Source organism: Sturnira hondurensis, unplaced genomic scaffold, assembly GCF_014824575.4.
Source record: "Sturnira hondurensis isolate 20B ecotype Veracruz unplaced genomic scaffold, ASM1482457v3 Scaffold0019428, whole genome shotgun sequence".
NCBI lineage: Eukaryota > Metazoa > Chordata > Mammalia > Chiroptera > Phyllostomidae > Sturnira > Sturnira hondurensis.
Window position 1 is genome coordinate 6796929 of NW_028092059.1, and position 72089 is coordinate 6869017.

The 72089-nt window shown below is 39.1% G+C and overlaps 1 long non-coding RNA gene across 1 annotated transcript; it reads left to right on the forward strand.

Moving 5' to 3' along the window:
- Positions 1-24593: 24593 nt before the first annotated feature.
- LOC118974431 (uncharacterized) lies at positions 24594-27994 on the forward strand. The gene is made up of 3 exons (XR_005063896.1): positions 24594-24702; positions 26602-26688; positions 27786-27994. It is a non-coding gene; the product is annotated as an uncharacterized LOC118974431 (long non-coding RNA).
- The last annotated feature ends 44095 nt before the right edge of the window (positions 27995-72089 follow it).

The following is a 72089-nucleotide window of genomic DNA, read 5'->3' on the forward strand; positions in this document are numbered from 1 at the left end:
AGGAAGAAGAGAAAGAAGAGGAAGAAGAGAAAGAAGGAGGAGGACGAAGAGAAACAGAAAATAGTCTAACAAAAAATGATACGTTTCTATCAATAATCATCTTAAATGTAAATGGCTTAAATGCTCCTTCCAAAAGACAGAGGGTAGCTGAATGAGTAAGAAAATAAGGCCCATACATATGCTGTCTCCAAGAGACCCATCTCAAATCAAAAGATACACACAGACTAAAATTAAAGGGATGGAAAAAATATATCATGCAAATGGAAAGGAAAAAAATGCTTGGGGAGCAGTTTTTAAATATGACAAAAGAGACTTTAAAACCAAGGCTATAGTAAAAGATGAAGAAGGACACTACATAATGATAAAGAGAACAACCCAACAAGAGGATACAACCCTAATAAACATTTATGCACCCAACATAAGAGCACCTAAATATATGAAGCAAATCTTGATGAACATAAAGTTAGAGAGATTGACAGAAATACCATGTAGTCAGGGATTTTAATACCCCATTGACCTCAATGGATAAATGTTCTAGGCCAAAAATCAACAAGGAGAAAGCAGCCTTAAATGACACACTAGACCAAATGGATTTAATTGATATCTTCAGAGTATTTCACCCCAAAGCAGCAGAAAATGAATGTTTTTCAAGTGCACATGAAACACTTTATAGAATAGACCACATGTTGGGACACAGAACAAGCTTCAATAAATTTAAGAAGTTTGAAATCATATCAAACATCTTCTCTGACCACAATGCTGTGAAAGAAAAAATCAATCACAAGAACACTGAAAAACATGAAAAGACAAGAAGCTAAACAACATGTTATTAAATAACGAATGGATAAAAAAAATGAGATCAAGGAGGAAGTCAAAAGATACCTTGAAATGAATGAAAATGAGGACACAACAATCCAAAATCTGTGGGACACTGGGAGAGCAGTCCTAAGAGGGACATTCATAGCATTACCAGACTATCTCGTAAAACAAAAAAAAAGTTTAAATAAACAATTTAACTTCACACTTAGAGAAACTTGAAAAAGAACAAGTAAAGCCCAAGGTGAGTAGGATTGTTGTACACCGCTCTGCCTGGTTTCAGGAATTGTGTCTTGACCCCTTGTGGCTAAGGGCGAGGGACGACCTCTGGAATGCGAGCCGCAGGAGGCAAAGCTTGTCTCTGGTAGCAAATGCTGCCTCAGTTTCCTCTCTCTGCCCCCAAAGCTTGGTCCGAAGTCAATGATGGTAAGACCCCCTCACAGCAGGGGGCAACCTAAGCCAGATTCAATCACTTGCGAGGCCTTCATGGAAGAATTGGGGAGGGGGGGTGCTGCAACAAAGAGCAATGGACTCTCGCCCCCTCCAGCTTTGACATAGCCGGGGTCCCTATGTTCTCTGGGAGAAGCGCTTCCTGGCTCTAATCCCCTTAAGCCTGAATACCTGATGGGGAGGGGTGCAGCTCCTTGCCTTGCTAGAGAGTGTCCTGGAGAACAATCTGGCATCACAGAGACTTCCTGATAAACCTGTGAAATCTGCTCTGCTAAGAGTGCTTTCATTCATATGTTAAGGGTTCGAGCAAGAAACCCTAAAACTCTGTTCCTGACAGACTCTGACTCATAGTAAGCCCTCAGATTTCTTTGAAATATTATCTACTGTTTGATCCTTGCTGCCCTGTATTCCTGTGTATTACAACCCAATAAAAGGCCCTGGAAGAGGGGGCTCGAGGCCTTTTTCTCCTCAGAGAAACTGGCCACTGCTGGCCTTTTTCCCTTGTGAAACTGGCCACTGCTCACTTCTCCTCCCTAAGCAGATGACATCATGTCTCAGTCATATTCACTCTCATCTGTGGCACCGGGGAGACTTGCAAGGGAAGTCGCTCCCACATAGGATGTAAGAAATAATGAAGATTAGAGCAGAAATAAGTGAAATAGAGTCTAAAAAAGAGGTACAGAAGATCAATGAACCCAAGAGACTGTTCTTTGAAAAAATTAACAATATTAACAAACTTTCAATCAGACTCATCAAGAAAGAAAGAGAAAGGGCCCAAATAAATAAAATCATAAAAGAGGAGAAATAACAACTGACACCAAAAAAATGCATATGATTGTAAGAAAATAATAGTATGAAAATTTATTTGCCAATAAAGTGGACAACCTGGATGAAATGAATAAATTCCTAGAAACATACAATCTTCCCAAAATAAAACAGGAAGTATCAGAGAATCTGAACAGATAGATTACACACAATGAAATTGAAGTCATAATCAAAAAACTCCCAACAAACAAATGTCCTGGGCCAGATGGCTTCACAGGTGAATTTTATAAACATTCCAAGAACTAACACCTCTGCTTCTCAAACTATTTTATAAAATTCAAGAGGAAGGAAGACTCCGAACCTCTTTTTATGAGGCCAGCATTTTCCTAAGTCTGAAACCAGATAAAGACACTACAAAGAGAGAAAATCATGGGCCAATATCCCTGATGAACTTTGATGCTAAAATTCTCATAAAATATTAGCAAACCGAATACAGCAATGCGTCAAAAAGAAAATCATACACCTTGACCAAGTGGGATTTATTCTGGGAATTCAAGGTCAGTGCAACATTTGCAAACCAATAAATGTGATTCACCATATAAAAAAATGAAGGGTAAAAACCACACAATCATGTCTATAGAGGCAGAAAAAGCATTTGAGAAAATCCAGCAATCATTTGTGATCAAAACTCTCAGCAAAGTGGGAACAGAGGGAACATACCTGAACATAATAAAGGTTATATATGATATACCCACTGCCAGCATCATAATCATGGACAAAACTACAAGTCATCCCCTTAAGACTGGGAACAAGACATGGATGTCCACTTTCAATTCTTTTATTCAATATTGTACTGGAAGTCCTAGCCACAGCAAACAGACAAAATGAAGAAATAAAAGGCATCCTGATTGGAAGGGAAGAAGTAAAACTGTCATTATATGTAGATGACGTGATACTGTACATAGAAAACCCAGAAGATTCCACCAAGAAATCACCACTAGAACTGATAAATGAATTCAGCAAAGGATACAAAATTAATATTCATAAATCAGTTGCATTTTTATGTGCCAATAATGAACAAACAGAAAGGGAAATTATGAAAACAATCCCGTTCACAATTGCTTCAAAAAGATTAAAATAGTTAGTAAAAAACTTTACGAAAGATGTAAAAGACCTGTACTCAGAATATTATAAGAAACCAAAGAAATAGAAGAAGATCCAAATAAGTGGAAGCGCATACCATGTTCATGGATAGGAAGAATTAACATCATTAGAATTTCTATACTACCCAAAGCAATTCAGAGATTCAAAGCAATGCTTATCAAGATCCCAATGACATATTTCACAGAAGTAGAACAAATGTTTTTAAAGTTATATGGAACCACAAAAGGCCCCACATAGCACAGCAATCCTGAGAAAGAAAAACAAAGTTGGAGGAATCATGCTATCTAATATCAAACTATAAGGCCACAGTAACCAAAATAAGCCTGGTACTGGTATAAAAACAGAGATAGATCAATGTAACAGAATAGAGAGCCCAGAGATAAACCCATACCTTGATAGTCAATTAATATTTGAGAGACAAAGCAAGCACATACAATGGGCTAAAGATAGTTTATTTAATACATGGTGTTTGGAAAATTGGACAAATACATGAAGAAAAATGAAACTAGACCACCTTCTTACACCACACACAAGAACAAATTCAAACTGAGCCAAAGACTTAAATGCTGGACATGAAACTATAAAAATCCTGGGAGAAAACGTAGGCAGCAAAATCTCGAACATTGCTCATAGCAATATTTAATAAGATATATCTCCACAGGCAAGGGAAATAAGAGATAAAGGAAACAAATGCAACTACATCAAACTAAAAAGGTTTTGTACAGCAAAGGTAAACATCAACAAAAAAAGACAACCCACAGAATGGGAGAACATATTTGCCAATACATCTGATAAGGGGTTAACATCAGAAATTTATAAAGAACTTACAAAACTCAACACCAAAAGAGCAAACAAGACAATTAAGAAATGGGAAAAAGATCTGAATAGACATTTCATTAAAGAGGACTTACAGATGGTCAATAGTTACATGAATGGGATAGTGGATGCTGTTCTTTAATCATCATAGAAATGCAAATTAAACCCACAATGAGATGTCATCTCACATCTGCCAGAATGGCTATCATCAATAAATCAACAAATGAGCACTGGTGTGGATGTGGACAAAAGCAAACCCTTTTGCACTGTTAGTGGGAATGTAGATTGGTGTAGCCACTCTGGAAAGCAGTATGGAGATACCTTAATAAATTAAAAATGGATCTGCCTGATCTCATTCCTGGGAATATATCCAAAGGAACCCAAACACTAATTTAAAAGAATGTAAGCACCCCTATGTTCATTGTAATGTTATTTACAATCACCAAGATATGGAAACAGCCCAAGTGCCTATCAGTAGATGAGTGGATAAAACAACTATGGGACATTTACACAATGGAATACTACTTGGCTATGAACAATAAGAATGTTTTATCATTTGCCACAGTATGGGTGGACCTGGAGAAAAGTATGCTAAGTGAAATAAGCCTGTGAGAGAAAGACAAATACCACCTGATTTCATTCATATGTGGAACCTAATGAACAAACTGAACTAACAAGGAAAATGGGGGCTGACTCATAGATGGACAGCAGATGACAGCTAGTGGTGGGGTGAACAGTTGGAGGGATTGAGAGAAAAGGAAAAGGGACTCATGGACAACAGTGTGGTAATTGCTGGGAGGTGGGGGATATAAAGGAACTAAATGGTAATGGAAAAAAATAATAAAGTTTAAATTTAAAAAAGAAAACAATTTTTTATTATTCCATAATTATTTATGAGTAATACACTAGTTACAAGTACTTGGTAGTAGTAAATATTCAATAAGTATTCACTATTACTTTACATACATGCATATATGATAATTTAATATAAATAAGACATCTATACTCTTTTAGACATATTTATAAGAAGTGGAAAAGAACTTGGCAGGTGGGAGAGCACATATTTTTAAAAACGTATTTACTTCTTTTATAAAACTGTATTCCAATGACTGTTTCATTCTCTGGTGTTTCTCATAGATATACTGCCTGGACTTTGGTCTGCGGTGGGATAGATAGAAACTTTGAAATTTAAATACACTTATGTGGTGGCAAACATAGTTGCCTCTGTTGATGTTATTGTCTGGAGTCTGGGGGGCACTTCTGACCTTGGCTAATGAATTAGTTAGTTTGCTCATTTGAAGTAGAAAGGCATGATTAATGAATTTGCTTACTGTTCTGCTTCCTGACAGACAGATAGACAGACAGCCCTTTGGGTCTTTGTTCTTTCATTCTCTCTCTTTCTTCCTGTCTTTATCTCTATCTCTGTCTTTCTGTCTACTCCTAATATATTATACCTGCCTACTCTGCTGCTGTGGATTCCAGATAATATAGTTGTGGGAGTTAATCAAAAAGGTGATCATTCTAAGACACCAGTTAACCTGACCCAAGACTGTCGTTCGAGTATATTTTTCAGATGTTAATTCCTTGGCTGTGCAAGAAGGCTTTTAAAAGATGCTTTTAACATTGCTGATGAAGATCAGTAAGAATAAATTTGATTTCTAGATGTAGCATGCTCGCATTACAACAGAAATTGCTGCTATTACACAAATAAACCTTTCAGTTATAGCCTTAGTGGGTCTAATTTGGCCTTCGCCTTTTTGGTTATTCTTTTTCTTTTTCCCTTTTTACTGAATGTATTAGTGTGACACTGGTTAACAAAATTATATGGGTTTCAGGTACACAATTCTACAACACATCATCTGTACACTGTATTTTGTATTTTGTTATGTATTATCCAAGTAATTTAGCATTAGATTATACAATACCTTATCAAATATTGTTATAGAAGTTTTTACCTAACTTTAAAAACTTCTGCTTAAACACTAGTCTAAGTCGTGTTTACATCAAAATGAGATGTACAACATCTCTCCAAAAAGTATCCAGCCTTGTACTATAAAAAATAGAGACATTTATTGAAGAAGACACAAGATACAAGAACCACTTTACATAGGACAACGACACCTCAGTTTCCTTCAAAGTAGGCACCTTGGGACCTCACCCGTTCTCCCAGTGTCACTAGCAACCGCAGCACAATGTTCCTTTGGCTCTAGGACAGAAGCCATGGAATGAATTTTGTCAGGACACGTTTCATGCCACGATCCAGTATCAAAATCTCAGCTACAGTAATTTTTGGAATCCCCAGATCAGTTTCTGGTTCTTGCACTGTTAGTCGCCAGGCTTTGTTGATTGCAGCCAGTACACTTTGAACATTCTCAGGGGTTCGGCTTGTTGCTGGCCTTCCAGAACATGGATCACTTTCAGTAGATTCTTAACCATCTGTGAAACATTTCTGCCACACTTTTAGTTGCACTGAACTTATGGCGTCATCCCTGAAAGCCTGCATCATCCGAATAGTTTCTTGGGAGGAATGTTCAAGCTTAATGCACAATTTGATGTAGATTCATTGCTTTATTCCCTCAGTCATTTTGAATACAATGGCCACACCATACACTTGCTCACTCAATAGCATCTATCTCCCAAACTGACTAGTACAGTGAAGTTTTCACCGTTCACTAGTATGCATTTCTGTCTACTCTCCTTGGCTGCCAGCTTACCTCCATGTCACGCAATCCACTTTCGTTATACTAACAATGGCCGGACTTTTTCTGGAAAGACTATGTATGTGTGAACTCATGAGACCTGTGATGCAAAATAATTTACTATAGTGGGCCACTGTTTAAAAACATAGGTGCACTGTGGATAACATTGTGTTAAGAGTGTGAATTTCCTGAACAATAATGGAGGAAAGTTGTGCCTGTACCCTTTGGCAACACAATACATGACAAATAAATTGTGGTTAAGGTTTAAACCGTATTTCCACTGAAAAATCAGTCAGTATCAGCAGCCCTCTTCTCATTCCATCAGACTACTCTGAAAATAAGATCTGCCAAGATTTTGAGAGTGGGACAGAAAGAATGTAAGTCTCATCATTGGCTTTTCAATGCTGTATAAATCAAAAGGTTTGCTAACCAAGAGGCGAATGCACACAGATCCACAATGATGCAGGTAATTACTCTGGTACACGTTGCATCTTGGAAATTGAAATTGTGACACTGTTCTCACATTAAGCAGGTAATCCTCAGGTTTTCTATTGATTCAAGTAGGTGATGCTTTCTCAACAACCAGAGACTTCTGTTAAAGCTCAGAAAAGCATTTAGTTTAAAAGAAAATTAGTGTTTCTTTCATCAGCTTTCAAGGTACTAAATCATAACCACTTTGTATCTCTTAAACGTTCACTAGGGGATATAATAAACACTAATAAAATTGGGTAACAGATTTACCTAAACCTCAAATACAAAAATCAGAAATACAAATGGGAAATATAAAAAAAAAAGAGATCAACTTACACGAAGATATAAACAAAACGTATTTAGGGAGAAAAATGTATAGTGGTAAGAAAAAAGCTGTCGCTTCCACCCTAGGCTCCACCAGGTGCATTGCATTGCTAACCCTTGTTGCTAGACTTGTCTATGTTTTTTTCAGATCCTTAAAGCATCTTTATTACAGTTTCTAAGATGGTACCCTCACCACTTTTTCAGAGACTGGGCTCCCCGTTCCTCCGAAAGTTAACAAAGGGCAGATCTTTCTGTTGCTTTGAGAGCTGAAAAGGGAGAAGATGGTGGAACAGACAAGGGTTGTTCTTGCCAATAGGTCCCCATGAAAGTGATCCTGCCAAGGGAGAGAACAGGAGGTCCTCTTTGGGTAAACAGGACATGCTTTCCCCGTGACCTCTGGCTGACCTCCTGAGGGAAAGAGCCAAAGTAGGCAGCATCTCTGGCCAGTGAACTAAGCATCAAGGATGTTGGAAGCTCAGAGAACTCCCTGGTTTTGGGAAGGAGCAAAGCAGTGACACAGCAGTGTTTAAAGAGCTGAGTGAAATGGTAATAATTCTGCAGAGACTCAGTCATTCTCAGTCTGTTCTCTACTGCCTGTCAGGTTTGCCTGCGGTAATATCCATTAGACTTATGGTGATTCATTATGAAACCAGTTACCCTGTTGCCCTCAGAGAGCAAGAGAGTATTTATGACTTATGTGATATATGAAGATGCAAGGTCCTTTTAATTTTAATTGGGCTCCTGATTAATAAAGAGAATGCTGAACTGCCACTGTGGTTTTGTGGGCTTGATTTCAGCACAAAGAAATAGCAACTATCACTGTGAACACTTTCTTATAAATACGGTAAATAAATATGGAAGGAAGTCTTTGGGGCCAGATTGGCATTAGTATCATTTAATTTCTTCTTGTGTTTCCAGCTAATTAAATAAATGGGTGCCTGTGGTAATTAAACTCACTTTGATAATTAGGCACTAAGGATTCTTAAATGACTGAATGTTAATGAACATTTCCCAAGTACGACCCCTATATCCCAAGTGCTACTGAATAGAAATTTCCTGTTTATGATTAAACTATAAAACTTCCATAGATCGTCAAATCTAGAAACAGAAGATTTGGTGGTGTTGTCTTTCTTTACAAGTCTAGGCAAGTTGATAAAATATGACTCAAAAATAAATTCCATCACAAATGAGGTATAGTTTAACTCGCCCCTTGGACCTTGGACGACCACACATAACAGTGCACGAATTAAAGCCATAGACAGGAGGAAACTCTGCCTACGGGAGCTGCCCACAAATGGACACCTCATGGATGCCCACTGTCTTTGCTAATAATTTGAAGCAGAGGCAGACAAAAGGTCTGGGCCATCCTAAAGGTGTGCTTTCCACAAAGAAGTGTACAATGGTACTGCTCTGGGCATTTTTGCTAGTTGATGAGCCGTATCAGGCATTTGTATCTGAAAATTACAACTGTAGCAATCCTTGGAGCTGTTCTACAACCCTTGATCATTTGTTCCTGGGCTAACCAGTGAACCCAAACACACTCAGCTCAAACACTGATGGGGAACTGCATACTGAAGGCATGCTTTTTAGGGTATGTCTTATACACCGTTATTTATTTCAAATATTTAAATATTTATTTCAAATATTCCACAAAGCTCCTCTTCCATAATTTTCCTTAGAGGGGGAAAAGGAGGATAAAATAGAAATTGGTGTTTCTTCAGCATCCTTTGTGTCCCAGGTCCTGTGCGTGCCCCCCATAGAGGGTAGTTCCATTACCAAAAAGTCGTGGCATATTGCTAGGCAAAGACCGCCTCTTCTTTTCTATAGGATACAAGCATGAGAGACATTAGAACAAATCCAACTTATTTTATACTATAACAATCTATTATTTAATTCAACACACTTAGCCTCAGCTACTGGAGTCAAACTAGTCCTACCATTTCAGCACAATGTTGAGAGAACCTCTCTAAACCTGAAATATCTCATCCATACCAGGTGGAACATAACCCTGCCAAGCAGGATTATTGCCAAGATTAAGCTTGATAACATGGAAAACACCATAGCATAGTTCCTGGTATTTAATACATTATATTTTTCCCTTTACATTCTCTCATTTTGGCAGAGTAAAGAATATTCACCTTTTTCCACATGTGCAAATGTGGTGTTAAGGCAGTTTTAATTGGGCTGATATAAATATAATAAAATAAATAAAATAAGTCATAAGGATACAAATCACAGAGATAAAGTTTTGGGGCCTTGTTATATACCTCCTATAGTGAGTGGATGAGATGAAAGAACACTTGTTAGTAAGAAACTTATAAGTTTTCCTTAATAAAATTCAATCCTCCAAGTTCAGCCCTAGAGATTGTTTTATTCCAGCCATGTTTTTATTCATTATTTTATTCATCCACGTTCCAGATGGGTGCTAAGCTTGTAACAACCTAGACAGAGAAAGGATCAGAACAAAGGCACACTTCCCCCCTCTAGGTTCATTTCTTCGAAGCTTACATGGCATCTTATTGGTCAGAACTTAGTGATAAGCCTCACTTAGATGCAGGAAAGCCTGGTTAGTAAAGTCTTTATTCAGAGAGGCCACGTGCCAGCTAAAAGTCGGGTTCTATTAATAATAAAGAAGGCACAGTGCCAAAGGTCAGGTGGTACTCCTTAACATAAGAAATCATTGTAAAATTCAAGGTGAGACTTGATGGATTCTGGATGCATTTTGAAGGTAGAGGCAAATGAATTTGTTGACTCATTAAATACAGAGTGTTAGAAGCATCAAGAATGACCCCGAGGTCTGGAGATCTGAGCATTGAAATGACAGTTGCCTTTTATAGAGCTGGAAAAAATAGAACGGGGAGTGGGTTTTTGTGGTTGCTAGCCTGGGTTCATTTTTGAGGTTTGCTGTTTCAGCTGCCAATTACACAATTCAGGAAGGGATGCCAATGAGACAGGTGATGTACAAGAGTTCTAAGGGAAGGTCTGGACTTGAACATTGATGTGAGAATCATGAAGGAACAGAGAAAATTTGTTTCAAAGTCTGAGCAGGAGAAGCTAATGTTTAGAAATCTGAAGCATGGAGGATACAATAAACTATGCTGAGAAGAAGCAACCAAAGAAATAGAAAACAATGAGTGTGATGGATTGGTGGTGAGAATATTAGGGAGTTCTCTTGTGATATATATTTTTTTCTTTTTGGTGAGATTAAAAGCAAAGTATCAGCTGAAAAAGAGAAAAGGGAGGATGCACTGCAGGTTTGAGGATAGAAAAGAGGGTATGAAATAATCACTGAGGGATTGGACAGCATACCTGTACATCCCCACCTTAGTAGTGGCATGCTAATTCAAATTTTGGAAGCAAGAGAGCTCAAGAGGAAGAAGAAAATAGCACACTAGGGAGAGTTCTTATTTTTGGCATAAGAAGAAAAGCCAATAAGTGGAACAGAGAAGATCAGCCAAAGAACAAATCAGAGATATTGATGAGAGAAAATGTTCACATCAGGACAACATGTTGCACAAGAGTATGGGTTAGGAAATCATGCTCAAATCCTACTTCTATCTCCATCTAGCTTTCTGACCTTCAGCATGTAGGCCAGTGCCACCGAACTCTACTTTGCCCATTTGTAAAATGGGAATAATAATGGTACCTGCCTCATGCCATTATTGTGAGGATTACATGAGCTGTAGTTTGCAAAATACTAAGACTAATACTGATCCCTACCAAGCCAATGTTATCAAGTCAGAATTGATGAAGGGGAGTTGCCAAATGGCCACAGACAACCTGAATAATATATGTGGAAACTGGAGTACCAGCTCCACTTTCTCTGTAATGGGACATGCACAGTTGCTGGGCTGATGCTTCTGAGCAACATATTCATACATTCCAGTGCCCTTGCATGTCCTTGCTTGACTTCCCTGAGTCATTAGAAATGATTTTGTGCCAATTCTTTCCGTTAAGAGGTGAGTTTTGGCCCTTGCCAGCTAGTTTTGTTGGTTAGAGCTTCATCTAGATTCCCAGTCAAGGAACCAATGAACACAAGAAGCTACCAGTGAATGACCATAAGTGGAAAAACAAAGCAGTGTCAAGAGAGATGAGTCTTGCTTGGGATTCTGAATTTGCCAATCACAGAACCCCTTCTCCAGATTTCTTTCCAAATATTACATTTTCTATTGTGTAAGTGGTTTAAGTTGGGATCTCTGCTACCTGTGGCCCAAACCATCCTATGTACAAGGCCTTCTTTGATCGGAGAAAGAGTCCACTGAATCACTTTGTATTCTTTGATAGCTAGAATAAAACAATAGAAGTTTATTATTTTTATCTTAAACAAGTATGTAAAGACAGTAAACTCCAATAGAGTTTTAGAGATATTTAAAAGTTAGATTTATTTTTTTTCTGATACAACTGAAAAAAATTCCCCAAACACATTGTGCTATTTTTCATTGTTTCTATAATTGACTCATTTAATATATTCAGGACTTCCACTTTAATTAAGGTATAATAATAATACCTACTACATAGAATAAACTTTTAAGTATTTAATATATGTTGTTACTAAAATTAATGATTTAGACTTCTGGTTTCAGCTCTGAGATGTAGAGAGCCCACAAAATATCATTCTCACCCTTATAACAAGAAAAAACCTGGACCCATCAGAAAATTAAGGTCACAGGCAAACAAATAACTTAACTATGGAGAGAGGCTGGTACCTACAGGAATAAATATAACCTAAGCATTTACTTACCTGTGGCAAATTCTGCCAGACTTTGTACAAAACGGTAAGAAGATACAGCTAAAATGTTTTCAGAAATTGCTAGTGGCTGAGTGTGGGCTAGCTACAGGTCTAGATGTGTTTGTTCATAAAGATTTTGAAGTATCCTGAAAACTTTCTTCATGGTGCTAACTTGAGAAAACAATGTCTGCCCAAGCCATCTCCTCTATCTCCACTACAGGATGAAGGCCTAATCTGTAGGAGGAAGAGTAATGAAAACTGTCACTTTACTGGTGGACTTCTACTGCATCTGCATGAAGAAAATGGGATGGGGGGAAGCATCCTTTCTAGGAGAGGAAGAGAAATATCTGCAAGATCTAGCTTTGTAGCTGGAGAAGCCTAGAACACTTGTGAAGGTAATTGCCCACCCCCAGGGTCTTGACACTGAGGCTTAGTCAGAACAACAGGGAATGTTCTCTTTTCCCATCACAAGGCTCACATATCCAGAGTAAAACATCAGTAGAATGCAGCTAGGAGAACTCCAAGGGGCTAATTCTTATTGAGCAACAGTGCAAAGGGAAGACCAAAAGCCAAGGGAGAAACAAACACTCAGGGAAGAACCACTATCAAACTAGCCCATACTAGTAAGTGTAAGGTATCACTAGAGGGATTTTAAGCCTGAGGTGTACTCAGGGGAACCATAAATAAAACAAAACAAAACCCTAAACTCTGCCCAGCTCCTGAATACACGAACACAAAGCCTACACTTGAGGTCTACTGGAGAGATGGCATGCTCATCTCCAACTAAAAAATACCCCAGCATCTATAGTTCTGCACAAGATGTCTGGCTGTCAACAATATTTCTAAGGTGTGTAAAAAGGCAAGCACACACATGAACACCCACTTATAAGAAGAGAAGCAATTTCTGGAACTGGACATTGGAGCTATCAGACAGAAAAATTTAGCTAATTATGATTAATATGTTATTTAATTTAATAAAACACAGTAGACAATTTGCAAACTAGGATGAGTAATTCAACAGAGATATGGAAATTATAAGGAGAAATCAAAAGAAATGCTAGAAGAAAAAAATTGGGTGGACTTCTGGCTAAGATGGGGGCTTAGGTAGATATACTCTGCCTCTTCACACAACCAAAAGAAGGACAACAATAAATTTTTTAAAATAACCAGAACTGCCAGAAAATTGAACTGTATGGGAGTCTGACAACCAAGGAGTTAAAGAAGAAACATTCACCCAGACTAGTAGGATGGGTGGAGGTGGGCAGACAGGGCAGAGAGGACTCACAGCAAGGCAGCAGCTGAAGGACAAGTTGGTCCCACATTTGTGTGCAGATAACAAGGAAGAATAACTGGGGAGGAGACAGACCGTGCAACCCAGAGCTCCAGCATTGGGAAATAGAGCCTCAAGATCTCTGGCTATTAAAACCTGTGGGGGTTGCAACAGTGGGAGAAACTCCCAGACTCGCAGGAGAGTTTGTTAGAGAGACCCACAGGGTCATAGAATGTACACAAACCCACCCACCAAGGAATCAGCACCAGAAAGGTCCAATTTGCTTGTGGGTAGTGGGGGAAGTGACTGAAAGCCAGCCAAGAGCTGAGCAAGCAGCATTGTTCCTTCTCTGACCCCTCCCCCACAGACAGGGCCACAATGAAGCAATGTGGGTTCCCCTACCCTGGTGAATACCTAAGGGCCTGCCCCTTACAATGTAATACTATGCTGAGAAAAAAAACATATGGCTCTAATGAAAGAACAGATCAAAGTTCCAAAAATAGAACTAAGCAAGGAAGATATAGCCAACCTATCAGATGCATAGTTCAAAGCACTGGTAATCATGATGCTCAAAGAAATGGTTGAGTATGGTCGCAAAATGGAGAAAAAAGTGAAGGCTATGCAAAGTGAAATGAAAAGAAATGTATAGGGAACCAACAGTGGAGGGAAGGAAACCGAAACTCAAATTGATGATTTGGAGAAGGAAGAAATAAACATTCAACCAGAACAGAATGAAAAAACAAGAATTCAAAAAAATGAAGAGAGGCTGAAGAATCTCTGGGACATCTTTAAACATTCCAACATCCGAATCATAGGGATGCAAAAGAGAGCAAAAAATGAAAAACTTATTTGAAAACACAATGAAGGAGAACTCCCATAATCTGGCAAAGGAAATGGACTTCCAGGAAGTCCAGAAAGCTTGGAGAGTCCCAAAGAAGTTGGACCCTTGGAAGCACACACCAAGACACATCACAATTACACTATCCAAGATGAAAAATAAGGAGAGAATCATAAGAGAAAAGCAGCAAGAGAAAAGGAGACAATCATCTACAAAGGAGCTCCCGTAAGACTGTCAGCTGATTTCTCAAAAGAGACCTTACAGCAAGAAGGGGATGGAAAGAAGTACTCAAAGTCCTGAAAAGCAAGGACCTACAACCAAGATTACTCTATCCAGCAAAGCCTTCATTTAGAATGGAAGGGCAGATAAAGTGCTTCTCAAATAAGATCAAGTTAAGGGAGTTCATCATCACCAAGCCCTTATTATATGAAATGTTAAAGAAAAAGACTTATCTAAGAAAAAGAAGATCAACGACATGAATAGTAAAATGACAATGAACTCACAACTGCCAACAACCAAATCTAAAACAAAAGCAAACAATTAGAACAGGAACAGAATCACAGAAATGGAGATCACATGGAAGGTTATCAGTGGGGAAGAGGAGGGGTAAGATAGGGGAAAAGGTACAGGGAATGAGAAGCATAATTGGTAGGTACAAAATAGACAATCGGAGGTTAAGAATAGCATAGGAAATGGAGAAGTCAAAGAACTTATATGTATGACCCATGGACATGAATTAAGGTAGAGGAATGCTGGTGAGAGGAAGGCCACAGGGTGGAGGGGAAAACAGGGATAACTGTAATAATGTAATCAATAAAATATATTTTTAAAAAGAGAGAAAAAATTAGCAACAAATATGAAGTCTCCAACAGGCTCATCATTAGACTCAACATTGCTGAGGAATAAAAATCTGTGAAGCTGGTGACAGGTGAGTAGAAATTACCTAAATGAAACATAGAGGAAAAGGTGTGAATAAAAAAGAATAGAGCACACTATAGTGTGAGACAATTTTAAAGAATAATATGTGTGTAATTGAAATCCCGAAAGGAGACAAGGGAGAAAATGAGACAGAAAACAGTCGAAGAAATAATGGCAGGTAATTTTACAAAATTACTGACATACATGAGATTATAGGTGCAAGAAGGTCACAGAAAATTGAGCAGGATAAATACCACACACACACACAGACACACACACACACACACACACACACACACATTTAGATACATGCTATTCAAATTTCTTGGAATGAAGACAGAAGAAAAAATCTGCAAGTTAGCCAGAGCAGGAAAAAAAGAACTCCTTATCTACACTGGAACAAACATAAGAATTTAAACAAACGTATCAGAAACTATTCCAGCAGAAATAAAATACAACAACATAGCATGACCTCAATTTTAAATAGTTACAATCTCACATGTTGATATTTTATAGATCTATAATAGCATATTTATAACTTTTTAACCATCAAATTTTACTTTGCCCCTGTGATCTTAACTTCTCATGCTCTCAAATGTTCTAAACAGTAATTCACATTATAATATTTATCTTACTCTTTTCTTAATGCTCTTCTGTTTTGAAAATAAATATTGGCTAAAACATTACATACTTTGGCAGTATCCACATTTCTATAAACTTAGCACAGGTATCAATTTTTTAAACACCTTATCTGTTACTTGTATACATTTTGAATCCATTAAGCTACATAAAAATTTATGTCAAGATAAAGCTGGGAAGTGGAAGTAATTTTCTGGAAAGCTTTGAATACTGCCAACAAATGTTTATGTAAGGAAGAAAAGCCAGTAGATTAATAGGATGTTTTTATTTAAATGTTAAAATTGTAAACTTTGCATTTTAGAGTTTTACTTTAGGTTTGATTGCCTGAATAGTCGGCATAAGGTTCTGTACTCCCTACTGCATAGTCACAAGGGTGTATTTGAAGTGGAAAACTTTAAATTCATTTTAGCTACAGTTGGCTGTGGTAAGGAATACTAAAAACGATCATAAAGCAATTGTCCAATAAACCGTCTAAAAACAATAAAGTGTACCTGGAACACTTTAGTCTTAATCACACATACCACCCACTGTAAGCCCCAGTATCAATTTCAGCAATAAATATACGTGCATGACTAGGGTAGCTGTTATATTTTCGACAGAAATGTGAGACACAGACTGGGAGTAAGAGACAAAAACTGGGGAAAAACGTAACATCCAAGTGACAGTGGAGTGTGTCTGGTGCAGTGGAGTGGACACCCCACCCCACTGTGGAATTCTCTAGTGCCTAAAGCCAATCTTCCAGGTTTTCTGATTGATTTTGGTGTCCACGTGGTGAAATATATACTTGGCTGTGCCCTTTGGCCCCGAAAGCTACCATCATGCTCCGTTTCATTCATTAGAGAGAATAACAAATGAGAGCAGAGTGCCAGACATCCACCCGATTTTTCGACAGCTCAGAAGTATAACTGATGGGCTGTTTCCTCTCACGGGCCCATGACGTAGACAGATGCCCCATGTTTACCTGCCTTTGCTTTCAGCCTGGTAATGTGTGTGATTTGCACCCAGAACGTTTTCCTGCATTTGGTAGTTACATGAAACCCCTCTGTATATGTCTGTACTTGGTATTGCGATAATATTCTTATATTTATTAGGTCTTATTACCTCTCAGGAACTGTAAAACAATTTTAGAGATACTGCTTCATTTAATATATGTGATCTCTGAAGCAGGCTTTATATTATGACTGTTTTATGGACGAAGATAGTAAGAATTAGAAAGTTAACTGTTACCTTCAAGAGTACCTAGTTAGTGAGCATGTGGTAAACCCGGACTTAACTGCAGGTGCCCATGTCACATGTGAACTAAGAGCTAGAACTGATGAACCAATTCAACCAACTGATAGATAAATGAGGAGGGTAAGAACTAAGACCAGAATGTTAAGCTAATAAGTCATATCACTAGAACTTGGGTCATGAGTTAGAAGAGGAGGCTTTGGGAGAGACAAACTGTCACGGTCCAAGTCACAGACAAGCTCCTTGGCCACAGAAATTCACAAAGTTTTTGAGACACTGGCAATGGCAAGCTGTTTGAAAATGTTTAAAGGGCGTGATGGTATGATTGAACTTGCAGTTACAATTATAAGGCAATTGGTAGTTCCTTTATTATTTCAGATTAGTTATTATAGGTACTTTATTGGGCTATTTCATTGTCTCAGTTTTCTGTTGTGAGAAAGTCAGACATACAGAAATGTTACAGGAAAGTTTTCTATAGAACATTGAGTAGCAGGTTTGAAACCATTGATAGGTTGAAAATTGAATGAGGGAGTGGAAGAGAAGGCAGTGAGAAGCCTGTCTCTAGTGAGAGAGCCATGTAGCTTAGAACATTCCCCAGTCAACCCTGGGTAAACATCAAATGAATGAATCTTTCATGGCACACACCAGATTCAAATCCCCGAATAGCAGACCAGTTCATTTGTTTGTTTTTAGGCGAGTCATAATTCAGCTAGGAAAACTTTTTCCAGCTTATCTCCTTACATAGTCTGAGGCTAGTGACACAGGTAAAAGATATTTTAAGAAAACCTGGTTACACTGTTTGATGACTTGTGTGCTTGTAGTTCTCACTTATACCTCCTAAAAAAACCCTTCCAAGCAAAGTAGGTCTCTGGCGAGGCTGTCCTACTCACCCCCGGTGGTAGGTGGTCTCCAAATTGGCTTCCTCAACTCTCCTGTGGGGGAACACCATGCCTTCCACTAAAAGGTAGAATCTAGGTTACCTTGCCTTTCATCGAGGCTGGACTTGTGAATGACTTTGCCAGGAATTCTGTCCAATTCTGGTCCAGTTTTGAAACAGCAACTTCTTACTCACATTTCATTCAGTTCAAATTTTTAGCTCCTTGAAGTGTGTGGCTTTCACTGGGATTGAGGAAATGTATTTTATACCTCTCCTCTGACATCTTCAGCTTTATTTTTTGTGGATAGGTTGTTTCTGGTGCACTCTGTTTGGGAAGTGCTGATAGTTTGTGTTCAGGGGCCACTCTCTGGTTTGCAAAGCATTAGACATATTTTTCTATAAATGATATTTTCAGGTATTGTCTCTGCATGTCAAGGGTTGAATTCTAGTGTCACAAGTGCGAAGGCCCTCATCGCATACATATAGATACATACTATGTTTCTATACAGAGTACGAGCTTTTTGCTTGGGAAAATGAATTGGTCTAACCCAGATTGCTTATGAATAATCTCCAGAGAGAACAGGCTATGGGAGAATTTGTTGGGCTCAATAGCTGTTGAAAAATTGGTTTCTTTAAAAGAAAAAAAATGGAAGCTATTTGCAGATTTCAATTTATATATGAAAATGGAAAACACACTATTTAATTTGTTAATGGAAACCTGGTTCCTGTCTGAAGAGATCTGTGGAGCAGACCTGACTCCATGGCACAAAGATGGTCTTCGGGGGAGAGGCAGCGGTATCGCCCCTGCCTGGGGGCGCATCCTGGCAATTAAACCAGCTACCAACACAGACGACACATGGGGCTCGAGCAGCGTTTGAATTTCTTTTTGATTCTCTGTTGTTTTTGATCATCCTTTTCCCCATTTTTTTGATTAATTAAAATTTTACTGTAATTCCACTTAGATGTTGAACCTGTTACATTTTTAGTTTGAGAATTTTTCAACAAGGATTGTTTTTTTCCCATTCATATTTCCCCCCAGTTACGTCTAGCTTATCTTCTAAATTAGGAAAACAAATGCCGTCTCTTACCAGGCACACAGCAAAAATAGAAGGATTGCTATTACTTGGCACCCACTGGGCTGAAGGCCTGAGGTGGGAGGCTGAGGATCAAAGGCAGGCCCAGGAAGCCTGATCATTTGTATACTGAGTCCACACCCAGACAGCCTCGGCTCTGAGGCAAACAGGGAGGCTGTGTGCATGCTGAATCAAACATGGGAGAACACAGTCTGTGCAAAAATTAAACAACATTTCATCCTTTCTTCCACTGTGATTTCTGAACACCGCAGTGCTTCTGCAACAAAAGTACATCTAAGCACGTACTTCAATCATGAGCAGTCTGGTTTTTCTGTCTGGTTTTGAAGATAAAATTACGAGCTATATATAATAAGCAGATGCATAATGTTTCAATGATATGGGCACATAGATAGCGTGTATCTCCATTAAAGCCATCATACACACTTTTGCACAGGAATAAAGAGAGGAAGAGAATAAAGAACAAATGTTTTTATTGTCAATTTCAGCAGAAGTGGCATTTTCCTTCAAAGCACATAAGTCATTTCACCAGCATCATATAGACCACCATATGGTAAGAGTCGACAGCTGCTACTAAGTTCTAAAAATCTCACCAGAAAATCATACAAAAATAGATACTAAACAAAAGGGACAAAATGAGCAAGTTTGGGACAGTCACCCAGACAATTCACAACTGATTTTAAATTATTTTGATTGGTTTATAAAGATCATCAATTCCTACCTCAAGACATTTGTTATCAGTATTATAAGCCATTACATTAGACTGTAAAACCAGGTAAAACAGTAGGAGAGGGGAGGGCCAGTCCACAGTGCCCTTGGGGAGGTGAGGGGTGTGTATGTGTGTGTGTGTGTGTGAGAGAGAGAGAGAATTATTCTTCAGTGTTTGTTGCACATACATTTGTTAAGGTAAAAGAGGCTTGGGAGAGGCATTAATAACTTTGTTGAAAACTTGCCCTAGAGGAGAAGTTATATTTGAAGATGAATCCTTAAGATGTTCTCACACTTGCCAAGCAGTGGTAGGAAGAGAGAGCAACAATCCAGGAATGTTGATATGTACATCAATTCTACAGGGGCAGAGAGATGATCAATTATTTTCTGATGCTGTTTGAACTAGGAAGAAATATCCTAGAAGTAAAGGGACTGCATAAAAATATACTTCACAGGCATCTGTAGCCATTTTTTCTAAGCCAGCAATGATAGCAATACTTATGAATTACTAAACCTTTTATCATTAGGAGTAATTTTCTTTGAAATTCCATTATGATCACTGTTGCATATGGTTCCTCCTCCAACAGTAAACCTTAGCACTCCCCCTTTCCCTCTCCCTAACACACACACACACGCACAGCCACGTGTACATGCACACATGGCCCTGAAAACCGCCCTTGGTTTATACAGCGTTTCCCATTGAAAACATTGGGACCATAGAATTATGGTCCAATATAAAGAATTAATTGCATAAAGCTCTGTGGGTTGTTGTTTTTTTTTACCTTTATGGACAACTACAGAAGAGTAAAGCAAGAGTCTCTTGCTTTAATGGATTTTCCAAATCTTTGAACCAAAATGATATAAGAAATTATCTACTCCACCCTCTCTGACAAATTTTATCCATAAGAAAGCTGAGGCTCCCAAACTTGAAAATCCAAATCTAACAGTGATTCTTTGCAGCTTAAATCCTTTCCGCAGTTTATTCTCTGCAAACGAAGCACGAGCTCTTCACCCGCAGGGACAAGGCTCTCCCTACATTTTCGCTGCCATCACCCACACCATCTCCCTACTACAAGTTTACTAAGCAGCTCAGAACTGCTGCGAGGTCCCACAGGACACACAGACTGTGGTCTTGAGGCCTTTGCTCAAGATACTGCCTTTTCCGGGGGTACCCTGTTCACCTTCAGCTCTTCTGCCTCAGTGTTAATGCCACGTTCTAGAGCCAAGATCTGATATCATCATGCCTTTGTAGAAGTACTTCAGATTCCCTCTTTGGTGTAGGGACCTGTCTGACCTCATAAGACTATGGGTATCTTGATCCCACTGGCTTGGCCATTGCAATGACCTGTTGACGGGATCCTCTTTCTTTAACCTCTAAGCACTTTGACAATAGAGATTGTGTTTTCCCACCTTTACATTCGTGGCAAGTGTCTGGAGCAAAGTAGTTTCTCAATAAATTTATGGAATGTCTATGGTTATTGCCAAAATAACCTTCTCCCCCCCACTCAATTCTCATCTATATCATAAGCATGGGTCTATTGGATTCATAGAATGATTGAAGTTTAATTTAAAAATTAAATATATGAAGAGTGAAGTTTTGGGTGCACTTTCATATATATCCTTTTAGGCAGATATTTTCAGAAGTAGATTAGTCTTCCTCTGTATAACAAAGCTAATGCTACCCACAGCCAGGCCATGAAAAATAAGTGAAGTAATCCTTGTTAATCATTCAGCAAAGTTCTTGACACATGGCAGCACTAAATTATTGCCATTACAAGTATTTTTACAAATGCATAGTGTTAGGCTTTCTCCTACATATTTCTGCCATTATATTTGACCCTGATTTAAAACTCCAATCTTGAAACTGTTTTTTACTTTCTCCTGAAGAAAATGATTTTCAGGATTCAGGGATAAAATATGCCTAAAGGTGAGAAATAGAACACTGTCCAATTTTTTAAAAAATAGACAAAACTTTATATATTTTAGATATTCAAACTAGGGAAGACAATGTCAAGGGAAACTTTGATCAATGTTTTAAAGCATCTGAGATCTTTTATATAAACATATGACTCATCTTATATACTAAACACATGAGTAGGGACTTCCGCCAAGATGGAGGCATAGGTGGAACCACTGTGCCTTCTCCCACAACCAAGTTTGAACACAACAAAGGTTTGGAGAACTAGGACACACCCAAAGACCAGAAAATGGAATTATACGGAAGTCCGACAACTACGAACCATTCAACGGGACAGTAAGAGAGGCGGAGCCAGCAGCGGAGCAGGGTCGGGCAGGATAGATCCCCGACCTAGGCGTGCAGGCAGCCCGGAACCAGTCGGGGTGTGAGGCAGACTGACTGTGGTCGCACATTCGCACACAGTGAGACAGAACACGCAGGCCCCCAGGGGGCGAACCCAGTGGTGGAGGGCTGACGGCGGTGGCACACTCGCATGCAGAGGAACTAGGCACGTGGGCCTGGTGACGGTGGTGGCTGCGGCGCCGGGGCCGCGGCGGCAGGCGACAGACGGGAAGCCATTGTCCCTCCTTGACCCCACCCCCACATACAACGTCACAACCCAGCGACTTAGTTGCCCTGTTCTAGTGAACACTTTAGGGCTCTGATCCTGCTATGGAACAGGAACGAACAGCCCAAAAGATGGTGCAAGAACTCAAAGTCCCAGAGCCAATAACTCTAAGCGACCGAGAAATTGCCAGCCTCTCAGAAGCACAATTCAAGACACTATTTATCAGGATGCTCACAGAACTGGTAGATTATAGTCACAAATTAGAGGAACATAGTCACAAATTAGAGGAACATATGAAGGCTAAACTAATTGAAATGAAGGGAGATGCACAGGAAACCAATAGTGATGGAAAGGAAACTGGGACTCAAATCAATGGAATGGACCAGAAGGAAGAACAAAACATCCCACCAGAAAGGAATGAAGAAATGAGAATTCAAAAAAATGAGGAGAGGCTTAGGAACCTCCAGGACATCTTTAAACGTTCCAACATCCGGATTATAGGGGTACCAGAAGGGGGAAAGAAACAGCCACGAGTGGAAAACGTATTTGAACAAATAATAAAGGAGAACTTCCCCAGTCTGGCAAAGGAAATAGACTTCCAGGAAATCCAGGAAGCTCAGAGAGTGCCAAAGAAGTTGGACCCAAGAAGGAACACACCAAGGCACATCATAATTACATTAGCCAAGACCAAAATGAAGGAGAGAATCCTAGAAGCATCAAGGGATAAGGGGACAGTCACCTACAAAGGAGTACCCATCAGACTGTCAGCGGATTTCTCAAAAGAGACCTTCCAGGCAAGAAGGGGCTGGAAAGAAGTATTCCAAGTCATGAAATCCAAAGACCTACAGCCAAGATTGCTTTATCCAGCAAAACTTTCATTTAGAATGGAAGGACAGATAAAGTGCTTCTCAGACAAGGTCAAGTTCAAGGAGTTCATCATCACCAAGCCTTTATTATATGAAATGCTAAAGGGACTTATATAAGAAAAAGAAGATGAAGAATATGAACAGTGAAAGGACAGAAAACACACAGTTATTAACAACCACACCTAAAACAAAAGCAAACCAAGAGGACAGCTAGATCAGGAATGGAACCATAGAAATGAAGAACACATGGAGGGTTAGAAACAGGGGGGTGGGAGGGGGAGAAGGGAGGAGAAGGCACAGAAAATAGCATAGATGGTAGGTAGAAAATAGATGGGGGGAGGGCGAGAATAGTGGGGGAAATGTAGAATCTAAAGAACTTGAGACACGTGGTTATAAACTAAGGGGGGAAGAATGGTGAGGGAGGGAGTGTGCGGGTGGAGGGGAATGAAGAGGGGAATAGAACAACTGTAATGGTATAATCAATAAAATATATAAAAAAAATAAACACATGAGTAAAAGGAGTAAATGGGGATAACAGAGAATCTGGGTAATTACCAGTTAAGATTGGTTTATAGAGAATTCCAGCAAGTATGGACCCCTAATCTTCCATGAAATAGTAAAGAATAATTTTAAAAATTCAGTTTTGCCCTGGCTGGTGTAGCTCAGTGGATTGAGCACGGGCCTGTGAACCAGACAATCGCGGTTCGATTCCCAGTCAGGGCACAAGCCTGGGTTGCAGGCCAGTTCCCAGCAGGGGACACACAAGAGGCAACCATACATTGATATTTCTCTCCCTCTCTCCTTCCCTTCCCTTCTAAAGATAAATACATAAAATCGTTTTTAAAAGAATCAGTCTTATCATCTGTAGAATTTTTTTCTATGAAGTATGACATGATATTAACTTTAAAAAAGCCTTGACTATTTTTTGTATAAATCCTAAAAGAAAAACTTTAGTATAATAAAATCTAAACTATTTTTCTAAAATGTATAGGTAAAAAATAAAAGCATAATCTCGAACTAATTATATTTAATCATAACTCACAATACAAAAATCATGGTTTGCACTGATAAATATGTCATGTACTGTATTTTATTAACAAAAAAAAAATGGATAAAGTTCCATGGGGGGAGAGTAGAAATTAGAAAAAGAAGTGTTATTTGTTCTCTGAGAACATATATCATTTTGAACTTCCCTTCTGGCTTTCTGGCAACTTCCAATTTTAAATTCCATCCAGAGGCGTAGCCTACATAACATAAAACTCAGATGGCAGTGTGTGAGTGTTTCTATTTGCTTTGGCAGACCTCTCATCTCTGTTAACAAGACTTGGGTAACAGATAAAAACCAATAAAATTATAGTTGGTTACAAAAGACTACAGTCCTAGTTTATTCAGGGTTTTATATTCCACCTCCCAGGGAACAAAAATTCCACAGATTTTATGCCCTTTGGGGTGGGCCAGCTCCGTCACTTGGACAAATGAAGGAAGAAGATTTACACATTGTTCTTGGTGATTGTCCCAGGTGTTTACTTTCTTAAAAAAATAGGAACATAGCTACTTTAGATTTTCTAGGGAAATCCACGTATTCTCAGGGTGGCATCTCAGTTTCTTCATCTAAGATCTCTGTGTTGTTTGGTTTCAGTGCCTTCACAAAGCCATCTTTTAGGTCATTCTCCAACTATCCGTATTTAAGCCAGTGGTTTATACATATTCCCATGTGTATTCGCAGATTTTTTTAAAATTTTATTTTAGGATTCTCTAAGGAGTAATTATACTTAAATCTTTTATTCAAGCTCAATAAACAATATCAAAATGCAAGTAAAAGGGATGTTACATAGAAAGCCTTGAATCTGTTCTTGTTTTTATTCAGTAAATCATTTTCAAATGTCCACTCTTTAACTCTTACTGTTAACAAATTGCAACATACCCAACATCTGATTGCATCATCTGGATGTCTTCACTGAGACAGAGAACAAGTCTTTTAAAATGAAATGAAGTTTGACCTGCCCATCTATGATTTACCAATTTGCAAATACACATAATGAGCTTTTCAATATTCTCATAGTTAGTCAATGTGCTTTTACCCACTTGAAGTCTCTTGAAACCCTGAAGCTGATGTGTCCATCTGAACGCAGTGACGTGCATCTCTATAGTCGTGTGCATGTGTGTTACTGTTGAACCTACTGTAAATCTCATTGCCTAGACCGTGCAGCCTGCAGCGTCACCATGACCTTGTCCGTGTTAGCGTTTCAGCACTGGCTCACTGTCTAGCACACTGGCATTGCATTAATTTGGAAGAATCTATATAACACTAATGTGAAAGAGCATCCCAACTGCCCAATTTTAAAAACACAATCTTTATGTCCTTGAAAAAGAAAGGCAGTGGATAGATTATGATTTGATGTGTGTGGAGACTTCGGAGCGTATGAAGAAAGGGGGGGAAAATTCCACATTGGCACCCGGAGAAGACAGGCACAAGCAACTCTGTAGAGAAGGATGGCAAGGCATCTCTTGAAATTCACTTGGAATAGAGTCTTGATTATCAACAGAAAGGGTAGAGCTGAAGTTGAAAAAAATGTTTTCATAAAAGATTTTGTGACATCCAAAGTGAGCACAATCCATGCTGCTTTGGAGAACAAAGTGCAGCTGAAAACAAGCCATGGAAGAGGTCTTCTCCCCACTGACACCGGGCGGCCTTTCCCTGGTGGCACTTGAGTTGAGGTCAGGAGGCGACTTTCCTCCAATCTGAGAGTTTCTTTCTGTTAATATTTAAGTTCATTCTATTTGCATTTACTGGTGTGCTAGATATGTTTGTTCTCAGTTCTTATGTGATTGGTTGTTCACCTGTTTTCTAAATTATCTATTTTTTATTTATGATATCTGCATTTTGTTTTGGTTGTATTTCCCAACCGATGGCTTGGAGGGTACATACTTGATTTTAAGATCCTTGGAGTTGATCTTTATAAATGTTAACACTGAACTTAATGCTCGTCTTTTTTTCCGTTTTACAGAGTGTATATGGACCGTACCCTTTAAGCAATGAATAAAGCGCAACATTTACACTTTTCCACACTTTCTTCCTTCACTCCATCTCCTGATTTTGGTTATGTTATTTAGTTAAATTTTTCCTACAGATATCTTTATATTGTGAACAAATGTATTTAAACATTTATTGCTTGATTTGTCTGTGTGAAGCAATAGTAATCAACTCCTCAATATGAAAAATTAGAAAGCCTAATTATCCACCATTCTGAACCTTCAAAACTTTATTAATTATGCCTTTATACATTTTCAAAGATTTGAACACTTACATTCTGCTCTAAAACCATAATCCTTACATTTGTTATTGTTAATGCTGGTTCTGAACAGATTAGTTACCACCAGTCCTTTCCACCATGTCCCCTTCAGAGGAACCAGAGCTGAAGGATGCTTCCACAGATTGTCTTCACAGTGAGACCCTGTCATTGTCATAAAGGAGTAGTGAGTCCATCAGAGGTATGCCCTACTTTTTGAAAACCATTATATATCAGGTGGGTGAATTTTAGCTGCAAATAAGAGAAATCAAACTACTAGGACACGCATTATCTTGTGTCAGAAAAAAATCAGCTGATAGGCATTTGTTTTGCAGGGTGGTTATTCAGTGGAACAAAGACATTACTAAGAGCTCAGATTGCTTGCATTTTTTCCAACTGTTCAGTTTGGCATGGAGTACAGTTCTAGAGACAACCATATAGTTCTAAGAGTCATGTGCAGATTATAATGTTCAGAGGCAATAAAGGGGCTCACCAACCTGTGTTCCTTTTTAAGGTGAACAGAAATCTCCCAGAAGCACATGATCATGTCCACTTTCTAGAGTTATGTAATTTCTCAATGTGAAAACAGCCACTGGCAAAGACAAATTATGATGATGGGTCAAAATGAATCATAATTAACCTCTGAAGGTCATGGCAACTTCATATCTACACAATCCCAGGGTCTGTTGGCAAAGAATAAAGCCGGGGGCGGCAGCATAGGGAGGGCGTGGCTGGAAGAAAAGGCAAGCAAGTAGACAACCGGTGGTTCTTCTATAACTAAGACATTCTCAGAATGCTACAGTGTTTGTCTGCCTTTGGCACTGTTCTCCTGGATTTGACATCTATTCTCATAATTGTGTGGCACGTTAGCATAACCATTTCTCAGCTCCACTGGAGATAGAGTTTATTTCCTTTTTTTTTTTTTGTCCTCTTTGTTCATTCTGGTGGGGTTTAGAGAAAATCACGAGAAAAAAAAACATTTTAATCTGCTGTCTGTCAAACTAGATGTCAATGCAATGGATATTTTACTAGAGATAATTAACTAGAAAAGCTGTAGAGGAATCTTAGCAATACACTAGAAGGAAGAACATAAACAGAATTTTTCTTAGAAAAGTAGGAATGCTTCCTTTATCTGAGACTGACCATTTCTCTACTTAAATATTACAGAGACAAAAACTTTATTTCTTTTACTAAGAAGAGATAAAAGTGGATCATATAATTCCGTGCATCTTTTTTTCTTTCGATGGAATTCAACACTTGGAAAATTTAAATACTCCTTACTCTGTTTTTTTTTTCCAGTCTCCTCCAGAAAGTAGAAATCTTGGTTCAAGCAGTCCTGGGACTCAGACCTGGAATAATTTGTTTGGTGATGGGAGGGGACAAAGTGGGGTTTGGTCTCCACCCTATTGCTGGTCTCCTGTGGGGACACTTAGGTGGGCGTTTTAGTAATAAGAGGACCTGTATTTATCCTTTTTATTACCATTTCTGGGGCAGAGATTAAAGGATGATGCTGAAATCTTCTCACAACCTTTCAATCCCATTAAACTTCACCCAGGGGAAATACCATTAGACCTTAAACAAAGGAACAAGTTCCTCCCTAAATAGATTAGAGGACATACATCAAGCAAGCAAGATTTCCAAACAAAGGAATCCCAAGCAGGGTTATTTCTTCTCCTTCAATGCAAGCAAAGCAGGTATTTTAAAGGGAAGGATGCAGTGACCCTTGGCCAACTTGCTTCAGAGAAAGGGCTATGGTCTCAGTGCACTGCGTTAATGATAGTAATAGGGATAAATCACTACATGACTAAAGTCATATACCAAAAAGCATTTCCTGACATCTCGTAGAGAAACACACTACGCAGACACTGAGATCACTAAGCACTAGGAGCTGGGCTAGGAGATCGACCCATCACCCTTTCGACATTGTGTTACTATAACTTTATCAGTACCCACAATTCTCTGAGGCTGAGGGATTTTCGGGTGGCATATGCATGCCCAAGCCAAACAATGCCCAAGCCAAACAAAGCCCTCAAAATTGGTTGATCTTCACCCCTTCTCCATAAATTTTTGCCACGACGAACTTAAACTGATTAGGCACAGAACCCACTGTTGAGAGTGAGGCAGCAGCTTCGGGTGAAAGCAGGATTCTGGGAACTGCTCAGGTGGTAACACTCAGACTCCACAGACTAAACCTAAGATGACACAGGCGGCAGGGACCCAGGCATCCAGCACTTGACTGCTGTACAGTAGATGGGCCCAGTGACCAATTTCATCAAAAAGTAGAATCAGAGGGAATCTCAGAACTACTCTGATACTACGCTCGTGGTCCTGGAGTAATAAGTAAAAGCCAGCCAAATGGGAAACCTAAAAAATACAAAAAAAATTCCTCTTTGTGGCAAATGCTTAGAGAATTAGATATATTCACTGATTAAATGACAAACGTGGTCTGTGGAGTATCACTTTGAAAATAACCTAAATTTAATGCTTAACATTATGGAAACATTGAATTTTTTAATGCTTTTTAAAATTGTTATTCAGGAGGTGTTTTTGATCTTGGATTTTTTTTCTGTGTTCCATCATTGCCATCTTACATTTCTGTAGGAGAATAACATAGCTTTTTGAACATTTTATGGGTACTCTCTACACTAGAAAGGCCCTAAAGAGGAAACAGGACACGTTAACTACCATGATTTATTTATTTTGAGCCTCCTTCATCATTCCAATCCCTAAAGTCTAATCAACAGAAACTACTTGATTTTAACATCTGCCAACATACTTTTTATAGCTTTATTGTCCTTAAATTGAAAGAAAGCTCACATTCTCTCTGAAGAGAAAAAGATGTCTGCTTTTAAACTGTTGAAGTATCTAGATAATTATCTCATAGTTTCCCTACAGATCTATATGCACAAAGCCAAAGCAACTACATAATAAGTTTAAGGGCTCAAAAAACTAAAACACAAGATTTTCCCGTTTCTATGGTATCCATCTCCATGGTGCCTGGTTAAAGGACACATGCGTGACCCAACAGGTCTGTTACCTCTGATTTATGCCGGTATTGCTAATTACACTTTATACCATGTACACCAGACTCCTGGTTGAATCTTACATTTTAAAACAATTATTTCCTCATGCTGTTCTCCTTGGGAAACAGGGACATTATTCTGTCCACAATGTGCGATTATTTCTAAACCACCAATTTAAAATGGCCCATCTCATTTCTTCTTCTGCCCATTTCTTCTTTATCAGTCTGAGTCTATGAGAGTGATCGAAGACAGCTTGTAGTAGTGATAGAAACACCGTTCCCTTTAAACCACAGAACCCAGTCGAGAGTTTTCATTTTACCACTGGTTACTCTTTTTCTTCCAATTAAATCCAAAGCTCATCTTTCACTATGGCTGGGCATATGCTTTTAAGCTATTGTTAGTCGCATGTGTGAAAGTAAACACTGAGTGATGAAAATTCAATGAGAGAACACATTAACATAAAACAATTTAGTAGAATGAGTCAAAAGAAAATGATAGCCATAACAGTGCTATTGCTATAGAAGATAGATAAATTAATTTGATCTAAAATTGGAATCAGAATGAATTCTGCATCTACTCTAGCATTATGGTAATGGGCCTGAAATGAATTAGCCCCCAAACACTTACTAGGCACCAGGCACTGTTCTAAGACTTTGCATATATTAACTCATCCAAGAATCTTAATATCAATCCCCAAAGGTAAGTTATTAGCCTCATTTTACCACGGGGAAAAAAAGGAGGCTCATAGAGGTTAAGTGACTTGCCCAAAGCTACACAGCTAGTGCATGTTGGAGCCTGAACAGGAACTGAGACTGTCTGGCTCCAGACCCTGTGGTTTCCACCACCAGCTCGCTGCAAACTGTGATAATCGTAAAGAAATTATAGGAGAGAAAAGAAGTAAAAATGAGTCAGTCCCAGAAAATGGGACTGACTCAAAAATACTCCAGTGTTGAAGTATTTTTCTTCGCATAGTTTTATTACTCCTCCCGGCGGCAACATTGATTCCTGGGCCCACCCATGGTTGCTGTTTTGTTTTGTTATGTTTTGCCATGGATTCTCCCCAATTTGATCTTGTTTCTTCTCATGCTTAATTCTCCCCACCCCAACAATCTTCGCCTTAGAGAAATCAAGCGATCTCAGAACATTGGCCCGAGAAAAGATGCAGTGAAGACACACTGAAGTTCGTCATGAGGAAAACAAATTTTTGAAATTTCAGTTCTTTTTGCAGGGAAATTTAGGAATTTTAGTCTTTTTTTAAATGTTCTTTTTTTTTAATCATCTGAAAGTGATAAAAACTTTCAGATGATAAAAAAGGCAGTGGGTCAGCTAAGAAAGCACTTAGGATAGATGACCATGAAACTCGTTGTTCTAACTGGTTCACTTTGGGGAACCAAATCGGTGCTGTCAATTATGCTGGAATGGCAGACAAGCAAGGAGACTGAGCTGGGCAAGCTGGGATATGCCATGGTACTACCTCCAGACACTGAAGAGGCAGAAATGTGTTTGAAGTGGGAGAAAGAAATGCTGTTTCATCTTGATGGTGGAGATTTTTTAATGTATGCTAAGTATGCTTGCATTTGTTTCCAGACTTACTCATTCCCTAGGCTCATAATCTCCAACTTTATTTATTATTACTAGTATCAATTTATTGACTGAGAAATTGCTATAGAACTGGCACTGTAATGAGGACTTAATTTATATTGTTTCATTTAAGCCTCGCAACAATGCCACAAGGTAGGTATTATGATTACAATTGTTTTGGAAACAAAAAAAAATTGAAGTGACTCGGCCAAGGTCACACAGCCTGCAAACTGAAGAACCAAGGCTTGCATGCAGTTGTGGGCACAGCCCATACTCTAGGGCACCATATTTTGTTCTTCTCAAAGCATTTGACCTTAAAATACTTGTTAACAAATAATATGTTGGTTTTTCTCCAGCAAGAGCTGGTGGGGTGCAATCAGCTTTATAGAGAATATAGTGTAACCACTATCTCACAGATAAATTCATTACTGTAGGAAAAATATAAAAATGTGGTGGCTAATATTAAAATAATGAACAAAATCCCAAGTACATATTCAGACAAAAAAGCAGGATCCATGGCATTATTCAGACACAACACACACTGCTGTGGCTGAAGTTAATGGTCACACAGCACAGAGATCACATGGCGTCTGTTCACTTCTTCACGTCAAACTCTTCCATCACTTTAAGAATTGTATAAATATGCTTATGCAATACCTTACATTTATGTGGTGTTTCCTACATATGAGGCACTGTTCTTACCTCTTTTCTTATATTAATTCAATTTTTCCTTGACAAGAATCCTGAGATAAAAACTATTATAAACCTAATTTTGCAGAAGAGGAATAATGGACAGAGTTGTGAACTTATGCAGCCAGGATTCAGCCTGAGCTCTGCCCAGGTCTGTGCTAGCAATCACGGAGCCACACCGATCTTCAGAGCACTTTTCACAAGCTTGTTACTGGTATGTGCTGAGATAGGAAATAAAAGAAACAATCTTATAAAATACATTCTTGTTCCATCTTATTTGTTTCCTGGGATACATACACATATTTCTTAAAATCTATAGGAAGTAAAAGTGATTATGTGTGTGTGAGGGGTATAGAGAAAAGTAGACATCATCCCCATGATAAATTGGATAAAATCAAGAATGAGCATCTGAACTGATGTTTAAGCACAGGGAAGGTTAAAAAAATGATACGCATAAATAAACACATGCATTCTCTCTATTGCCATACTGCACACGTGACATTGCCAACTGAGCTTTGAGACTGAGTTTTTACTTTGTTTTTCTTGTTTTCCGCTGTATTCCTCCTCGTGTGTGTGACACGAGCTTCAGTTGCCTAGATGCAAGTGTCTAGATGTTAGGTCCTCAGAGTGAGGTCTGAGGCTCTGCAGCATCCACATCTCTGGGCCGAGGGAGAGACCCGGAGTTCCTGTCCCTGCCTGACTCCCCTGATTCTGCTCTCCAACAAGATCCCTGGTGATTCTTGTGCATAGGAAAGTTTGAGAAGCATTGGTCTACAAAAACATGTTGAAATCCTTCACTGATGAGAAATAGTCTTCTTTTTACATTTTTAGAGCTAATCAGATGGAGGAAAGGCCAAAGCCAGTCATCTCTCTGTGGGGAGGGGAAGCAGTGGGAGGCAGGAGAAGTGCTTGGACGATGAGAAATAAACTACTGCTCAGTTTCTTGCCTACTCCACCACCACCCTCTCATCAACCCCCAATCACCACCCATGCCCTCTGCCAACTCACAGCACGATTATACAGCCACATAGAATGATGAAGTCCGTAATGTTTGCGTCCAGGACAGTGGAATACAAAGATGCAATTTCAGAACCCTACAAGGCAGTATTGGTAAAAGGAAGTTTTTCTTAATCCAATTCACCTACACAAGGAATCTGTGGGCTAATTAACCAGCCCAAATCTCCCAAACAGTTCAAAATGTAAAAGTAAAGTGAGATTGAGAGTTATTGAGTATCTACTATGCACTTTCTATACAAAGTATCACTAAATCCTCAAAATAAATTGATGAAGTTTCTATCTCCACTTAACAGACTAGGACACTGAAGAACAGATAGCCAAATAAAATTGCCATCAATCACACAGTAATTTGAGGCTGCTAGGTTTCAACTCTGGTTTTCTTGACTACTAACGAGTGCTCTGCTCCCCAAAGCTGGTGGTGTAAAAGAAAGCAGGCAGCCAGTCTCATAAAACTGAGTACCTTCTGCCTTACCTTTCTATTTCTGTTTTGCTTTGACTTGATGAGAATTGTTTCTATGTTGCAATTCTGGTGAATTCTTTTCTGAAGACGGGACATTTTACTTCAGTGAAAAATATGAAAGATGTGTAAGATGAGGTTCCTGCCACCAGCTTATAGTTCGACTGAGCAGAAAAGTTAGCCTCTTGTCAAAAACAAAGACATGTTATGCATACTGTGTCATCGGCTATTAACAGGGAGCAGTCCAGAGAGGACATCAACTAGTCATTGAAGTCATCTGAGAAATCGTTAAAAGGAGATGAACCTTGGGATAAAATCTAGGATTCCACACTCACTCCTAAAGTTAATAAGACTTTAGACCTTTTGTACCATACCCTTGAGAGATTAGGCTTATTTTTTTTTATTTGTGCTTCCAGTTAAGATTGCATTTGGACAGGAATTCCATGGCTAAAATAATAAAAATAATTTTTATTTTGTTTTTAATAAAAGTGAGTTGGTAAGGTCATGAACTGGAGGGAGTCGGCACATGGAGCAGGTGGAAAGGGAACAGGGTGTTGAAAGGTCTAGAGTGCATGCCATAGGAAAACTTAATTCCTCTCAAAATGTTGCACGGGATTGGCCATGATCAGCATTGATAACGTTGGCCAATCTGTCACAAGTACTGACAAGTCAAAATTACAGACTGTTTGAAGTGGAATGTTTAATAAAAAACCTCGCCCTGGCTGGTGTAGCTTAGTGGATTGAGCGCAGGCCTGTGAACCACACAATTGCGGTTCGATTCCCAGGCCGGGTACATGCCTGGGTTGCAGGCCAGTCCCCATCAGGGGACTCATGAGAGGCAACCATACATTGATAATTCTCTCCCTCCCTCCTTCCCTTCCCCTCTAAAGATAAATAAATGAAATCTAAAAAAAAAAAAAAACTGTTGGAGCAAGAGTGTTCAATCCTTGGCTGAATTCATACTGTGTCTGGCCAACTCCACTTCCTCAGGCATCAAGTGCTCGTGGTGATATGGGTCTCACATTGATCGTGTTTGAAATGTTACCAGAGCAGATCCTTCTGCAAAGCCCTCCGGACAATTAACCAGTGACCTAACCTACGGATGTCTGTTGCCTGGGCTCCTGAGGAACAAGTGTCTAAAGGAATTCCTAGGTGGTTATGCTTATGCTGCTTTGGGGACTATGAGAGTTTGGGACCTTTAAAGCTTTTGATCCTGGAAAGGAAAGAAGCATAAATAAGGGATCTAAGAGAACAGTTATTGAGAGTCAGCACTGGGGTTGAAATCCTTGTGCATTAGTTGTGATGTGGAGCATGTTACATAACTTCTCTGTTAGTGCAACAAGCCTTTACCCTGTACCTATCATATATGCTCAGTGTAATGCTCAGTTGGAAAAATTATTAACTGATATGGCTGTTGTGAATTTTAAATCGGATAGTATTTCTAAATTCTTTAATTCAGTATCTAAAACATAGTAATTGCTCAATAAAGGGTAGCTATCATGTTATGAAAATAATCAAATGTACTCTTTCACATCTTTGTTAAGAAGTGCAGTATTGCCTTGGTCTGGGAGCTCAGTTGGTTGGAGTGTCGTCCCGATGCACCCAGGTTGTGGGTTCGATCCCTAATCAGGATACATGCAAGAACCAACCAATTACTCCGTGAATAGATGGAACAAGAAAAATCAATGTTTCTCTCTCTCTTCTTCTCTCTCTCTCAAAAACATTAGTAAAAAAGCACAATCTATTTTTAAATTGAAATAATTGTAGAATACCCATGTGCAAAGATGTGGCCTGTACCATCCAGATTTGTAACATAAAGTACATATCAAATCCCCTTTCCCAGACCTGCAAGAGCCAATTTCAGTTTTTTGGTGTTGTACTGGAATTTTGCTGAATTTAATATCGTTCCAATAATAATAATAATATTGTATTTTTATGTAGCTTGAAAAAACATTTTTCACATTCATTAACTCTAAATGAATTATTGCCAGTAGGTTTGGAAATCTCCTTGGTTTATAGAAATTTTGGTATGTAAGATTTATTTTAAATGAATTTGGCTTGAATCACCAACTGAGGTAAAATAATTAAAACGTCCGGTTTGGAGGAATTCTTGGTAACTTTCCAATGTGCCATTAGTTTTCATAATCAAGCTGTTAGATTTTTTTGTCATTATGCATGAGCAAATAGACTTCACGGCACTCAATTTGAAGCAATTATTATCTGTGGTACAATATAATCAAAAGGCTACTGCTATTTGTTGAAGAATTCTTTGTTTGCCAAGATTATTAATAAAGTTATGCCAAGAGCTCACGCAGTGCTGCTTGGCACTCAATAGCTGCTGACTCTGGCAATGAGAAAATAAATCAGAATCCTTGATGCTTTTTTTCTTCAATACTTCTGCCAATGTGTGTATTGGAGAACATTTCACATTAAATAGTACTAATTGCCTTAATTGGCTTATGGTTAATAAGCCCCCTGTACTGTTGGTATATAGTTAAAGCATTGGGTTTATTGGGGGTACCTAGATTCTTATAACTCAGTGATCCACGTGTAACACAGAGAATAAGATAGTTGCACTGTGCATGACCCCTTGTGTGTTGTGGAATGATGAGGTGTAGAGGGGATAGAAAGCTGTGGTGATAATTCTTCACACAACTACCCCGGGGAAATAACTCCCTCTAGAAACTACATGAAGGAATATCAACCTGCCTTGACTGCCTCCTAGACCAATCCATGAATAAGCAAAAACTCTCCCTTGCTACAGGACCAGTATATTTGCAGTTGGCAGGACCTAGCTTTGCTTTCAAGTGGCTACTAGTAAGTTTAATAATACCTTCCTATATTATTATGACCGAAATACGTAAGTCTTAGCCTCTCTTTACTGCCGTGGAATGGGTTTGTTCTGAGTGTCATTCCAAAGGAATCCTGGTGGCCGAGTGAACACCTGCCTGCCCCAGTGCCATTCAAGGGTCCATTGAGAGCATGGTGCCACCGCCTTCCCCATCAGCTCCTCCGGCTCACAGATGCCAGAAGTTTGAAAGAAAGGGGTTCGTCCTCCATTAAATTGTAAGTGCTCAACCGCACGCCCACAAAGAGCCCATGTAAACTTTCAGACATTTACATCCTAATATGCTTCAGTCTAATAATACTAAGCAGGAAAGAACATGAAGAAAACGTTCTAAGGGTGGCCCCACGGGTGGGAGTTAACAGGCAGGGAGATCAAGATGGGGTAAGTAATCTCCCCCATCATTACCATGCTCCATTGTTCTCAAGTCCTGAGGGCTTGCTTTATTTACTAATTTTAGTCTAATTGAAAACAAACCAAAGAAACTACTGCTTATTGTTTAAGGAATCGTATTACTGCTTAGCTGTTACTGAAATTTGCGTGTAATTAGAGAGGAGTGAAAGTACTAGGGTAATAACATCCGCCTTTTGTAGCTGGAATTCGAGTTGAAATTTCAGCTGAGGAAGAATCGGAGTTACAATTGATCCAATAGGGGAAACTCTCAACGTCTTGGGCACATTTGGCAGGTGGGCAAAACCTTGTGCCTGAAAAGTACGGCTGGGAAAGTGCTCTCAGACAGTTACTGGAGCAATCCGGGCCATGCCCTGTGAGAAGAGCCCGGCTGCTTCTCAGGAACCAGGGAGGCGGAGCCTTAGTCCTCACCTCTGTGCGACCTCATGGTGGTCTCTGTGGGGAGGGCTCCAGTGCTTCCCATCTGGCCCTGGGAGAAGCATCTAGCACGTAAGAGCGCAGAGATTGAGCCCACTTTTATTTGGCAGTTTTACAAACACGAGGAGAGGAAATACAGAAGGAAACCAGAAAAACCCCTGTTAGTGAGAGAGCAGTTTGATCTCGCTCTTCTTTTACTAATGTTCTTCCCCGACTCTGAAGTTTATAACTGCAGTTCTTCCCACTCGGGCTTTGTGAGCAGTTCAGAGCATCTGCCAAGGCAAAAGAAAAAAAAATAAGAGTAATGGAATTGATGACCTTTCATGTTGATGTAGCTGTAGATTTAGGAATATGTTTCTGATCATTGAAAAGGTAGCAGTTAATTCTTTGTATCCAACTAAAGTTTTAAAATACTAAAAATAAAGCATCGGTAGCAATACAGATCAAAACATTTCTCACGACAATTTTCAGTGTCAGTCAGCTGGAAAAATAATGCAGGATGTCTTCACTCTGAAGAAAACTATTTTAAAAGTATGCACACAGTGTGTTTCTATTTTTTGGAAGGTATGGTTAGTGGAATATACTTATAACATGTAAATACATTCAGCTTTTCATCCACTCAGTGAACACCTACAAAGCAGTCCCTGTCCAGCAAGGCATTAACTCAACCTTCAGAATATAAAAATGGTTGACCCCTGCCTTTGAGTAGCCCATGGATTACTTGGCGTCCTGTATAAATTAGGGTGTTTTTGGTTACTGGTAACATCTTTAACTTACTTGAAGAGCCAGGAAGGGTAGTGTGATACGTAACAGAAAAGCCAGATCTAGGGTGGGCTCCCTCAAGGCTGATCCAGTGGCCCAGCAATGTCATTGAGAATTCAGGTCCCTTTCGACTCTCAATTCTGTATGACCTGTGATAAGCCCACTGTATCCGGCCTTTTGTCCTAATGCTCACAGATGCCTGCAGGTAGCATCTATGTTTATATGCAACGGAAAAGAGAAATAGTCTCCTTTAGCTCCTAACTATAATGAAATTCACTGCCCAGAAGGCTGAAGAATCTTTTATGTGTCTCATTGACCCAAACTGGTGCATCTCTGCAATCTCTCTAGATGGTTTCCCTGGTAAGGGAGTTGAGGTTGCCATAACTGGGTTAGGCTAATCAAGGCCCACCTCTGCGACAGGGACCAGTCAGATTTCCTAGAGGCATGTTGGCTGTTTGGGGAAGGCCTCTATTAGGCAGGAGGCAAGAGATTGGTTCTGGGCAGTATCCCTGCCCTCATTCCTTTTAGCACTAAAAGCTATTTCAGTAACGTGGACTTGACTGGCTGGTGACATGGCTTCTGAAGAAGCCTGTTTCTACTGGTCCAGTGGTACTCAAACTTGAAGACCTTTAGGCCTTATTAAACACAGTTGGCTGGGCCCCACCCCAGAGTTGCTCATTGGAGAGATCTGGGGTGTGGTCTGAGTATTTGCATTTCTAAAAAGTTGCAGGTGATGCAGATACTGCCGACAGCTTTGTCAAGATGATATATCTAAGTAATTTGGCAGCTTTGATGTGCTAAGATCGCCATCAGAGTTGCAAAAAATTTACTTCAGATTCTAAAAACAGTTTTCTCTCCATGAGACAGTTTTTCCTTCACTATAGCATTCAAATGCTACAGTAAAGGCCTGGTTAACCTTGAAGACATCCTTTCCTCCTTTGGAAATTACATAAAGAGCCTCAAATATATTTTGGAAGCTATTGCTGCTGTTACTCTAATAAAAACGTCTCTGAAATTATTCTTTAAAGCCAATAATGCCCACATAAAATGTAAACTTGTTCCACAGCCAAGCTTTAAGAAAGTTACAATTCATATTTTTGCAATTCTGGAAATATCTATTATTGTGTAAATTGGGTTCGCCTCTACTGACAAGAGGAAAGCATTACTGAAAATACTGGAAAACTAAATTGCTTGAGAAATAAAGAGATTATGATGTATTGACTCTCCACATGTTGAACACATACTAATTTTTTTACATTCAATAAAGCAATGTAAGCCATCATTTTACTGCCCAGTTTTTATAATAGACCTTTAACTGAAGCAGAAAGTTTGGTGATCCTTGCCAGTGGATAGTTGATACATTTTCCAAAACAATTTGAGTTGGCAGTTATATCCCTTAAGAAAGTAATTCTAAAAAACCCAGATAAGTATGAGTTGTCAGAGGTCAGGTACTCTTCTGGGGACTACATGTATGCTAGTTTATTTAATAAATTTAAAAGTAAAAAGAGTAAAATCAACAACAAATGATAGCTCTTCTCACCTGCTTTTGTGAGTTTGAGCTTCTCTCATGGTGACCTAGGAAAGGCCAAAATGCAAAGCAAAGACCTTGTAAAATGCCTTTTCTCAGCTTAAAATCCTTCTGTATCCTGTGATTTCTAACTGCATGAAGACGGAGTTTCTTTTTTTTGAAAAAATTTCAGGCCAACTAAGGACCAATTTTTTTTTTAATTTAACTTATTTATCTTTAGAGGGGAAGGAGAGAGGGAGAGAGACATCAATGTATGGTTGCCTTTTGCGCGTCCCCTGCTGGTAGTTGGCCTGCAGGGAACTGGCCTGCAACCCAGGCATGTGCCCTGACTGGGAATTGAACCGCGATCCTCTGGTTCGCAGGCCTGTGCTCAATCCACTGAGCTACGCCAGCCAGGGCCTTGAAGATGGAGTTTCTTAATGGCACAAAGGGCTGGTGTGACCGCCTTCCTGGCAAGGTTCACCTGGGACCCTCTGGCTAAAATATCCTTCTTCCAACCACATTGACCTGCCTTTGGGGTCAGGGCAGAGCCATGCTCCTCCCACTTTGGGGGTATCCCCACCTGCTCTACCTCAGGTGGAAATGCTGCCTCACACCACCCTTGCTTGATAATCCTACTCACTCTCCATAGCTCTGCTCCAATCTCACTTTTTTTTTTTTTTATTTTTGCAGCAGTTAACTTTATTTTATTTGTTATTTTCATGTGGAAACCCAGCTTTAGAATTTTTTTAAATATGTTTTATTGATTGTGCTATTACAGTTGTCCCATTTCCCCCCTTTATTCTCTCCTACCCTGTACCCCCTTCCCACTTGCCTCCCCCCTCCCCCTTAGTTCATGTCCATGGGTTGTGCATATAAGTTCTTTGGCTTCTACATTTCCTATAATATTATTAACTGGCCCCTGTCTATTTTGTACCTACCTATTATACTTCTTTTTCCCTGTACCTTCTCCCCCATTCTTCCCCCCGCCCCTCTCTGCTGATAACCCTCCATGTGATCTCCATTTCTGTGATTCTGTACCTGTTCTAGTTGTTTGCTTAGCGTGTTTTTGGTTTTTTTGGGTTCGGTTATTGAAAATTGAGTTTGTTATCATTTTACTGTTCATAGTTTTTGATCCTTTTCTTTTTCTTAGATAAGTCCCTTTAACCTTTCATATAATAAGGGCTCAATGATGATGAACTCCTTCGATTTGACCTTATCTGGGAAGCACCTGATCTGCCCTTCCATTCTAAATGATAGCTCTGCTGGATAGAGTAATCCTGGATGTAGGTCCTTGTTTTTCATGACTTGGAATATTTTTTCCCAGCCCCTTCTTGCCCATAAGGTCTCTTTTGAGAAAACAGCTGACAGTCTGATGGGCATTCCTTTGCAGGTAACTGTCTTCTTTTCTCTTGCTGCTTTTAAGATTCTCTCCCTATCTTTAAACTTGGGTAATAGTAATTGTGATGTGCCTTGGTATGTGATTCCTTGATCCAGCTTTTTGGGGACTCTCTGCGCTTCCTGGACTTCCTAGAAGTCTATTTCCTTTGCCAGATTAGGGAAGCTCTCCCTAATTTTTTGTTCAAATAAATTTTCAATCTTGTTCTTCCTCTTCTCCTTTTGGCACCCCTATGATTCAGATGTTGGAACATTTAAAGTTGTGCCATAGGTTCCTAAACCTCTCCTCAGATTTTTGAATTTGAAATCTTGTTTCTTCATTCTATTTTGGTTGAATATTTATTTCTTCCTTCTGGTCCAACCCATTGATTTGAGTCTCAGTTTCCTTCCTTTCATTGTGGGTTCCCTGTGCATTTTCCTTTAATTTACTCTTCATAGCCTTCACTCTTTCCTCTATTTTGTGACCATACTCTACCAATTTTGTGAGCATCCTGATTTGAACTATGCATCCGATAGGTTGGCTATCTCCTCATTGCTTAGTTGTATTTTTTTCTGGAGCTTTGATCTGTTCTGTCATTTGGGCTATATATTTTTTGTCTTGGAGTGCTTGTTATATAGTAAGGGAGCGGAGCCTTAGGTGTTCACCCAGGTGAGGCAGCCCACACGGCTGGGTTGTAGTGCTGTATGTGGGGATGGGGTTCCAGAGGGAACAATGTCGCTTGCTCAGCCCTCCACCTGCTTTCAGTCACTCCTCCCACTACCCACAATCAAATTGGGCCTTTCTGGTGCTGATTCCCAGGTGGGTGGGTTTGTGTACATTCTAGGACCCTGTGGGTCTCTCCAATGAACTCTCCTGTGAGGCTGGCAGTTTCTCCCACTGCCACCTCAACCTCCAATAGATTTTCTTAGTCAGAGGTTTTGAGGCTTTATTTCCCCACCCTAGAACCCTGGGTTGAGCTATCTGTCTTGTTCCCCAGTTGTTCCTCCTGGTTTATCTGCATGCAAATGTGGGACTGCCCAGTCCACGAGCTGCTGCCTTGCTGAGTTCTCTCTGCCCAGCTGTCCATCTCTGCCCCTCCTCCTGGTCTGGATGAATGTTTCTTCTTTACCCACTTGGTTGTCAGACTTCCATACAGTTCAATTTTCTGTCAGTTCTGGGTTTTTTTTCCTTTTTAAGTTTGTTGTCCTTCTTTTGGTTGTGCGAGGAGGCAAGGTATATCTATTCATGCCTCCATCTTGGTCAGAAGTCCTCCAGTCTCACTTTCTTAGGAACAACTTACTGTGTCATTAAGATTTGTGAGATGAATATATGAACACAAACATCAAAGAGCCTATCGTAGGCCAGGCATGCGCAATGTGATATTTAATCTTTCTGTCAACTGATAAACCAGTCAGAAGCCTCCACTCTTGCATGTGTGAGGACTATAATTTGCTCAGTATTGTATCAGGACAGTGCTGGATGAGGGATCTCATGTACTTCTAGTAAACAGGGGAGAATGTATTCAATTTCTACAGAGCAAACAGGATTATCACATGTTGTCTACCTTGGTTATTTATAGTTTAGAATAATCTAGGGGAAGGTATGTTTTATTGCCTTATGCACAAATGCTGACAGAAAAGACATTAGTTTTAAAATTTATTTATTTCTCCATGCCTGACTCTGTACTGAACTTGGTAAAATTTAACATATATAGATATGTTTAATATAAAAAGCACACAAATAAATGTTAAGTCCTATTCTTGTAAATAAATACTTCATAAAGGACATAAAGATAAGGCTTTAAAAATCTTGAGTTTTTTCTAAACTGTATGTAGCAGAAAATGTGAATTTAGACAGAGCAAGGTGACTGTGGATTATTAAGAAAAATAAACAATTTAATACTCATGATCTAAATTGCATTCAGTGAAAATGCCTCCACATTTAATTTAGAATTTATTGATTGATTGATTTAAGAGCGACCTCTACAACATTAAGGAGAAAGCTAAATTTAAAGCCTTATCTTTATGCCCTGGCTGGGTAGTTCTGTTGGTCAGAGCATCATCCCAGTACGCCACGGTTGCAGATTTGATCCCTAGTTGAGTGCATACAAATATCAACCAATGAATGTATAAATAAGTGGAACAATAAGTCCCTCTCTCTCTTTCTCTCTCTCTCCCCCTTCCCTCCCATCTCTCCCTCTCAAATCAGTGCAAACAAATAAATAAAAATAAAACATCCTTTTTCCTCCTGGCTACACTATAGATAGTGTAATAGATAATAGATCCTAGATAATACCCCTTGCACCATTTACACTCCACGTCCACAATTTAACTGAACCTTTGTCAAATAGAGTTTTCTACCCAGAGGAGTTATAGAAGCTCAACATTATGACTTAGACTTAGAAGAAAATCTAAATTATATACACTCTTAGGAATCTAAGCCATTCCTGGGTTCTATTTAAACTTTTTGTCTTCTGAATAATAACCACTAAGAAGTAGTTTAAAGAAACAGTCTATAAAGCTGAAAGAAAAAAAAGATAAAGATAAAATTTCACCACAGTTCTTTTTTAAAAATTCAAGATACAATAAACACTCAGAGCAAGGCAAAAACTGAAATATGTTTGTGAAACTTAGATGAATCAGAAAAGACTTTCTAGAAGATTGCCTATGAACTCTAATGTGCTGTATGTTTTCCTATAATCAACACAAGTAAGAGTTGAATCAAAACTCCATATGAAGTTTCTAGAATTTTTCACTTCAGACAGGCTTGCCTTTTATTATTTCTTTTTTAATGTGCTGTATTCCCACTGCCCAATACACTATATTCCAAGAAACATTTCATTTTAAAGGGCTCCATTACATTTAATGAAGATAAGTCCATATGGTATAATATTGTAATGAATTTTCTGGTAGAAATTAATTAGATGTGTGAATGTGTGAATGCTAATGTTTATTTACATCCCAGGCTAAATGTTCAAAGGAATGTGTGTTAAGCACACAATTAGAAGCAATGATGCATTAAATTGGCCTCACCAAGAAATAGTATTAATTTTAATAGTGCAATGGAAGCTGCTTAGAAAATCCACGATAAGATTTTCCCTGCACAGTTGCCTGCCTTTGAGACTCCTTGTCTGCCTAAGCCACCTCTTTTTATAAAAGTTGATGGAAAATTGAGGATGGAGGAGGAAAGTGCATTTTCCACCTTACATCTTAAAGTCTGTCTAATGTTCTCATTAACCTTTGGACTCCCTCCCAACTGCTTTTGATTTGCGCTGTGCAAACAGTATCTAGCCATTCCTTTTGCAAATAGTCGGTGACCTTTTAAACCAGGGAGGGAATTCTCCACAGCTGGAAACCTTCAGTTATCTGCTCTTTTTAAAGTGTTACTTTACTGAAGCCACAAGGAAACAATGTAAACTCTTTCTAGACAGAAACCATAGGACCACAGGACCTATGGAGGGATTTCCTTCCCAGGTGAAGGACCATTCTAATACTCTGGGATTGTTTTTAATTTGTGCTGAGAAATTATTAGACTATCTTTTTAGTCAAACATTTAGATTAGGAATATTTTATTGTTCTAACATTTCCTTATTTCACACTATATATAAACTGATAAGAATAGTGACCATCATTTATTGAATTCTAACCATGTGTGAGCACTGAGCTAGTGAATTACATGGATTAACTTAGTTCTCTCACAAATGCTATGCATGCATATGTTTTGTTTACAAGTTCACTTTATAGGAGTGAAAAGTGAGGTTTGGCAGTTAAATAACTTACCAAAATTCAACATATGGTAAATGGCTGAACCGGGATTTGAACCAATGTCTGTCTACCGTGTATGGCAAACAGCCAATGCTAAATCTTTCAGGGCATTTTCATCACAATCCTTGAAGGCACTGGCTGATTATATCATAGTTCTTTTGTGATTTTGTGTAATGAGTATCTTGTTGAACTCCTAAAACAAATTTCACCTATATCAATACAAAAACAAAATAAGAAACTTTGAATAATGAAAACATTTGTTGTGCTGGGTGGAGGAAATATGTGATTTGAATGAATATTTTGCAACATCAGAAGTTTACAAATTCTGAATCAAATATTACCCATGTATACATGCTGTATAAAGTTACTTCTCATAAAATGAGATCCCCTCATTAAACCCAAATACCTTTATTCCCCTAATATTTTGATAACTAAGAACTGAAAGGAAAACAAGTTAGAAAACTCAATAATAAGTCTGAGTTGAAGTAGGCATTAATTAAAAGACACTTTAAGGCCAAGTAACATTTCAGTAAATAAAAGATGGTTTCAGAAAGCTTATAATTCTAGATAGAAGCTGTCTTGACTTGTAAAGAGATTCACGTAAGAAAAACAGCAATTTTCATGATTTCTGAAAATATGAACTTGACCTACACTTGTAGCCTATACCCCCCTGGACTTCAGTTCTTGCAAAAGTAGTGGGAACTCCATGTTCCCTCAAAGTGATGAGGAAATTTTCACCGCCCTTGAGTGTGTGACTATAATACAAGCAGTAAGACATCACCTCATCACCACCACTCCTCTCCCTGCAACTCTGAGACCTTCCACCCACGGGACTGACGGACTTGATCAGTATAAAAAGTTTGTATCAGCACGTGTAAAATTTAAAGCTAAAGGGAAATTAACAAACTATCCCAGGGTCTGTTTGTTCAGTAAATATTGTTAATACTACAGCTAACTATTGTCCTGGGATTGGAGGTGAAGAAATGAGTAAAGCAAGTAAAACCTTTTGCTTTAATTTTGCATATGCTATTTTAAAACTATACTATATTCTCATATCTATGTTGTCAATGAAACATACTATTATAAACGTATAGATATAAAGCATTGGTGAACCACCTCTAAAATCAAATCAGAAACCCATAAGACAAAGGGGACATCATAAGTGATCAAGTTTGTTTTTTGCTTCTAGGTATCAGTTCTTGTCATGGATCTTGCTGAAAATTTTCACTGTGTTTTTTGTCTCCCAAACTGGAGATGATCCTGACTCTCTCATCTGCCTCTAGTTAACTTGGTAAAGAGGTGATTAAAATATTTCCCACCTGTAAAACACACTGGAAAATAAGTTGCAGCAATAGGAAATGATTCAGACAAACTGGGATTTCATAATAATTGTGGGTGGGGAAAGGAGTTCAGGCTTGGATATTACACCTAGGATTGATCCCGGTTTCTCAACTCTCTTGGCCAGAGCTCTCAAACTTTGTAGCTGGAGAGCTGGTTAACACTTACCTCTGGGTCCTGCTGCTGAGACCTGTTGATTCTGTAGGCCTGAGTGGGGCTTGGAGTTTGCAGTTTGATCAAATTTCTAAGTTATGCTAATGATGTTGGGGTGGGGTGGCACTTTGAGAACTTCTGCCACAGATTACTAGGCGACTTGTGTCAATTGGCTAAGCTTCAGTGTCCTCATCACTGGAAGAAAATGCCATTTTTAAGTATTACTGTGAAAATGACTATACTTTCACAATTCCTGGAACATAGTATATGCTCAAAAAAATTTATTTTCTATCTTGCCTCAATTTACAACCATAAAATATATAGGACCATCTAAATGATCTACGTATGAGAAAAATACAGATAGAGAAATATATGAAAATTTTTATTTATTTGCCTTTTGTTTAATATAGTGATTCAATTATTCCCAAAATTTCCATTCCTTTAAATGTTCCGTCCCGCGGAACAGTCAACTGGGGTCCCGAGTCTACCTGAAACGGATGAATAGGGATGGGAACAAGAGGTGCGGAGAAAGGCAGCAAGACAAAGGATTCTGATCAAGCTGCAAATTTTATTTTAGGCGGGGCTGTTATATAGAGGGCAGGGGAAAAGGGGAAGTGGTCCTGATAGGTTGTCCTGTGCATGCTCACTGCATGCTCCTGGCGACGATTGGTAGGTGGGTGCGTGATCAGCATCTTGATTGGTAGTTAGTACTCGTGATCCAGGGATGCCCCCAAGGGTGGGGCCACCGGGCTTGGCTGCAATATCCTGTTTGGGTTGCCTCAGCCAAGCCCTCCTGGTGCGATCTTGATAGATTGCATCCGCTATCTTTAGGCCCCGACATTTAAAAATTAATCTCAATTAATTTTTATATTATACAATTTATCCATTACCATAAAAGTCATACAAAAACAAAATCTCTAAGATCTAGATATCCACTATTTACAAACAGAATAGAATTCTGTTGCTTTGATGGTATCTTAGAGATCATCCAGTCAATGTGTTCATTGAAAAACACTATCCAAAGCCACCAAGTAATTTTGTGACTACATCCTAAGTCACTCAGGTCAAGCCAGCTTATGCTGTGCTAGTACCTTTGGAAAAAGACTTCCTAACATCTATTGTTTAAGATGTAATGGTATTTTTATCTAATAAACAATTGGCAAGAAGGGGAAGCAGCCCAGCCTCAGTGTGCCAGAATCTAAAGTGACCCTATGAGACTCTCCCCTGTGGTAGGCATGGCAGGAAGGAGATAGTGGTTCTACTCATTAGTTGTGTTGGGTTAGAATGGGGTGGGGGGATCCATTTGTAGTGGGCCTGGAAAACAAACCTGGAACCTAGGGGATGAGAGACAGCTGAGGACCTGGGTAGAGGGCGACGTTCACTCCAACGAGGGTAGGGACAGCGGGGTCAGCCTCCCATGGTGGTTGTTAGGGCTAAGGCCCCTCCTTTCATTACCATCACCACACCTTCTTCAGATTTTTGTTTTCCTCCTTGTCACTGAACGATGGCTCTGTCTTCCCTCCAGACTACAGAAAGTGGCAGTTTGGTGTCTAGCAGGAGATATCTGCAGGTAAGGATATCGGGACCGTCTCTAGTGCTCAAATCCACAACCACTTCTTAGCCTCAAAAAAAGAATCATATTCCTTATTATTATTATGAAAATGTTATCTATTTGGATGGGGGAGTGCAGGATCTTTTTTTTATGAATAATGATGATCTGCACTGTGGATTTTTCTTGAAACACTTTTATATGAATACAAGTGTTTGCCTTTGCCTTTGAGATACAGATTCCTTTAAGGGCTAGAAGTTTTGGGGTATTCCCAGCAACATTCCTGTGCCAGATTTTTTTCCGCCTCATAACACACTCTCTTTGTGGGGGAGTTTTTTGACTCTTCTTGTGCCTCTGTGTTTACGGTTATTATGGCACAGACTGGAAATGGGAGATAGGAATCTCAGACATCAGTATGTGGGAAAGTCCTCCAATGTTTCCATTTCTGCTTTTGCATGGGTCTCATTTAAACAACTCAGCCACTATTAAAGCCATCCAAAAAAGGAGCAAGGGCCAGCCTGGATGCGCTGACACCCCGACTGCCACCAGGGGAGAAAGGTAAAGGAGTTGCAATGGACTGAATGTCTATGTCCCTTGGAACCCCAGTATGATGGTATTTGGAGATAAAGCCTTTGGGAAATAATTAGTTAGATAAGTTCTTGAGAGTGGAACTCTCATGATGGGATTATCGCTCTTTAAAAAAAAAAGGAAATTTGGGGCCCCCCACTCTGTTCTCCACCATGTGAGGATACAATGGTTGGAAGGCCTTTGACAAAGCCAAAGAGGGCGTCATCCAACACTGAATCTGCTGGTATCTCGGTCTTGGACTTCTCAGCCTCCAGAACTGTGAGAAGTAAATGTTTGTTATTTAAGCCACCCGGTCTGAGGTCATTTGTTACAGCAATTCAAGCTAAGACAGAGGCTGAGGTGGAGAAACTTTGAGAAAACAAGTCCAAGAATCAACATCTTATTGACATTGGTTGCAAGTGAAATCTAGTAAACAAATTGACTTCAATTACAGAATGAAAGCGGACATGTAGCCACACAGGAAAACTTTAGAAAGGCAGGGAAGGGGTCATCACAACAGTCCTGAGCCGCGGCACCGGAGAAGAGGAGGAGCTCACGGAAGGGGGTGCCCCCAGGGGCGGCCTTGCCCCGCCCCCAGCTCCACTTCTTATCCTGAGCGCATGCGTGAGTCTTTGTCTGACAGCTATTTGTAAATGACACTTATGTTTTTGTAAAGTTCTTTGCATATATGCTGTATTTCACATATGTTTAGAGCCCTGTGACAGAGATTAAATGGCAGTTCGATGTTTGAAATTTTCATCAGACATCCTGAAAAGCTTGATTGGCTATATCAATAATAATAAAAGCAAAATAACATATTGAAAGACATGTTATTCAATGGCATATTTCCGCAATCATTATGATTCTTGATTTCTCACTTTACCTTTGCCAACAGGCTGAATTTCTTGGGACCTCTTTTTAATATCTGGTCATTTATTAGATTTTGGTTATTTATCGTGTGTTTTATGTTTTCGGGAACAACTACAAAAAGCAAAAATAATGTGTGACTATTTTATTTTGAAAATGAAATATTGGAAAGCAATATTCACACTGAATAGCAGTTGGATATGTCAGGCTTACATCACCTTGAAAGTGTGAAAAGAAAAAGAAAGAGATGGAGGGAGGGAGGAAGGAGAGAAATGAAGAAGGAAATGAAAGCTCTGTTTAAAAATTGCTGAGTGTATGCTAGTTGTTTTGACTCAGGATATTCCATTTACTTCTCAAGGACTGTGGGAGGCTGCTTTCCTTTAATTAATTGATCAATTAATTTTTAATTGAATTTATTGGGGTGTTGTTGCTTAACAAAATTGTGTAGGTTTCAGGTATGCAATTCTATAGCACATCATCAGTATATTGTATTGTGTGTTCATCACCCCACGAAAGGAGAAAGAGACCCCAGGGGAATCTCTGGTAGCCCTTCAATTTGTCTTTTTTTCCCAATTTTTTAATTTAATTATTTTTCAAGTACAGTTTTCTGTCTATTACTCCCATCCCATCCCACTCCTGTGCTTCCCACTCCCTCCCATTTCCACCCTTCTCAGTTGTTGTCCAGGTATCCTTTATATATGTTCCTTTAAATCCCTCCCCTATTTCCCCTGAAATTCCTTCCCCTCTCTTCTCTGGTCACTGTCAGCCTGTTCTCTATTTCAGTGTCTTTGGTTATATTTTGCTTGCTTGTTTCTTTTGTTGTTTAGATTCCTGTTAAAGGTGAGATCATATGGTATTTGTCCTTCAACACCTGGCTTATTTCACTCAGCATAATGCTTTCCAGTTCCATCCATGCTTTTGCAAAAGGTAGGAGCTCCTTCTTTCTTTCTGCTGCATAGAATTCCATTGTGTATATGTACCATAGTTTTTTGATCCATTCATTTACTGACGGGCACCTAGGTTGCTTCCAACTCTTGGCTATTGTAAATTGTGCTGCTATGAACATTGGGGTGCATAGGTTCTTTGGGACTGGTGTTTTAGGGTTCTTAGGATACAATCCTAGCAGTGGAATTGCTGGGTGAAAAGGCAAGTCCAATTTTAGTTTCCTGAGAAAATTCTACACTGTTTTCCATAATGGTTGTACCAGTCTGCAATCCCACCAACAGTGGACCAGAGTCCCCTTTTCCCCACACCCTCTCCAACATTTGTTGTTTATTGCTTTGTTTATGATAGCCATTCTGACTGGTGTAAAGTGGTATCTCATTGTGATTTTAATTTGCATCTTTCTGATAGCCAGCGATATTGAGCATCTCTTCATGTGTCTCTGGATACTCTGTATGTCCTCCTTGGAGAAGTGTCTGTTCAAGTCCTTTCCCCATTTTTTAATTGGGTTAGTTGTCTTCTTAGAGTGAAGTCGTGTGAGTTCTTTGTATATTTTGGAGATTAAACCTTTGTCTGAGGTATCACTGGCAAATATGTTTTCCCATATAGTTGGTTGTCTTTTTATTTTAATGCTGTTTTCTTTAGCTGCACAGAAGCTTTGTATTTTGATGAGATCCCATTTGTTTATTCTTTCCTTTATATTCCTTGCTCTAGGGGACATATCAGTAAAAATGCTGCGTGAAATATCTGAGGTTTTCCTGCCAATGTTCTCCTCTAGGACTTTAATGGTGTCACGGCTTATATTTAAGTCTTTTATCCACCTTGAATTTATTTTGGTGTATGGTGTAAGTTGGTGCTTGAGTTTCATTTTTTTGCATGTAGCTGTCCAGTTCTCCCAACACCATTTGTTGAAGAAGCTATCTTTACCCCATTTTATGTTACTGCCCCCTTTGTCAAATATTAATTGACTATAGAGAGTTGGGTTTACTTCTGGGTTCTCTGTTCTGTAGCCCTTCAATTTGATTGCACCCAGGTCACAACTCTAATATTGCCAGTTATTAGTAGAGAAAGGACAAAAGGCAATGGAGTCCAGTTCGGGTGATATTGACAACTTTCTGATTAAAGTGGCCTTAGGTATCACCTCTCTCAAGTAATTCCCGTGGGTTGAAAACATTGTAGTTGCTTCCCTGTCAGGGAATTGGGAACGCCGCGGGGTTTCCACACTAGCACTTTTCAAACAAACAGGCTCGCATTAATAGAAATAGAATGGATCTTGTCTTCCAAATCTGATTTGTCACCTGGCTCCGGAGAGAAGACAAACGCACACCTTAATGGGTGATGGGGCAACAGACTTGAAATTCGGAGATATTGCTTGATGTGTCATTAAATGCAATTTCTTTGGAAAAATTTTCTCATTGGTAATTATTCTTATTATGTAGGTGGACAGTCTCTTAATATAGATAAAGACCTCTGCAGCTGCTCTCATCACAGGCCTCGTGTTTAATATGCACTTTGTAATTAGTGTGGATGTAAAGCCCCACATTCGCAGGCAGCCTCCCTTTCTGTCAGATCGGTTTTTAATCTGGGCTGTGTTCAGCTGCGAAGGGCTGATAAGCATTTCTGAAATCTCTGTACAAGACAAACAGCACTTTAATCTCGTCTTTCAATTTCCAGTGCACTCATTACACAAATTCAGCTCAAAAACCTTGATGCATGAAAATTAGCCTTCCTGGATGTGGTACAATTCCTTTTAACCTTTGTTAAAACACTCCCATCCTTCTGGCCATTTGTCCCAGGAAAATGTAGACAGTGGCTTACTTGTAAAATGGAAGGAATTTATCCCCAAAGCCCATGGGTGCTAAAGTTGAGCTAAATGTTAGCTATTTAATTGAGGATGAAGAAAATGATTTCTGTAATTTCAGCCTAATTTTCATAGAATAAACATCATTACATAGAGATAAATTATATTTCCATGTAGAGCTTTCATATATGGAACCCTGGACTAGCCCAGCTGTCAGAGAGAGCTTGCTCATTTCAAACTGAAACCTATTAGCACCAATTTTCAATGTTATGTAAGTATTAACCTGTTCCTCTCTGTATGTAATCTGTGATCTGGCTAGGAGGAGATGAAATTCTTAAAGTGTCAAATTGCTTTCCTTAATATGTGCTTAGGTCTTTATTTGCGTCACACCCTATGCTCTGATTTCAAGCTTTCGAAGATGAAACGTGTAAATTAGTTGCTGTGCTTCCCCAGTTTCCTGAGATGGACCAGGGCTGGGGAGGGATGTGTAGGGCTTGCAGAGAGAATAACAAGTGGAAAGACTGGGTCCGTCTTACAGGGAAATGATCAACTTTACCTGTCATTTGGCCCCATGTAATATTTCTCACACAATTCGAGGTGAGTTGAAGACCAAAGATTTCCCAATGGATTTAACCTTGTTTAAATTATTAAAAGTAAATCAAGCTTCTGAAATTCTCTAGTAAAAAGACAGGTTATTGTATGTACATTATTTTTTTTTAACAAAAGCCTCAGACACTTTGGGTGAGAAAGTCTTCAGCAATGACTGAAGGACTTTTCTCTGTGTTTCCACCCTCCGTCCCTCCAAACCCAGAAGCCCCCGGCTGAGCTCGACTCTCTGGATTTTGATTTTGACCCTCAGACCACCTGAAATGGATTGAGGAGCTTTGGGAAAGTAACCTTGTTTTGTATTTAAGCAAAGGGTTAAGCAAACCAAATGCAAGTTGTCTCAGAAAAACAAAAGAATAATGTTTACAATGACTTTTTTCCAGACCGCTCTGTGATATCTATCCAGGGGCTTTGCTGAATGAGTAATGAAGAGAATAGCATATTTAATAAGAAGAAATACTGGTTCTCCTGGATACAACACAGAGATTTAAGAATAATAAACGACCAACATGTGCTTGCTCTCTCTTTCTTTCCAGGAGTGCAGAGTTTGGGGCATCGCCATTTCTTCTGCACAGCTAAGCTCAGGATTCTTACTTTTGTGACACAGGATTCCGGGCCTGGGACCGCAGGGAAGGGAAAAAGGGAAGTTTGGAGAAGACTGGTTTGATGGGATCACTATAATTTTCTGTTTTCAAACCCTGTTGGGCTTTGTTCTTTTAGAGACTCTACCCAAAGGCAAGTCGCAAAAGACAGGTTTGCAGGAGGGTTGCAAAGTGAACAATTGTATTTTAATTACAATATCTGTCACATTCGTCTAGCCTAGTATGTAGACCTCTAAGCAGGGAGGGGGAGTAGATGTCATTTCTGTAACGTCACTTGAGGCAGACAATAGAATTTCTCACATGGTAGAATTTACTTCTGATAATCTTACAATTCTTTTTTAGTAACTGTAATGCTGGAAGCAACTGTAAAACAAAAGGTCTGAGCTACCTCCTGAAGTATGTCTATACTCCAGAGAGTACTCCCAGGACTCTCTACCCTGAAAGATAAAAACATAAATTCCTGGGCCTCCAGCCCCCCTCGCCAAAGAACTTCCAGTGACTTCCCTTTGGTTTTGTGTCTACTGCGGGGATATGCTGTGACACTTGCGTTTACCCCACAAGCCAGACGAGGCCCATCTGTTGGAGGCTGCCATACTGCCCCAAGTGATGCACCCATGAGGACTCCAAAGTGACCCAGAGGTCGCTCAGATGAGCAGCCTAGACTTGGAGAGTCATGGGTGTTGATCCACAGGTGCTGGGTGCCATTCTCATGTGGTCAACAACATTGGTTGGACTATCACCTGCTTCATTATTACATTCATTTATTCATTTAAGAACCATCCCTGAGAGTTCTTTATGTGTTAGGAAGAACACTTGAGAGAGGGAAGAGTACGGTGAGGGACGTGGGGGGTGTTTATCACTCTGTAACTCCCTCCCAGGGAGAAGGTCCACTCAAGGCTCAAATAGTCAGAGAAGCATTTGGCGCTACTGCCTCCACCTCAGACTGCGTTTCTCCACCTCAGAAACCCTCTCATCTTATGGACTTCAGGTCGCTGACTGTCAGTTACTTTGTGTCCTGTTTATTTATTCTGTCTCCGTTGTTGTTTCATCTGCTTGGGAGAAGGTAATGAACCCCTCCCCAGGTAACTCTGGAGGCAGGCTCTCGGGCCTGCTAGACCCCTTTCACGTACTTTGGACAACGCTGCACAGAGCTCTGGAGATACAAAGACAAAGAAGCCAGAATGCCTCTTCCTCAAGGACCGAAGAATTTAGAGAGAGAACTAGAAAAATAAATACTTGATTATGATACAACCAAGGTGTGTGTTATTATAACTCAATGTTTCTCAAATTGGATCCGATAGACTGTCAGATCTATTCTCTGAGGTCCGTGAGTCATGGCTTAGAGAGAGCCTACTATACTTGAATCTGAGTTCTGCAGGTCACTGGTCATGTCACCACCAGGAAGAGGTTTCAGCTCCTGAGCCTTGTGTCCTCTCTCAAACATGGGTGCTAGTCACTAATGTGGTTGTGAGAATTAAATAAGAAGTGAAAGGTAATTAATTGATCAGTTTCTTGTTGTATGGTGTGCGATGTGTCTTGTGTGCCTAATTTCAACCATCTATTATTAGAATTCCTACTCTCTACAGCAAAAAAAACCCACTATGGCTATATAAGGCAAAAACAGCAATAATTTATTTATGAGGAAGAGTAAACTACTGCATATCACTAGCAGAATACACTTAACATTAATTTATTGTCCTCTTGCCTTAGGAATGTCAAATTTATGCTTAGAATTCCTCTTATGCTAATCCAAATTCAACACATTCCACTCTGAATTTTAACAGGAAAAGTCTAGCTCAGAAACATTTCCCAAACCCTCTGAGGAATGATCCTATAACCTGTTTTCAACAGAAGACTCACTATTTTTTTTATTAAGCATTCAGTTGAGGCTCTTTTCTATTACTACAAGTTATAATAAAAATATGTAATAGTTTATTTTCAGCTATTTGCTTCTGCTTTTGAGGAAAAGGTTTGAAGTGACAAAATATCACCTTTTTTTTTTCAAATAAGATAGCTTAAGCAATGAGATGGTTGCTGGAATTAATGCAAAAAAAAATGTGACCACCCGAATAAATCATGGTTGCTATTGAAGGACAAGCAAAAGACATAGAAAGTGAAGACAAGGCTGCATGTAAACCTGACCCCACCAGGCTCCTTCCAGATGTCCCTAAGTCAGATATACCCTTCAGGTGACTAGAGTAAGCACGGCTTCTTACCAGGGGGCCACAGTGTTGCCAAAACTCACCTGATGAATATGTGAGGACCCCTTTTCAAGAGCAACAAACAGCACATTATCAGGACCAAATATATCATTCAGCATCTAGTGTATGTTTCAACATGCAGAAGTGAAAATGCAAAAGGTTGGATTAAATTAGTTTGATTTAAGAAATATTTCACATTTCGTCAATTCTAAGATGTCTTCTATTATAAGACATAACGAATATTTGATAACAGCTTTGGGAGTGGAATAAACACACACTTTAACAAGAAGACAGTGTATTTTGAATATCAAAACTAGCATAGATTCATCCATATAATTGCATGCTGCTTATATTTTCACTATCACAATTAACATTGATCCCAAGCTTTCCTCGCTTTCAGAGTTGAGAGATCCTTCTAAATCCCTTCCTGTCATTGGCATTACTGCTTATTTTATCATCATGTGACATCTCAATAGTCTGCTGAGCCTGCCTTGGGTGATCCATATCCTTCTCTCTGCCGTGATGCCATAGTCAGACATTCCGGCCTACAATGCTTAAGCTCCATATTCCCAAGCGACATTATTTTCCATTTAGTCTCAACGTCAGCTCATTCTCTACCTCTCTGGCCATTTACAAATGCATTGCCCATATCACAGAGTTTAGCTCTTCACTGGTAATGGCTTCTTTTCTTAGGGTTTTCATGAGATAACATGTAGAAATGCTTTTAAAACTTTAAACCATTTAATATTCACTCTTATTGTTTAAATATTGTACCTTTTCTTCTTGGTCCCCTTCTCACCCTCCAAACTGCAGTCCTTGTGAGTACAGACTCTGTCTTCTACCACCTTATGTGCTATGCAATATCCAAAAGACCTCTAGCCTATGCTTGGTATGTATTTGTTCACTTACAGTAAAGGATTTTACTGGAAAGGTGATCAACAGGTTGGCATTTTTATTTTAAAAGTGAGTGCTATTGGCTTGTCCAGGAGCTAACTCTGGCGTGCTTAGTAACCTGTCACCACACCTGATCTGCCTTTGTTTATCTAGGCAAAAGAAGAGGAGAAAATAGCCTCCATTTTATGATCATTAGAATTTTTCAAATCGCCTGGGGTAATGGGCCCTAGCTCAGCTCTGCAGTCCATGTGTGGACTTTGCTGTTACTCCCACATCAGAAAACCATATGCATTTAAAGACTCTGCAAAATCCTTATAAAGTGAAACAGTCACTCCCATTTCTCACAAGTCTTCCTGTTTTATGCCTCTTGTTTAAAATTAAAAACTGATCCTCGGAAAAATTAAAGATTAGTCAGCAGTTCTGACAGAAGAGGAAAAAAATAAACATTATAAAAAAGAGATATCTCAACACAATGTGAATAAATGGGTTCGATTTTTATCCCTAAAAACTGGTTCAAGAAACATTGAAAATCTATCCTTTCATTTCTAGTCTTTGCTTCTCCTGGAAACAGGAAGCATCTTGTCAGAAGATATGTCTTCAATGCAATAGTGCCCTTAGGAAAATCTGTCCTAATGGTACATAGATATCTCACCCCTATAATACACACACAGTTAATTTTCTAATTGTGTTTTACAAGGAGCAAAATGAGTTTAAGCAAAGCAGGACTCTCTTACTGCCACCCTTTTTCTACGGTCATTCGTGATAGGTGTTTTCCTTGGAATCATCTCAGAGCACTAGCTGTGTTCTTGTAATCTATCTTAAGCAACAATAGCGTGTCTTATAGGGTGTACTGTCTGACACCCTCTGTATCCACTGAGTTCTCTAACTGCGGGTGACAGAATGCAAATCAGAAACATTCTGTGCAGCACATGCACTTCGAGAAGAGTGAGAAGGGAAGACGTGCAGGCAGTGTGTGGAATGGGGAGGTCCTGTCCTCTACCAGTCAGTGATGTGTTTGTTCAATGTCTGCCACATGACCCATGTTGATATGATGTAAGNTATAGGGTGTACTGTCTGACACCCTCTGTACCCACTGAGTTCTCTAACTGCGGGTGACAGAATGCAAATCAGAAACATTCTGTGCAGCACATGCACTTCGAGAAGAGTGAGAAGGGAAGACGTGCAGGCAGTGTGTGGAATGGGGAGGTCCTGTCCTCTACCACTCAATGATGTGTTTGTTCAATGTCTGCCACATGACCCATGTTGATATGATGTAAGCACCAAGAATGTACATTGTTCAGATGAATGCAGCTATCTCGTGCATCCAAAGTCTCTTAAATTCAGTAAGACCCACTTCACTATTTTGTTCATTTGTACTTACTAGATAGATAAACATCATCTAAAGTTCTTAACTATGTTAGGACATTTTAATATTGGTTTCTAACTTACAACCTCTTCTGTCTATCAATAATCGAGGTGTCCAACCTGCGGCCTGCAGGCTGCATGCAGCCCAGGATGGCTATGAATGTGGCCCACTACAAAATTGTTAATTTATTTACAACACTATGAGTATTTTTAGGATTACATGTCACAATGTATTTAATATGTGGCCCAAGACAACTCTTCTTCCAGTGTGGTCCAGAGATGCCAAAAGGTTGGAGACCCCAGGCATCTAGCTTTTTGTGAAATTCTCTCTCTCTCTTTCTCTCTCTTTCTCATTACCAATTTTGGTCTAATAAGCCTTTATGGATTTTACTCAGGGATAAAAGACATGGTTAAATCACTCAATGTTTATCAACAAGTATCTATCAAATCCACGCTATGTAATGGGTTCTAGTCTTGATTTCCAGAAACAAAACTAAGTTCCTGCTTTGGAAAAGCTTGTCTTCACATGTAAACAGTAGAAAATAAAACAATAAAATAAAAGATTTAAAAACGGAACTCATGGTCATATAAAAGAAATAAAATGATGTGAAAGAGAGAAACTGGCTGGAGAGTGGGGGACATTCAGTAGTTCTTATTCAGCCACCTTAGCCTGGGAATGTTCCTCCGGGGAGGTGACACTTAAACTGATACCCAAATATGGAAAAGTAGGAGTCGTTTGCTGAGGAACAGACATACCAGGCTACCAAGTAACAGACATGGGAGAAAATACAGGGAGGTGGACTTGATTGGTAGGCAAATCGGTGGACTTGATTGTAGGGTCTGGTGGATTACGGTGAAAAAAATTAGAAGATTAACAATGACCTAGTCGTGGAAACTGTTATGGAATGCCAGGCTAGAGATATCTCTGACTCTGGTTGAAGTAGTAATGTTCAAATCCAAAATAGATCCTGGAACTAGAACAACAAGTTGTACTAGTGAGTTGAGTGTGGACTGAGAAGGAAGAGACAAATTAAAAACAAGATTTTGATCCTGGAAACTAGATAAACAATATTATCCTTTATTTTGTATGCTGAGGATCCTGGGGTCAGCATTGGGGTGAAGAGATAAGGAACTTCTGGGTTTCTTTTTTCTGGTCCTGTTAAGTTTGTGGTGACCACTGGCTTTTTAAGTAGACAGTTGACTATTAAAATGGAAATCAGAGTTGGAAATATTCATCTGAGAGTTATCAGCATAGAGATCATTTTCAAAGCCACTGAGTGACAGTGAGTATAGTTATGGAGAAGGTGTCTGGAACAGACTCAGAGATGTTCCATGTTTAAACAGTTGGGAAAGACACTGAAGTTGAAGAAAACCAAGGCTGCGTCTGAGCCTGGAGAGGAGTATGCTCAAAAGAAGAGGGCATCAAGCACTGCTGAAAAATCTAGAAAAAGGAAGACAAAACATTAACCAATAGCTTTGTCAAGATATAGGTCTATGTAAATTAAGCTATATCACTAGATGCTTAATTTAGATTAGATTGACAAGAGAACAGGAGGACAGGAAGTGGAACAATATGTATAGAGAAGCTTTCTAGAAGTCTTGCTATGGAGGTAAAGAAATGAAATAATTATTTGGAGCCAAGGTAATTTTTTATTTGTTGAGTGATCCAAAAAGGAATGAAACCAAAGAAAAAGGGAAATGTTGGCAGAACAAAGATCAAGAGAAATTGTGAGGCACAGGGACGCAGAGCCTACGTGAAGGGTTTGTTTTAGGTAAGAACAGGATCACTGCATCTATTGTCGTGGTAGGAAAGACCGAGTGGATGAGAACAGGTACAGAGACTGGCAGACTGGGTGGCAGCTCAATAGCAAATTGCAATGATATGCTCTGTCAAATACAACAGTTAAATCTTTTGTTAGTAATTGCTAGCTGTACATGTTCTTTATTAAAGATCAGGTACAGCAGCTTTACAATTGTTAGAAAAATAATTAAGAAATGATCTTTGGACATGGACAACAGTATGGTGATTGCTGGGGGGAGGGAGTGCAAGGGGACTAAAAGATAGTGTAAAAAAATACAACAAAGATTTTTAAAATTACCTGTATTGACCCTGCTATATATATTTATCCCATTTAGACTATCTTTCTTATATACATTGATGGAAAAATAGGAAGTAAAAACAGAAGAATTCATCTGCTTGGAAAATATATGAAAATGATACCAAATAATACGGATATTAACAAGAACTTCCTTTGTTGTCAGCAGACCATTTTCAAAGCTTCCACATTTTAATTTAAAAAAAATAGGGCACTGTCAATTTGAATTACTCCATCCTGCTTTGCATAATAATTTACATATTTATCCACCAAGAATGCTCTGATAAAGGACACTATCCCATGAGAGATGAAAAGGCTTGATTCTTGAATCACACTTTTGCATCCTTCAATAGGAAACCCTCTTTTCCAGCTGAGAAAGACAATGAGCCAGGTCAGTGATTTGTTGCTAATTTTTTTTACTGTGAAATTTTGTTATACAAAATTGCTTGGGGCAATTCTTGTTAACACTGCCCCAGTTAAAACAGTTTTTGTTTTTTAATCATGAAAAATAATTCTTGTCTAAAATAGGATGATCACAAGAATGCTTTTACTCACTTTCAACAACAAAAAAAGCCATGCCAGTTTTAGGGAAAAAGAAAGAGAGAAATATTTATTTGTTCACTGTTTTTATTTACTAGTGATTTGAATGTTTACTGATATCCTCGACATTTCAGGCCAATGCTCTGAGTTGCTCAGCATTTTGAGAACTCTCTTTGAGGTCTTATTCCAATATCAATCATACAGTTGTCTAGGTAAACCTAACACTTTATTCCTCTCTTGATTTCCCACTTCTCTGTGAGTGAGGCATTTCACAACACTGGGATCATCTCATTCAAACTGTTCTGTAACACACTCCCTGGTGTGTGGGCTCCCTGTGTTGCTTTCATAATTTCTCCAACCACATCAAAAAAGACCACGTGGAGCCTTGAGAAGATGATCACATTTGTGCCAGAGATTTTAGACATCCAAACTTTGGACAGGCTATCAAGAGTTGAAAACACCACGGACTCCTATGATATTAAGTGAAATCCCCCGCTGACACTTTGCGTGGACAGTCGAATGCCAACTCCGATTGCCTCACCGAGGCTCCCACAGAGCAGAGCTCCCAAGAGCGTCACCCTCACTGCCCATCCTCCTTTCCCGCCCTTTCACTGCTCTTCAGGATAACCAGTTATCTTGAATCCCCACAAGGCTCCAATGCAGCATTTTAATCTGATCATTAGTTAAATGTTTTTCAAAGAATGTTCCATAGGGCTGTAACATCTCATGGATGGATGTCAGAGTAACTGCTGGGAAGTATTTCTTCAGGGTAACTGGGAACCATCTTTCCTTTTCAAACAGAGCATCTCCATTCATCTTTATGTTGCAAAGCACGCTTTACTGTGATTCTACCGCTTGCTTTCTTTTAAAAAAGAAAAGTTTTTCTGGTTTGGGAAAAAGAAAAGTTGGAAAGTCACAGAAATTATTCATATCAATAGAAGTGGATTAGTCTGTGAATCCTTCCAGGTTTAATGTTCACAGTAACATTTTACAGGCAATGCCTTACCTTGTGGGTCCAAGAGGAAGTGAAGTGAAGGAACATTTATGGTCATTTAGATTGTACATATTCTTAAATCAGATGGATCACCAGCCTGCCCAGCTTAGAGACAGGGAGGCAAACGTTGTTTCCTTGTAGCCACAAGGAAAATGTTCTCTGGATATCTTAGAAAATGTCTGACATGTCCCTTCTTTCCCATTTCTTTGTGTCCCTGTTTTTGTTTATTTGTTGTTGTTGTTGTTGTTTTTTACAATCTTTGCTTTAGTACAGTACTAGAAGTACAAAAGAGAATTTGTGTTTTTCTTGAAAAAACATGAAACCAAGTTAAATAACAGCTCATTTACAAGGTCTCCCACTTGACTTAGGGAGTCAAAAATAGGAATTATAAAGGGTGCTTCAGTCACAACTACCAACAGCATTAATCAGAAAAGAAAATCAGCCCTGGCCTGTGTGGCTCAGTGGACTGAGTGCTGACCTGAGGACCAAAGGGTGGCTGGTTTGATTCCCAGTCAGGGCACATGCCTGGTTTTAGGCCAGGTCACCAGCAGGGATCGTGCAAGAGGCAACCACACATTGATGTTTCTCTTCCTCTCTTTTTCCCTCTTTAAAAATAAATAAATAAGCCCTGGCTGGTGTAGTTCGGTGGATTAAGTGCAGGCCTGTGAACCAAAGGGCTGCCAGTTCTATTCCCAGTCAGGGCACATGCCTGGGTTGCGGGCCAGGTCCCCAGTTGGGGGTTTGTGGGGGACAATCACACACTGATGTTTCTCTCCCACTCTTTGTCCTTCCCTTCCCCTCTCTCTAATAAAAACAAATAAATTAATTAATAAGATCTTTTTAAAAAGAAAAGAGAATCATAATATACTTCTGTTATGAAGTACAGTCCCAGGAAGAGTACTGTGCTATGGGAAGGGGAGTTTCGGCTCCCGGCCCACCTTTTCCAATACTTCCTAGTGACTAAGTAGTAAGTAATCTTGTGAAAAAGCAAGAAACTAGAAGGAGCTGAAAACTTTCAGAGAACTTTCATCACCTTCAGGGTACTCTTTTGTTTGATCTTTACTCTTTGGGGAATTCTTTTCATATTTAATTAAACCAGATATTTGCCTTCTAACATTTTGCTAGAGGACAGGGAATTACTTTTTTGTCTGGGTGGGCGGGACTGGAGGGGAGAGAGGGTAGCCTGGGGTTTTCTTCAGTTCACTCCCACACCTCCCTTTGAGGGACAACTGAGTTGATTATTTTGTAAGTCATCTTAAAGCAAGATTCTGGGGCAAAAATTCTGTGTTTTACATGGAAAAAGAAATTTCTGTCTTTTGTGGCTTCAGTGTCAAGCGAGCTTGCAAGGACTCCCTTTCAAAACAGGTGGGTCGGGACAGACGCCATCCCGTTTGACTGGGAGGATAACCTTTCAAAAGGAAGAATGGACCTCGCTGCTGGTTGATGCTGCAAGGACGTAAATGTTCTTCTCTGATGTAGCACTCACATGGTCGGGTGTGTGTTGCAAAGCGGGGAAATTATCCAACGGCTGTAATTATAGTGACTCATTGACACAAATGCTGAGAGGCAGATGTGGCATACATAATGAGAGAACACAAAGGAGACTCTTCATTATCAAATCCAGCCTTCAGGTCCTCCACATGCAGGAAGCGGCCAAGGCCACAAAGGCCAATGGTAAGAATTCTCGTTTCCCCCAAGGCATCTTGATTATTCCCCCACGCAGAGAGCTGAGTGGGGGGTCTCAGAGCTCTGACCTATTAGAGGAAAGCAGAAAAACAAACATGAACTATCTGCTAAGATTGCAAACTGTGTGGCGTCAATATGAACTCTGCCATATGGATGGAATAAATAGGGCATGTTTATGGAATGTGTCAAAGCCACACTGCAAACAGGAAGTCAGAACAAAAACATGACTCCAACAAAAGTCAGGCTGAGCCACAAAAAGACAATAACAAAGAGCAGTCACATCAAATCCCTCACTGGCGGAGCTGGCAGCCTCCACTGTTGGACATGGTAGCGTTGGAGTCAGAATACCTGGGCGACTTGAGGGACTGCTTATGCTCTCCCAGCCATAGTTACCTCCTTTATCAAATGGAGAATTAGTAGCCCTTACCCTGCAGAGTTGTGAGAATAAAGAGACAAACACAAATATAAAGGGTGAGTGCAGTGCTAAGTATGTATATGCTCAGTGAATGGTAGTATTTGTTGCTATTTTCCAGTAGGAATGGGATCTGCATGTGAATTGAGAAGTGCTCAGTGCAGAGGACTTCCTATTTCTCTTTTATCTTTCCATTTCCACACCCACTTCTCTCTTCCCTCCATCAAATATTTTTAACATTCCCTCTGGTAATCACCATACTGTTGTCTGGGTCTGTGAGTTTTCATTTTTATTTTTTTTGCTTAATCCCTGCATCTTCTTCACCCAATCTCTGGATCCCTTTCCCCTCCAGCAGCTGTCAGTCTGTTCTCTGTGTCTATGAATCTGTTTCTATTTTGTTTATTAGTTTATTTTGTTCATTAGTTTCCACATATAAGTGAAATTGTGGCATTTGTCTTTCTCTGACTGGCTTTTTTCACTTCGCATAATACTAACCTGGTCCATCAACGCTGTTATAAAAGGTAAGGTTTCCTTCTTTTTTTATGGACAAGAAGTATTCCATTGCATAAACACACCACAACTTTTTCATCCACTTGTCTACTGATGAGCACTTGGCCTGCTTCAAAATCTTGGCTAATGTAAATATCGCTGCCAAGAACATAAAGGTGCATTAAGTCTTTCAAATCAATGTTTTCAGTTTCTTCAGATATGTCCCCAGAAGTGGAATCACTGAGTCATAAGGCAGTCCCATTTTTAGTTTTTTGAGGTAACTCAATACTGTTTTCCACAGTGGCTGCACCAGTCTGCATTCCCACTAACGGTGCATGGAAGTTCCCTTTTCTCCACATCCTGGTCCAATTTATTGATTGACTGATTTATTGATGATAGCCATTCTGACAGGTGTGGGGTGGTATCTCACTGTGGTTTTAATCTGTATTTCTCTGATAATTAGTGACACTGAGCATCATTTCATATGTCTATTAGCCACCATATGTCTTCTTTGGAGAAGATTTTATTAAGGTCTTTCACTTATTTCTTAATTAGATTATTTGTTTGTTTGGTGTTGAGTTTTATATGTTCCTTACAAATTTTGGATATTAACTCCTTGTGATATGTATCATTGGCTAATATGTTCTCTCATTCAGTGGGTTGTCTTTTCATTTTGTTGGTGGTTTACTTTGCTGTGTAAAACTTTTGAAGTTTGATGAGCCCCATTTGTTTATTTTTTGTATGTGTGTATGTGTTCTTTGTCTGACAAGATATATCACAAAAAAATATTGCTACAAGAAATGTCTGAGATTCTACTGCTTATGATTCCTTATGGTTTTAAGTCTAACGTTGGGGGCCCTGTGCCCACAGGGCACCCCCGGCTAGCATGGATGAGAATAAGTCTACCAAGACAAGATCTGCTTGGGGAGGAAAGGTGGCCGATCTCTCAAGGGAGAAGGACCAGGAGCCTTTTCCTCAATGGGCTTTTATCGGGTTCGTTTTGCACAGGAATACAGGTAAAGCTCATTAATCATTGTCAGGTAGTAAGGACCAGACAATAGGTAGCATATAAAGAACCACGAGGGCTTATTCTGAGTCAGGGTCTGTTAGCTAAAGAGCTATAAAACTTTGGGAAACAAACTCACTTCCTGCTTGGACCCTTATCATTTTAGCAAAGTAGGTTTCACAGGATTTTATGTATTCTTTGTTAGGCCTGATCACCTGGGGAACTTGCCATTTCCAGCACAGAGCTGCACCGACCTCTGTCATTGTTTCAGGCTTAAGTCAGGCAAGGGAAGTAAGGCAGCCAAGAGATTAGGAGACTTCTCCTAGACAGAACGAGAGTCAGGGTATGTCAAAGCCAAGGGGTGAGGGTCCATCAACCCATTTTGCATGGTCATGCTTATCTTAGGTCATCCCTCCCTTGAGGAGTCTTACCCATCATTGGCTAACCAATTATGCACTGGGGGCCAGGCAGGGTGAAGTAAAAGGGGCAGAGGTGGCACCCCTGCCAGGGAGATAAGCTTTGTCTCCTTTGTGGCTTATGGTCTGAAGGTTGCTCACTCAGCCTTAGCCATGGGGTGTTTACAGCTCCTGAAACCAGGCAGGGCGGTTCCCAATAGTCTAACATTTAATTCTTTAATCCATTTTGCATTTATTCTTATATATAATGTAAGAAGATGGTCTAGTTTCATTTTTTTGCATTTATCTACCCAGTTTTCCCGAAACCATTTATTGAAAAGACTCTTTACCTCCATTGTATATTCTTGTTTTCTTTCAAGTATTAATTGGGTAGAGCATAGGTTTATTTTTGAACTCCATACTGTTGCCTTGATTTATATGTCTGTTTTTATGCCAGTACCATAGTGTATTGATTGCTATGGCCTTGTAATATAGTTTGAGATCAGGAAGTATGATTCCTCCAACTTTGTTCTTCTTTCTCAAGATTTCTATAGCTATTAGGGGGTCCTTTGTGGTTTTGTAAAGTTTTTTGGAATATTTCCCCTTGTTCTGTAAAATACCCCATTGGTACCTAGATAGGAATTACATTGAATCTATAGATGGCTTTGGGTAGTGTGGACATTTTAATAATATTAATTCTTCTTATCCACGAGCATGGTATATTCTTCCACTTATTTGTATCTTATTTAATTTATTTCTTTAGTTAGACCTTTTTAAATTTCTTTCAATAACGTTTTATAGTTTTCAGTTTTAAGTCTTATGTTTCTTTTGTTCAGTTCACACCTGTTTTATTTGTTGATACTATTTATAATAGAATTTTCTTAATTTTCTTCTTAGAATGTTATTGCTAGTGTATAGAAATACAATTGATTTTTGTATATTGATCTTATGTTCTGCAACTTAGCTAAACTCATGTATTAGGTATAATAGTTGTGTGTATATATATGCTTTAGGATTTCCTGTCATAAGTAGAAATAGATTTCCTTCTTTCTTCCCAATCTAAATACTATCTATCTATCCACCTACTTGTTTGTTTATTTATTCACTCACTCACCTAATTACCATGATTAGAACCTCTTGCACAATATTAGATATAAGTGCCCAAAGTGAATATTCTTGTTTTGTTCTTGATCTCCGAAGGAAAACATTTAGTCTTTCACAGTTTAGCAAAAGCTAGCTGTTTTTCCTATGTGATCAGTTTTTTAAGCCCTTTTCCTAGGAGTAGCTTATTGCTAAGTCAGTGTTTTGTCAGAGGTTATGTTTAAACCCTTAGGAGTTAAGGAGAAGATACTGTGGGAAAAAATGTAGGTTTCACAATGGATTGGATGGGGAAAAGGAAGAAAAATTAAAAATCAAAGGTTATATTCAGTTATGGCCACTTACAGAAATAAGGAATTTAGACAAAGGCTCTGGTTTGCTGTGGAATCTAGTGGATTTGGGTATTAGGCTTGATGGGCATAAAATACATTGCTTCTTCAGGAAGGTCTGGATACATCAGACACTTGTCATTTCCTATCTAGATTTTAGGAAAGCAGTTATTCATAATAAATCTGTGAGTGTGGGTTAGATTACTAGAATAGAATATACAGACACAGAGGGTCAGAGACCTCTGGGAAGGCCGGCCAATAAAAAAATCAAGGGGGAAGAGGAAGAAGTGAAGGAAACTAGAAAGAAGTGGTTAGCAGGAAGAAATGGAGACATGGGAATAGTCTCCATTTTTCTTACAACTCAAATAACTATGTTAAAACAATCTTTAGCTTATGAATGCTTTGGTAATTCGCTTAAATTTCTCATGCCCAAATGCCCAAAGATTGTTTGGTATAGGATAGACAGAACCAATGTCTTCATCATTGAATTATTCCACACAAAAAGATTTTATTGCCTCTAAAAGATCCTTCCGGGGATCCATTGCACTGCCTCCGCACAGGAGATGAAGTACAGACACTGGGAGCTGTAGCCCCGCCTTCCGTGTGTTTCCCCCCATGTGCGCCTCTGCGCACGCGTTTAAAGCGGGGATGTCTGCACTTTCGCCTGAAGTGCAGCACGTTTTTCAGTTGAAAGGCATGGATGCATCAAGATTAATTATCAGGATATTTGCCTTAAATTTTTACTTTAGTTGGTGCCTTGGGTGAATTTGTAATTCTACCTTTTAGTACTCTGTGTTTCAGCCACCCATTTTTTCTATTGCTTTCCTTCATTTCCAGATATATCAGGTCCTAGTGTTAGGACCAGTTTGGCACAGGTTGTTCTTAAGAGGAGAGTCATCACATTTCTTAACTTGAAATAACAATAACAATAGCTGATATTTATTAAGGACTTGGTATATACCAGGTGTTATACTAAGCATTTTAATGTATCAACACTTTTGATCCTCACACACCACGGTGGTGGGTACCTGTATTTTCTCCCTGTTACACGGAACTGAACCAAAGAGAGATGCCTTGACTTGGTCAGGCTTTCACGGCCAGTACATGGGGCAGAAGCAGGAATCCGGTTACCGCCTGACTCCAGAGATAGCATCAAAATCTATAATTATCAGAGCCAACATTTTCCTGCACTGTTTCAGAAGATCTTTATAAAAATAAAATCAAAGACTGTATTTTAACTTTCTCATATCTCACGTACTTGGAGGTTAAAAACAAATCAGATACTATATTTTACCAAAAAATAGTATTTCTAGCAGCTTACAGTCAAAACCTACCGGTTCAACAAATATGAACCAGTATTTTACCAAATATTACTATATTTTACCAAAAAATACTATTTCTAGCAGCTTACAGTCAAAACCTACCGGTTCAACAAATATGAACCTAATAGAGAATACAACCCGAGAATTACAAACAGAAACGGTAGTTTACAAATGGGTTTGAAGAAAAGCGTCATGTTAAAAGCAAACCTGCCTTTCATTAATGCCATTTTCCTTTTCTTTTTTATTTTTTTGTAAAATTACTCCCACTCTTTATATTCCATGTTCATATTCCCTTTACTGAAATCTTTCACTGATTATATAATCCCAGTAGGACTGGTCTCCAAGCCTCAACTGTTCATTCAGTTCAACACTTGAATAAAGATTGGGCTCAAAAGGCAAAGCTCTTGGCTGTAAAAGACGTGAGTGCCTTGCTCAGAGTATTACCCTGTGCAGAGTGATGGACAGAATGCCATTCTGTTGCATCCCAGTGCACGGAAGGAGCACAGGCCTCAGGACCTTTCCTAAGAAACGAACAGGCACACTCCAAGGTTCAGGTCTGGTAGATACTCTTATTTAAATGAAACATTCCGCTCAAGCACCAGTAAAGATCCAGTTGGTAATTTTAAGACTAGAAGTGGTACTAGGAAAACTTGTTAGATTTTTAAACAGCATTATAGTTACCAGTTGAAAAGAAACAGTCGTGACCATTCACATGTTTAATCCAAGGAAGTATATTCTAGAATAAGTGTTAATTATTTGTCGGGGGAAAATATGTCTAAAGCACTTACAATTAGCACTTAAAGGCTGGGACTCTGGTCCAAGTTATTTAGTCAGCTTCTGCAATAAATCTTTATGTATTTTTGTTGTGCTGCCTTAGCCAGAACACTATTTTGTGTCTGCTTTGTGAAGGAGAAATGCAGTAAGATAAACGATGAAAAGTATTTAAATCCATTTCTTTCACTCACAGCAAACAAGTTGCAGGTAAATATATTTGAAAATTGACTAAAATATATTTACCTATTCCATGGCAGAACAGAGACCCTTTTGATTCTGTGACCTTAAAATGATACCAGTAAACTAGAATGAGAAGAACCTATGAGCTAAGCTGGGACAGCATATGTGTATGTGTCTCGTCTCCTTCCTCATTACTATAGACCATTCAAATGGAGAGAGGGGGTAGGGAGGAAATTTGCCTCCGTGATTCCTATTGCATTTTTAAGCCAATTTCCATCCTGGGTTCAGAGAACTGATGGGCTGCCCTAATTTTCAGGAATATGATAAAAAGCTTTGCTATTTTACTGATCTTCTCTTTCACTGTAGCAAGATAGACCAATACAGCAAGTAGGACAAGTAGAATTCATTTTCATCTAAAGAAGGCCCTCTAGGTTCCTCTGCCTTGAAATCTGATAAAGAATTAGACCCATTCATGAAAGACAAGCATTTAATTAGGTTGTAAAAATAATACTTACAAGTGTGCTCCTAGAAAGAGTCTATGAACATTCGGGACCCTAACTAAAAGTAGGATTTTAAAGTTTTGCCCTTTGGAAATTACTTACATTCCCATCCATTTTCCAAATATTTCCGTTCACTGGCATTTGCCTTTAATTTTTGAGTTGGAAACAAAACAAAACAAAATAAAACTATAAAACACTGAAACCGAGAATTAAATCACAGCTGGATATACTGTGTACAGATGTCTCATACAAGTCACTTCACAGCTGAAAGACAAAAATAAAATTGAGGGAGAAACGAGTATGGCATCTTAATGGAATATGGAAGGTCGTAACAGGGTATTCTAAAAGTACATAATATTAATTAGTTAATCGATTCATTAGTTGATTAATTCTCAAAATTTCAGGAAATTTGAAAGTGATGCTTAAATCCTCTGTCAAAAACTCTACATTCCTGCTTGTCTAAATGCAATTTATATTAAAAATAGTGAACATAACTTTGAAATACCATAGGATACTCCAAATCAGATAGAACAATTTAAATGCATTGTTTTAAAATAGATTTTTATCTCTCTTAATCTTTTGTGTTTCCTGTCTCCGTTTTATGCTTTAAAATCTTCATTATCATGTTTCCAACTTAAATATATCAGGACTAAAAGTAATTTTTAAACACAGGCACACAAGCTGATTTTGCTCAGCCTATGGGAGATATTGAAGTTGGCATTTAGTTTAGGGGATATGGTTAGAAGTAGCTCAAAGATGAAAGTGTAGTGTGCCTTTTCCCATAAAAACTATTGAAATCACAACTCATGTTAAGCGTTTAGTGATCACTATCTTTGCTAACATGAGAACTCTGGACTTAATGTGAAGTCCTTTCTCTTTATATTTTTGGTGTCCCTACGGGAATGTTACCAGTGCTCACAAATATGAGTACTTGGCAAAGTATGACTCATATTCCATTTCTTAATGCTCCCTGAAAATGAGCTAACACTGAATAACAGTGTTTTGCAGTGATTTTTACCCTTTCTATGTCGTAATCTATTAAACGCCCTTCAGATCAGTACTTGCACTCCAGTATATTACAGATTTGGTGAAACATCTTCAGTTTCAAGTTATTTCGTTTTCCCACTTATCAGGGTTTGTTTTTAGGGCCCACGCAGACAGTGGTTGCATTTCAGGTGCAGATTACATAGGGGCCTCCATAGAATGCTCAGAATCACAAATATGACCCTGCGGCTGCCTCAGTCTCTTAGCACCTAACTCCTTCTCCCCAGTATATTTATTGTTCTTGTCTGGGAAGATCTTCCAACCCTCAGCTCATGGGTTCATTTGGCCAACAGTAGCAGTTAATCAGCTATGCCCAGACCCGTCTCCACACCAGGCTGAACTCAAACTGAAACTTCTGGTGGTAATAAACCACGTCTTTGCCATTATCTATACACGTTTAAATTGCCAAATATTACTGGGTGTTTAAGAGGAAGACAGCATTATATAAAAGATTTGTTTCTCCTTCTGAATCAGTGACCATTAAGCTGATCACTTTTTGAATTTGTGTTTTTCAGAGAAGTCCACCTTGATGAGTGTTGGAAGAGAAATTACTGTAGGAAACCATGAACAATGCTGCCTCTTGCTTGCTAAAGCATTATAATGCTGCCTGGCAGAATTAGCTAAAGATCACATTTAATAGAATCTTCTTTACTTCCCTCTGGGTAACATTTACCAGTCTTTCAATGAAGAGAAGAAGAAATAACAGTTGGTGTTCTGGTCTGCTGAGACACACGAAGCAGGCACATATTGAAGGTCAGCTCTGCAGTCTGGCAAGTTGTGGAGGAGGGGCATTTGCTTCATTCTCCTCTCCTATCAAAGAAAGTATCTAATCATGTCCCTTTGAGCAAAGGGAGGAAAAAAACTTGGAAAGCATCAGTGTTCTCTGGATCACTTGACAGTGCATGAATTATCAACATATATAAAATTATTCATTTATGCAAAACTATAATTTGTATAATCTCTTATTCAGCATGAATATTACCCACATGTGCCAAACATACACAGTCTTAACTTGATTAGAATAAGTATTCGAGGCAAGGATGTCTAACCTCTAATTTCTTTCCCTGTCATATACACACGCACACATAAATTACGAGAGAAAATCCACATTTCCTCACTAAAGATACTTTTGCTAAAAGCAGTAACTAACATGTGGAAAGTGGGCAATGTTCACATCTCAAGATATTTGTAATAATATGAGCAAAGTGAAGGGAGAAAAATAGATAATATTTATTTTAAATATTCTTTCTTACCTCAGACAAGACCACTATAGGAAATATCTTGATAGAATTATATGCATCCTCTTGATTATCCCACAAACTTTCTCACAATTAGAAGACAAAAACCTTTCAGAGACAGTTGGCCTCTTCAACCACACCTTGTACATCTCTGGTGTCTGTGGAGTCCTGCGTGGATCTAAGTGTTGGGCATGTCCTGTAAAGCTGCCTCGGTGGAGCTGTTGTTCAGAAGAGTATTGACAAGCCATCTGGTTTATATTTCTTCTTCTTCTTCTTCTTCTTCTTCTTCTTCTTCTTCTTCTTCTTTACACAGAAGTAGGACATGGGAAACAAAAAATGAAAAATGCAGCATAACAGCTCTTTACCTCATTGTGTACATCTCCAATATCCAGATAGTTTAATTAATATCAACCAACTACTGAGCATATTGAAATGATATCTAATTATGGAAAAGAAATAAGGATGACAAATATTATTTGTAAATAAGAGCCAGTAATCCAAGTTTAACTTACTTTAGCTATAAATATAATTTTTAAAAGTTATCAATGACTTCTGGTTTTAGCTCTAAAATGTAAAGGATATGGAAATAGTTACCCCTTTACAATAAGAACAATACTAGACAAATTGAAAATCAATCACTTTTCTTGGATCCATTGGAAATTTTAGGTTTTAGGGCAAAGCAACACATTAAAATGGAGAGAAATAGGCCCTGGGAGAGAACAACAGCCAAGGCCAGCTGACCAGGAGCAGAAGCAGCTGGAGT